This window comes from Fundulus heteroclitus, chromosome 5 (genome assembly GCF_011125445.2).
Source record: "Fundulus heteroclitus isolate FHET01 chromosome 5, MU-UCD_Fhet_4.1, whole genome shotgun sequence".
NCBI lineage: Eukaryota > Metazoa > Chordata > Actinopteri > Cyprinodontiformes > Fundulidae > Fundulus > Fundulus heteroclitus.
The window spans coordinates 8,992,021-9,052,968 of NC_046365.1; the positions used below are offsets into that span (position 1 = coordinate 8,992,021).

Sequence of the window (60,948 nt, forward strand, 5' to 3'; positions counted from 1 at the left end):
CCAAGGGGCCCAAAGAGTGCCAAGAAAATATTCCCCACACCATGACACCACCACCACCAGCCTGAACCGTTGATACAAGGCAGGATGGATCCATGCTTTCATGTTGTAGACGCCAAATTCTGACCCTACCATCCGACTGTCGCAGCAGAAATCGAGACTCATCAGACCAGGCAACGTTTTTCCGATCTTCTATTGTCCAATTTCGACGAGCTTGTGCAAATTGTAGCCTCAGTTTCCTGTTCTTAGCTGAAAGGAGTGGCACCCGATGTGGTCTTCTGCTGCTGTAGCCCATCTGCCTCAAAGTTCGACGTACTGTGCGTTCAGAGATGCTCTTCTGCCCACCTTGGTTGTAACGGGTGGTTATTTGAGTCACTGTTGCCCTTCTATCAGCTCGAACCAGTCTGGCCATTCTCCTCTGACCTCTGGCATCAACAAGGCATTTCCGCCCACAGAACTGCCGCTCACTGGATGTTTTTTCTTTTTCGGACCATTCTCTGTAAACCCTAAAGATGGTTGTGCATGAAAATCCCAGTAGATTAGCAGTTTCTGAAATACTCAGAACAGCCCTTCTGGCACCAACAATCATGCCACGTTCAAAGTCACTCAAATCACCTTTCTTCCCCATACTGATGCTAGGTTTGAACTGCAGGAGATTCTCTTGACCATGTCTACATGCCTAAATGCACTGAGTTGCTGCCATGTGATTGGCTGCTTAGAAATTAAGTGTTAATGAGCATTTGGACAGGTGCACCTAATAAAGTGGCCAGTGAGTGTGTATACACATATACACACACACACACACACACACACACACATATATATATATATATATATATATATATATATATATATATATATATATATATATATATATATATATATATATATATATTATCTGCTATCTGCTACATTGTGTTGGCCTACTAAAATGGTTTAACAAGACAAATTGTGCAACAGTTGAAGGGGGCGTGAATACTTTTACAAGGCACTCTGTCCTACTTCAATGGCAGTAAAGAGAAATATTATTATGCAACAGATTCAGTCAGCAATTCAAATTCGTTCACTTTTGTATAGCCTCTGAATTTGTTTCCTTATGAGAAAAGGTTGCTCAGAGTACCCTCTTTCACAGCTGGTCCACTAGAGGGCGCTGGTTACAAACCATTCTCTCAACTTTGCACTGCTGATGACCAGAAGTGTGAGGGGATTATCAGTGGATACCACTGTTTTTATTTGTTTCAGCTATTATTGTTATGTTAAACTGAATTTTAAAAGCTTTTTTAGATATATATGTTTTTATTTATTAATTGTTTTGGCCAATGATTGAAATAAAAAAGATTAAAACAACGCTTGTAAAGTGGAAATTGCTTGTAAAGTGCTGCTCTGAACATTGAGTCCAGAAGCTGTAAGGTCAGTTTGATAACAAGGTGACAAAGTGACGCAGAGACTTTCCTTCTTTTATATGTGCCGAGTTGATTCTGCACAGGTTCCTGCGAAGGAAAGCAGTCAATAAAGCCGTATAAAAAGAGCCATGGTGTTGGCTGTGAGCGCAAAGCAGCTCAGGAGAGCGATAAGCCTGGCCCTGGGGAGGAAGTGACACACAAGAGTTTAACTTTCAGAGAAACATTATAGTTAATGCCAATAATGACCTCACGCTTACAGGAATGTTTCTAAATAAGACACAATAAAAGGCTTCATCATCATGACCTGGCTGGGATGTAGCCTGAGACAGTTGGGCCAAGGTTTACTGAACAATGCACCGCTGTCTGCCGGACGGCTTCAAACTGGTGATCGGATGCAGTGTCTGTACTATCCTGTACTTATTTCCCTCGATGCAGCCTGTGCCTCGGGTTGGTTTTCATCAATACGCACCAGAGGCAGGGAGCCGAAACCTCTCAGGAGCAACAGGAACATGACCTAATCACATGACGGGTTCAATCGCAGCCTCTGATTTACAACCCCTACGATATATAGCCTATCGTGGCAGTGGAAAAACCAGATATCGCCAGCAACACATGTGACGGCTCCACCTGCGGCATGCCAGTACATGCTGTACAGCGTAACCAGCCGTGTCTAATGTAAATGGTAATGCATCCGGAGTAATTAACCCCACATGGCATAGAGCGAATTAAAAGGCACGTCTGACCGCGCGGTGAGGACCGTATTGATCAAATGCGCCTATTGCGTTCCTGGTGCAATCAAACAGCTGTTGGTTCATATCGCCTGACGCCCGGGCCCAGGCTTATGAGCGGCGCTAATCAGCTGCCACATGTGCAGCTATGCCAAAACACGCAGGGCTCAGAGGGGTTCATTAAAACGGGACCGGAAAGTGACGCGCAAACACAGGAGGCTTTGTGGTGTCAGTCGTGTTCTGCTGATTTTGAACTGCTTCATCTCCTGCTCTTCTAACAGAGTATCTGTTGTTGGTGGTTAATGCCAACAAACAATCGCTTTCTTTGAGTCCTCCTGACAGAAGGGAATGCGCCTGTCGGGGAAATGCAGCAAGCATGCGGTAAGATCACCGGAGCAGAATCACTGTCACCCACAGAAACGGGAGCGGGAGGCACAGAGGTGGAGGTGTGATCATGTGGGGCAGAAGAAGTAATTTTGGCGTTAAATAGTCACCTCGGATCCAGGCGGATGTGGGAAAAAACATTTTCTAACAGGTCAGGTCTGCAAAAAGACAGATTCAAGCAGAAGAACAAAGCCTACATGTCAGCAGATAGATTTTAGTCACAAAAGCAGACATCCTGTGGTTGAATTTAAAATATTGCATATATAGAGAGATGACACAGGTCTACACTTATTGTCTGACATTCATGTCGATCTCATTCATGGTTATAAATGTTGATAAATAAGTTTGAGGGCAATTCTCAAATCTTCAGCTGTCGAATAATATTTGGAGGTTCCACCTCACGAACTGGACCGCCACTCGGAGCTGGGTGTTATGCGTTTAGGAGAGGTTGGAAAGGCTGCTGGTTTGAAACTCAGTCAGTCACTCTGGGTCCCGGAGCACCACCCCTGACCACAGACTGCACCCTGTGTGCCGCTCATTGTGGGTACCACATTGCGCCCTAAAAAGTTCACACTTACACGAACAAGGTGACTTTTTCACGTTGATTGCCTGCCGTTGGTCGCTTGACATTTCACCTCTCTCTCTCGGGCGTTCCCCCTGTGGAGTGGATGGGCGAGTAAGATGGCCTTGCGCTTGTTTTGCAAAAAGTGACTTACTTACCTACATTTCCAGAAAATGTTTCCACTTCACCTTTAACGTGACACAGATTTGAATTTTAGCAAAATTTCACTTCGCTATGGACGTGCTTCCACTGCGCTGTTCGCTTTTTGGCTTCGCTGTTTTCACCTAATTTGTGCCGCTGGCTAACCTTAGCCTGCAAGCTGAACTCTTGTGGTATATGTGCGTTCACAAACACATGAGAATCCATCTTGTACCGCTCCGGCTTCAACCGTTTCTGTCCGAACCAAAAAACAGTTCGGGCCAATCACGCTGCAGCATTGAGGTTTAAGGCGGGACATACCGGTGCAACGGAAGCAAGAACTGCTGAGCCCACAGCCGAACCAACACAAACATGGCAGCACAGGAGGACGCATGAGTGCTGCTATCACATCTGTTTTATAAGAATCCACAATTTCATTTTGAAAGAAGAGCAGCAAGAAGTGGTTTCTTATGATGCCTGCTGCTTACGTTTTAATTTAATACCGCCATTGGCCAAAAGCAACCTCTGGTAGGTGGCCACTAGGTGTTATTATTTCAGCTCGGAGAGTTCTGCTCTTTTTCCCAAAGAAATTCAAATGGAGCAGTGCCAGATTGATAATGTGCAGAACTAGAGTGCTACACATTATCAGTCTGGCTGGCATGGTTAGCTGTTCGCATCGCAGACCTTTAATTCAGTTTTGAATGCTTCTTTACATTTTAAAATTGTTCAATTTGTTTTACTGCTACTTTTATAGACTAATTCTTTCCATTTGACTTTATATTAGAGATTCTATGATCAATCTGTTATTTTAGTGTAGGGCTGTGTTATTTATTAGGTCTTATTGATTTTATTATTTGTTTATGCTATCATATGACTGCTGTTCATTTACTCTGTGTACAGCACTTTGATCCTGTGTGTGTTTAAAGGGTTCTATACATAAAGCTGGTATGGTATGATATTTTATGGTACCGGGATAACATGTAAATCACTCCTTTCATTTGCCTTGTTTGCATTCAGTATGAATTTATCTTAAGGTGTGGGTTAAAGCCGGAGACAAATCTCCTCGCTGCAGGACTATGAAACATGAAACATGGAGCACTGTGCTGCCCCCCGCTCAATGACCAATGAAGATGGGCACCAACATCTTCTGCCGCTTACCTGAACCCCACAGCCCTGCCTGGGTGGAGCAGGCATAGAGCGTGAAAGGAAGCATTTTTAAGATAACCGTTCTAGTTTTAGGAGGAGATTTTGCCACATGCTGCTCAGGTTGTAGTTTTTCTGTAATTTGGGCTCACTCACATCTCCATGGGTTATCTGATGGCGTGTTGCAGAAGCAAATTTCCCACCCCTAAAGCTTTCTCACATTTTCTCCTGTAACATCCATAGACCCCTTCTTAGTTGGGATTTCATCTGACAGACAACCACATGGTATTACATCCAGCACATCAATTTGTTTCACAAATAGTCTGCTGAGATGCATTACCCTCTTTTACTTTCTACCACAGCAAAGAGGTAAAGTAACTGCTCCGAGCTGTAATGGATGGTGGAGGTGTGATGCTAAACACAGGCCGAGCCTGGACAACATTTCACATTTATTATATTTATATCCAGCCACCATGAATAATTTAGCTTACTTTAGCAGTCGATAAGATCCTCCTGTGGTGATTAATCATTTCATTGGGCTTATTTGTAATTTGTGGAGCATGTGGAACAAGCTGTCCAGTGTCACAAGAGTCGTGTTCAGTAGCAAAGAGTACTAAAGATAAGAAGAGTAGCAGATCTTATCAGCGTTCTACAAGGCAGGTCCTTGTTCACCTCCAATGACTCTTTGCGTCCTTGACCTAAATGAATTCATTAACTAAGTTGTTGAGCGTTGTTGTAGTTTAATACTACAGTCCCAGGACTGACTCTGTGGTGCAGAGGGACGTTTATCAGTCTCCAGTTATTACAGTGCTGGCTAAATGTACCGTGAAGCACTTTGGGCTCCTCAGTACAGGATGGATTTCTTTAATCTAAACGGGCTTAATGGGTACAACACACGTTTTTGTTGCTGTTGAAAAGCTTCGGGCCGGACACTGGAAGCAGCCCTTCTTCATTTCACACAATTGCTTTATGTTCCGGTTCCACTTGCAGCAAATCAGCCCACAGCATGACGCTTCCACCACTATGCGTGACAGTTCATGCTCTTATGGGTCTGAAAGCCGCGCTTTGAGTCCTCAAAATGTTGTAGTCTCTGTTGCCAAAACGCTAAGTCTTTGTTTTCTCGGACCAAAACGACTTTTCTCCAGAAGAGATTTGGCTCCTCGTTCCTTATTGTTAAACTCCCTTCACTGTGGACACTGTGTCCCATCCCCTTCCAGCTGTTCCTGTACCTCCTGACCAACATCCTTTCTTTAATTAGGTGACGGTTTGGGTCAGATGGTTCAACACAGCGATCTAAAGTGATATTAAAGGAGCTGGTGAACAGTTGCAGTGGGTCTGATGCTGAGTCACTGAAGCCAGGAGCATTTATACGGGGGACTTTGATTATTGGACGCTGCTACACAGGTGAGTAAATGAACAGATGGAAGTCAGCTGTTGAAGATCAGGAAACTGAGAGTAAAACCAGTAACCAGAAACGCAGGAATAAAACGAAACAGAAGATGTTCCAGTGGAAAATTATGAAAGTCGAAAAGATCAAAGTCCAACGGATTAGGACAGAGGCACCTTTGGCCATTTAGTTTAAAGGCTGCGCAAATATCCCGACAGCACAATGTCAGAATCCTGTTCAGGCAAACAAAAAGTGTTCAGTCTCACTTAAACCTGCAAGGGGATGTTTGATATTGTATGGGGTATACTGTACGTTGGGGCAGCGTGATATTAGGAAAACGTGATACACAGCAAAGATGGAGGATGTTGTAACAACCTTATGACCTGTGATAAATAAACCAATAATTAACAAATGTTTTTCTTTCCACTTCGGGTTCATAACAAATGGTTATGAATGGCCAGGTTATGGGTCGTATACCCAGAAACACTGAAACATGGTATTATTTTAATCTCATCAACAAGGGTTTGGAAGAAAAAAACATTTGGCCAACATGTGTGGTCTGATCCACAACAAGTGTCACTAAATGTACTACAGACATGGCGAGCCTGGATGCATGGCGCTGAAATAATTAGCAGGCATTGATTACAGGCTGGGCAGTTCATTGCAGTGCGCACATTGTGTACAGGTATGCTGCAATAGCAAATCATTTGAAATGTATTGTGGAGCCCTGGTATAAATCTGTATTTTAGTCTTTGTGTATAATTTTGAGAAAATCCACAACAAATTCAAACGAATCAACAAGAATGGCTCCAATGCATCACTAAAATCCTAAAATGAATATGAAAATCATGCTGAGGATGACTAGCTTTGAAGCCTTGGGTGCAGCTGTTACAAGAGGTCGGCCTCTTATCTGCAAAAATAAAACGCTGAGCTGCTTTGCTGGTGCAAGATCAGATATGTGGAGCAGTTGGAGAATATCTTCCTAATAACCTCAGAAATCACACCTTCATCACCAGACATGTTCAGTCATTCATGTTTATTGCACCACCCTGTACAAACATATTATTAAAAAAAACAAAAGCACGTTTCTAGAACAAGTCACAAGAGTTACATTCATCATCCCAACGTGATTAAACATACAAAATAAATTGGCATAACTGTGAGTAAGATCAAACCCACACGAAAGCTCAGCAGATGCCACTCAATGTGCGTCATTGCAGCTCACTATTGAATACATCAGCCCACGCAACGTCCGCCGAGGTAAACACTTCCTAAAACTTTAAATAAATCACAGCATAAACGTAAACAAAACAGGTTTTCTTTAAAATTCACAACGTCTTATTATTCAAACTTATGTACAATCCGGGGCACGGCGAGTAAAGGCATGAAGAGCATCATCTGTTCATCTATGGACAGGCCGGCTTGAATTAAACTAAAGCAAAACTTTTTTTTTTTTTTTACGGCTTTATTATCAGAACGAACGACATTGTCGTTTTTATGTGTCACCCCAAGCTGGAATCATCACGACTTTTTCCCGGCATTGCAGTAGAGAACCATAGAAACCACCATGGCGGCGATCTGTGAACAAAGAGAGTAGTTGCAGTGCAACAGAAACCCTTTTAATCTCTGTCAGGTAGATGTAGCATAAAACAACAGCATCAGTGAAACTACAGGGAAATCAAACGGGGTGGTAACGTACCTCCAGAGCAGCGATTCCCATAGCTACAGCAGCGATGATCACGGCGTTCTCCTCAAAGAGCTGCACCAGCCTATTGAAACAGCCCGGGACATTCTGAAAGGGAAACGCCGGGTTTTACACGATAAAAAGGACCTAAAGATGGCTGCCCGTTGTATTTGTGTCAAGCTGAAACAGAAATGAGTTCGTCTCATACCGATCTATGTGCTGCGTTTGTGTTGCATAACCCCACGGTGACATTAGACAAGCAGCACGTCACGGGGTACAGCTCTCCTCCGTGAAGTTCGTTGAAGGGAGAGCCATCAAAATCCGTGTAGTTCTTGTATCCGCAGCACTTGAACTGCAAAATGCCATAAAGTATTAATTACAGAACTGCCTCGGATGGCGATGCCTCTGTGCAACACGTGTCGCGACAAGCTGATCGATGAGGAATACATGCAGTACCTCCTCCATGGTTGCGTTCCACACAGAGGTCATTTGTTCATCCTTTCCGTAATCTTTTTGGATCACGGTCCTCATTTCATTCTCCACACTGTCGAAAATTTGACCAGCCTGGGAAGAAGACATAAAAGGCATTTGCTGTTTAAAAAAAAAAACACACATGTTGCTAATTCTACGGCCTCCGTTAGTCCGATCTGTACAAGTCGAAAACCCAAAGAGATCCTGTTGTACTTTTCTGCAGCTCTTACCAGATCCTGGAAGACGAGCAGCACCACGGCGCCTGCGACCTCGATGATGAAGATGATCAGCACGATACTGAAGAACTGAAGGGCGAGCAAACACCACGTCAAACATGCTTTTCATGGCGTCAGGTTAAATAAATACACACGTAGGTGTGACAACGGGGATCACCCACCGTCAGCAGCATGCACTTGCTCTCTCTGATGGCGCCGCAGCATCCCAAAAAGCCGATGACCACGAGCACGGCGCCCACGCCGATCAGGATGTAGCCGACGTTGAACAGCTGGTACACCTGATCTGGGGCATCTTCCACTTGGTCCAGCAGACCCAGCAGAGAGCCGCTGTCCACCTTCACCCACACGCCGACTCCCAGAAGGGCTGCACCGGCCAACTGCATGGAGAGCAGAGGGAAACGAGGGCATTGGAGGAGAGAAATGATGCAGGAACATAACATTTTATGGTGATAATGATAATCATTCTGCTGCTCATGTTGGGAAATGAGTATATATCTAATTATTCTTATCAAAAGTTGTATTTTTCAGGGTCGGATGCGCTGTGATACTAAATAGGTAACAAAGGGATTTTTCCAACTGCTTTCTATACAGCGCAGCGCCTAACTCTCTAGAAAAAAGTTTGTACTCCACAACAACATGATCAGACTTCAATTGGCCTTTTCCACAGGATGAACCAAGAAAGGGTAAGACGGCGAAATGAGGCCGTATAAAAGTGTTACTGTCAGTGGGTTGCTTTCTTCAGCGTAGTTTTTACACCAAAGAGCGCCTTCTGTTCACCGAAAACCAGCAGCAATACTTACGAAGATGCCGCCGTTGAAGATGAACATCATTATCTTGAGGAAACCTTTGCAACACATCTTGGCTGATTTGGGCTGATGAAGAGAGGAGAATGACAAAGAGGGATCAGAGTAAGCAGATTAGGTGTTTTAACAGATTTGTTTTTGACTTCTCGTTTTTACAGCCAAACAAAAAAAAAAAAGGAACGGCACGAGGCGAACTGAAAACACAAGTGGACGCAGAATGGGTCCGACGGGATCAGGCTCAGTGAAACATTAACCTTGGCAAGCTGCAGAAAAACAGAGAGAGTGGTTCTAATCTTCTGCAAATATTGCACGTTTCTCTTGCTCACATAAGGCCATGTTTCGGTTTAAGAATCACGCAAGGTGAACGACCAATACCTGGATTTTGATATATTTTGGACACTTGACTAAAATGGTGTCCTTTAAACTTAAAAATGGGCCTTCAACCTTTTAATGTTTGGATAAATTAATTTTATATATGGTATATTTACCTTGCTATTGTGCCAACATGTAAAGATTATAGCTCATGTTCTCTTCAGTAGAAAACCAAATCGCTGTCATGATTTGTCAGAGTTGATAGCTGGCATCGACTGTTTCATGGTTTCAAAGCTTCCTGGAACAAAAGCACTATAAAACACACACATTCACCCTTGAACCTCACATCAGACAGTTTATACTTCTGCCTATTCCCGGCTGAGATCAGTTTTATAGTTTATTGAGGCTTACGCCCCTCTTCCTTATCACGGATTGTTTCCGGGAGGCGATAAAATGATCATATGACAGCAGCAAAAACCACCCATGCCTGATTGCCTTCAATGGAGACAAGAGGACAAGTTTATCCCGGCCATTTTTACAGTTCGTGCTAGTTCTTTTATCCAATAGGTAACAGTTTGATAAACCGGTTTTGTTGTCACATTTTTCTATTTGAGAGAACAGAGTTGGATTTCAGAGCGTCCATCTGTTGAAACTAAATTGTAAAAAAAAAGAACGAAAAAACAAAGTACTGAGAACAATCTTGCAGGAAATAATCACACTTTAGAACGAAACATCGGTTAAAATCTGGGTAGAATTCTGCACTTCTTTGACGCTGCGGACTAAAATTGACCTACGTTTCCTAAAATGTTCTAGTTCTGACAAAACCTATCCGGGTTCTGGCCAGACGGAACCTTTTTGGTCAAAGGTGCAATAAAGCCTGAGGGCGTACCTGTGCTGCAGAGACGACTGTGTGTCCGTTGAGGTCTGATGCTTCAGGAGTGTGTGTGCTCGGCCAGGCTTGTGAATGCCTCTTTATAGTCCACAGCTTTCACACAGACACATGCAAACCAGGCTTCACCCAGGAAACGTTTATAATCTTGATTGCGGGACGAGCGTAGTTTCCTGGTGACCAAAGTCCACCTTTCATGGCCCAAACCGATTCCAGGCAATCCACGGTCAAACTAACTTCCCGTTGGACATCCCTAACTTTTAAGACAACGTGATTTTGATTTCAAACTCAATGTCAATATATTCTCTTAAGAATGAGAAAAAGAGACACGTTGGGGAAACGTGCCGACCTGACAACTTGCTGTATCAGAGGTTAATTGCTGAGGCAAACACGTCATGGAAAGGTTTGGCAACGTGTGAGGAGTTTGATTGATTGATTGTTTTATTTCAAGAGTGTAAAGATAAAATAAAGACGTGAAGGAAAGGAAACCAGGGCAGTGAAGCGGGTGAAGGAATGCGATCGACTTCCTTGGCAGAAGTAGGATGAAGCTTACCCCTATTTGATCCACCTCATATTTCACATGGGTGAAAACTTACAAGTCACTGTTTTTTTTTTCAAACAAACAAAATCAGACAATATAAATATATAACTGCTGTGCCTTCCAGAGTACTGCCACTCCTTGACCTTTCCAACATTTCGTCACGTAAACACACACAGACCCCAAAGCGTTTTATTGAGGCTATTTTGGGAAAGGCTGACGCAGCGGTGGAGTGGAAGGAAAATAACACATGGCTTTAAAGATTCCTTCATAATAAAAAGCTGAAAAGTGAGAAGTGTGTTTTCATTCAGCATCCTTTGCTCCCATACCCATAAATAATATCCGCTCCAACTCCCTGTCCTCAGAGGTCACCAAATGAGTAGAGTCCACCTATAGAGTCCACCTTTTTACTAACAAGCAAAAAAAAAAAAAAAAGAGTCCACTTGTCTATAATTTATCTCTGGTATGAATCCAGCCGATCTCTGAAGGCCTCAGGTTTGGTAGAGAACATTAGTGAACAAACAGCATCCAGAGAGAAAGGGCTGGGGAAGCATGGTTAGGTTATAGAACAAGCTTTGAACATCTGGTGGAGTATTGCTTCATTAGCGTGCGGCACAACTGCAAAGCCACATTCCACACACCTGGCCTTCACAGAGGAATAGCAAGCAGAGAGCCACTGCTGAGAGGAAGCCACAAGAAGTAGGGTCTGCAGACTGTCACAGGACGTGTGGAGGGAAGAAGGAGCAGCTCTGGCCCTGCTGAAGCACTGTGTGGTGGAAAACTAACATTTACAACCTCCCTGAACACACCACGGGGATGCTTTTCTTCTGCAGGGACAAGAAGGCTGCTCAGAGTTGATGGGAAAATGCTGAAAACTGGGCGATCATAGAACAAACCTGTTAGAGGCCGCAAAAATCTTGTGCCGCAAAGTTTTACCCTCCAGCACGACAATGAGCCTCAACACATAGCGATAATAGGATGGTTTGGATCAATTCAGTTTATTTATATGGCGCCAATTTGCAGCATACGCCGTCGCAAGGGACTTCACTAACAGCCCCAATTTATACACAGAAAAATATCTTCCTCTCAATCTAATCCTAAACACTGAAACGATTCAGTCAATCGCGTTCTAATTCAGTCAAGCTCAGTTTATCATTCAAATTTATGAAAAGTGTTAGCTCGAAGGAAACCCAGTCGATTGTATCCAGGGACTGACGTTGCAGCAATCCCTCCTCCTGAACATGAGGCGACTGTAGACTGTAGATCGTATAGAGTTCTTGATTGTGCGACAATCCCTGACGCCGTGCATGCATGTGGGGACAGTGGAAAGGAAATCATCATAGCATATTCACGTGTTAGAGTGGCCCAGTCAAAGTTCAGACCAAAGTCTAATATATATATATATATATATATATATATATATATATATATTTAAATCTCTGTGTGGAAGACCTGCAACTCTTAAGTACGGTGAAAAGGTGGCTCTATGCAGCATTCTGTAGGGGACTGCATACAAACACAGAAACTTTTCAAATTTATAAATCTTTTGAAAGTCATACATCCCTTCTTTGCACTTCAGCCCTTAAATGCTATATTAGATGCCTCATACAGTTGTGTTCACAATGCAATCCCAAATTAAAAGTCGGGGCATTGCACAAAACGCAGATACGAAACTGATTAATTTGCTGATTCTTTTCAACCTATATTCATGGCATGGGTAGCTTGCAGGTCTGTGAAGGCACCTTTAGCGCTGGAAGGTAAACCCAGGTCTTGGAGCAACAAATGCTGCCATCCAAGTAACGTCTTTTGTTTCACAACAACAATGCTGAGCCAGATTCTTTGATGTGTCTACAGTGTCTTAACAGTAGGGGTCTCTGTGTCTGCCACCCATTCTCAGGGACTTAATTTCAACGTCTTGCTCTTGATTGATCAAATCAACATCCGCTTAGAAAAATTTGTTCATCCTTTGCTGGAATGCCTAAATTACATCAAAGCTCGGATGGCTCTGAATTTTTTGAGTTTCAGTAATAAAAAGACCTAGGTCATAGTATTCTGTACAAGTACTACATACATTAAAAACCAAGAGGCAGGATGCACAGATGTGGATCTTTTAATTTCAACTTTTAAGAGGCTATAAACCCGACAAATGAAACAGCACAATGACAATCATTAAACACACATGACAGAAAAATAAGTTAGATAAAGGCAGGTGATGATTTCATTTCAAAGCGACAAAGTACAGGCTCTTTACAAGTCATGCCCACCTGTTCTGACATCATCCACAGGCGAGTATGACCTCAACATTCAGGAATGTCTGAATTTACATGCTCACTTCTGCATTTCCCGACAGCGGCCACAGGAGGGCAGCGCGACACTAGTCAATCTAACGTAGGGTCCTTCGGCCGCGCCGAGCTGGCTCACGTCCTCGACTGCAACAGGTTCTGTTCACATGCAGGAGGCTGTTAGAGCGGGGGATGATGGGAACAAAAGGCAGAGGGGGAGCTCTTTGGCATTACTGGCTAACAGTCTGAAGGAAATTATGGGCGAGCTCTTGAACCGCCTCGGGGCCGAGGAGGGAAAAAATCCAATTAAGTTTATCTGTTTAGGTGTGTGAAATTCAGCTTGTTGCGAGGAGCGCTGCCATTAGCTCCCATCGGCCATCAGCAAGCACAGCCTCCCTGACTGGTCGCAGGCTCGTCCTTCAAGCCGTCCGCCCTCTGACTGACTGGCTGGCCGGCATCGCCGTTGACACACTCGTTCATCTTCTTGCAGATAAGGTCCACCAGCTTGTCGAAGACCTGCTTCACGTTGACGTTGTCTTTAGCGCTGGCCTCGAAGAAGTGGAAACCTGTGGACGGAGACAGGGGAGATAGAGGCAAAAACTCTTCATCAGATGACGCGTGATCTGAGTGTTGTGGGGTGAGACAAAGACCAACGTAGTGTGTGTGTGTGTGTGTGTGTGTGTGCGTGTGTGTTACCGAGCTCTGTAGCCAGTCTCTGGGCGTCCTCCTTTGGGACTTGCCTGTCGTCTTCCAGGTCCAGCTTGTTGCCCACCATCACAACCTGCGCGCTGTCCCAGGAGTAGGTCTTGATCTGGGTTGCCCTGGGAAACAGCCAGAACGTCTTCAACAGAGGCGGTGAGGCAGCGTGGGCGCTGACGTGTCTGAGCTGTTTAAATCGGAGGCTGAGCATAATAACCGAAGACCACTAACCGCTCACTCAGGAAGTAAGGCCTAACTTAAAAAAACACCGACGCCTGCCTCGCTGACCTTACAATTCATTTGGCAGCTCCAATTATGCTTCCTTTGGAGTTAAAGTCACTATACAGACATTGGTTGGCGTCCCTGGGAATGATGTGTGAAAAGCCTGAAAATAAATTCCTCATTACACTTAAAAGTCGCCAGTGCGTTGGTAACCCCGGTGTCAGTACAAAGTGCCGTTACTAATAGGCCATCATGGTGTTGTGTTTCACAGGCTTACAGCACGCAGAGAGACGGATATGTGAGGACGATCCAGAACGATCGTCTACAGAGGAGGGCTCACAGATTTCCTACAGGATTTAGGTCTGAAGCTGGCAATGACAGAAGGCCGATTCGGGTTTCTGGTAAAACATTTGTGTCGGCTTAGGCCAGACGTTTTGGCTCTTAATCCATATGAAACATGTATGACGGCCCGTCTTCAGCGTTCCGGCACCGTCCATCAGATTTTCAGTTTAAGATCTCCTCATGATGCCATGCTCACCGACAAGGTTTGCAGGGTCATTAGAAGAAAAACAGTCCCCCAGCATCACAGACGCTTCGCCGTCTTTAACACATGAGGTGCTTTTCTTTTGCAATCAAATATCTTATTTATAGGCCGTTTACACATCAGTGTAAAATGAGTAGCAATCTATTTGTCTGTGTCTGCTCTGCTAAATTCTTTATTTCTCGTACCAAAACCTGACACGATGATAACCACTCACTTTCTATTCCGCTTATTAAGATTTGTCATAAGATCCATCTTAACTTGGTTGAGTGTGTTTCATCTGTAGTGTTTTTTTTTTTTGCTCATTAAAGCGCCGGAATGTGTTTATCCCTAATTTCTCCAAACACACCTTTAGGTAAGAACACAGCAGCTTACAGTTTTGGCACTCTGGCTTTTCCTACCACAGACACGAGACCTGCAGCTCGTGTTTACTTGCCCTTTGAATTGCCCTTAGATCCGACTGTATGCGTGCGCGGCTCTTTGTTCTGCGCATCTGTGTCGCCGTGTGATTAACCGGTCCAGGATGCACCCCCAGCTTTCACCCGCTGACCACTGGAGCCGCGCGAGCGTCATCAACCACCTGAGACCTTCTGAAGAGGAAGGAGGAATGGCGTCGGTGAGTCTTCGCTTTTCCCTACCTAGAGTCCGTTGCTATGCTCAGTATCTGTAGAAGTTTAATTTCTCTCCATGTCATACCAGTAATGCATTAGTAGCAGCGGCTCCAGGCGTACTGGGATTTTTAAAATAATGCATTTGAGTTTTTTAAGTAATGCACTATTTTTTGTGGCATTTTTATACAACAATTCGGTTTTTTTTGTGCTAACCAAGAAGTTTCCGTTGGTATTTTTGGCATTTGGTCACTTCTGTTACGTTGACTAATGTGAAGAATTGTTTATGCGATGATTGAGCGCCTGTTTTTGCTTTAGAAAATTTAACTATTGTGGATCTCAGACTCCAAGCTCATGAGATAAAGCGACTTTGAGATAAGTGAACATATGATGAGTTATGAGTGTTAGAGAGGAGTTGCATTTACTTGATGGAACTACAGGGAACTTGCACATCTGTGCCGACTCAATTACAGCTGAGTGGTATAAAAAAATGTTATGAAAAAACTGCTTGTTTCTGTCTTTTCCATCTGTTCATCTGGAAAGAACATTTGAAACCATACTTTGCATATATTATAACTGCCTGTCTTACTACTTTTGACTCACCCAAAAAACAAAACAAAAACAGCTGAGCAGCTTAAAACATTTATTAACTGAGCACGGAACATAAACTCTGGTACGCAGGCATCATGGGAACCCTGCTCCTGTACCAATAAGCCTCTTGTTGAAATGACATATTTCCTGAACTGTGCTTTTGTGATGCACTTAACATCAGTCTTGAGACATGGGGTACTTAAAGGGATAGTTTGGAAGCAAAATTCTGTAAAGTTATCATCAGTAGGTCCTTTGAGAACATCCTTTCGTTCTGTGATCTACATGGTTACGCCGCAGGATCATCTGAAACTTTTATTTTTGTGTCTCTGCTCTGTCTTCTCTAACCCCCAGTCGGTCTCAGTGGATGGCTGTTTACGCTGAGCCTGGTTCTGCTGGAGGTTCCTTCCTGTTAATGGAGCGTTTTTCTCCCCACTGTCGCTCCGTGCATGCTCGGTATGAGGGATTGCTGCGAAGCCAGCAACACATTACAGGCGACTATTCACTGTCACTACATGCTCACCCAGAAGGGGTGAATGCTGCAAGGCAATGACTCGATGCAATCAGCTGGGTTTCCTTAGGTAGAAACCGTTTTAAACAATCCGTCTGCATGATTCCAAAAAACTGACTTCCTGCAGTGCCTTGAGATGACATGTTGTAAATTGGCGCTATACAAATAAACAGAATTAAACAGAATTGAATGTTGCTCAGGGTAATGCTGCAAGTTGTGAGCCACGCCCCTTTGGTTCAACAACGCCAGCTTCATGCTCTGAAAACTCACAGGGTCTGTGAATTCGGTCAACCTCTAAGATGTGAAAGGTCAAAGAAATCTGTAATGGAGAGTGGGGTCATGGGATTTATTGCAGAACTATGACCTGAAAGGGGCTCCCTTCCCTATAGTGGAAAATATGTTAAACTCGCGGTGAGTTCATGGAAAAGTGAAGAGAACAGGCTGACAACCATTTAAAGCTCAGTTACAGCTTTTTCAAAAAATTAAAACAACTCAAACTGAAAATGTTTATATTCGTGGAGAACAATGCTGTAATAATAACTATTAAACATGTACTCTTGCACAAGAAGCCATTGTAAGGTTTATCTGTGGTTCTGAAGCCAATCAACGCACCAACCCTAAAGTCATGGTGGTTCAGTCGGCCCTAGGTATCAAACTGCCTGACCTCCTTGACTCATCGGTCTGCTCTAAATCTGGCAAGACTTATGGATTTTGTTTCAGGCTGTGATTTGTACCATTTTGGCCTTCTGGTTGTTGATTTTTTTTCTCCCTCGGCAGACTAAAAATAGGCTGATCAGGCCATTTATTTACCAGCAGGCAGCGTCCCCCAATGCGATGCAACATGGACAGTGTTTGGCTGAGACAAAACAGTGACACACTTAACAGTGGTCTCATGTGTATGAACTGCTAATAGCCGCCAACATGGTGTTGTTTCCCATGGGAATAAACATGGCCGGTTTGGGGTGTTGTGAATTTCTAAATGGAGCTAAAACAGGGTTTCCAGCAGACTAGCTTCTAGCCTTCCACCGCTCTGACGACGTCTGTCTACTACAGTTAACAGAACCCAAATTCAACTAAATCTGAACTATCCCTAAAAGGTCTCCTTACCAGTCCTGAACAGCACAGAAGGACTCCTGGCTGGTGATGTCATACATGAGCAGGAATCCCATGGCTCCTCTGTAGTACGCTGTGGTGATGGTCCTGTAGCGCTCCTGCCCCGCCGTGTCCTGCAAACATGGTAAAACCCAGAATTTCCTTCAATAGTTTAATGTCTCTCTCACACACACAGGCACACACATAACCAAACACATCATTTCTGCTTGATTTTTTTGAAAAGATTTCTGAAAAGACATCCAATAAAGTGAGGCAGAGAACAAGGATTAACTGGGAATAAAAAAGTTTGGATATTCCTTTCGTGTTGGATTAGCGATGCAGCAAGTTATTTCTGCTGAACTTTCCTTTTGTCAGAGAACGTCTAACACCCAGAACGGAAGATTTAGTACACTTTTCAGACGGGAGTCCATGCCATCCGCTAACATTCGGTAATAGATCTGTTCCCGGTGTCAGTTTGCGCGGTAAGCACATTGGGCTCCGGCAGCTCAGACCCATGCATCTTTCATGAAGCCTGCCGTCTGGGGACAATGTTAAACATCTACTGTCATTAGCTGTGGAGCGGCAGAAATTAGTTTCAATTCATGACAGGCAGCGACACGTAAGAGGGCAAACAATGAAAAGCACTACTTGTTCTGCTACTCTGTCTGCAGTGACTGATGAATTTTAAATCTTCTCACCCACAGGTAAGTGCTATTAATTATCTCAAGTAAATTACAGTTTTGACACTACAGAGACGGCAGCTCTTTGGGGCTCTGTTTTGCTGACACAGAGTCTGCCAATCCTGCTGTCTCGTAACAGGATATTTTATGTTGTAAACGAGGATTAAATAGCAAATTTCTGAGAATTCAAGCGGCAGTCATTCAGATTGTTATTTTAGAGCTCAGTGTTTAGCTTAATGTGAACATTATATATCTATAGATAGATAGATAGATAGATAGATAGATAGATAGATAGATATACATACATACACAGCAAACATATACAATTACAACCAATGCACCTTCAAGATGGCAGAGAATAAAGTCTTCCTATTGAAAGACGATGAGATTGAACTTTGCTTAAGGTAACTTTGAATTATATCCATGCATAGCTGAGGTTGTATTCAGAAGAGTCAACAGCCAAGCAGTTTTTTTTTTTTTTTTAATCATAGGCAGCTGTAATGTTGTGCATGTGCATTCATTTCTGCAGATCTCTTTGAAACCGCGCATGAGCAAAGGGTTCCCTGGAAGAAAAGTTCAGTCTTTTCCAGTTCACATGACAACACAAATCAGGACGTTTTCAAATCATTAGACTCTGGAACCTGTTTTCAAACTGTGTTGTTGTAAGAAAAAAAAATTGCCGTTGTGTAAATGAACAGTACCAAAGCAACCAAAGTGTTTCGTTTTCACCAGAAAACCTCATGTACACAGGGCCTTGGATGCGATCTTTACAGGTGCGATAGCACAGCAAGACTGAAAAATGCTGCAACAGAAAAACCCTGCAAAAACAAGCGGAAAAAAACCCCTGCTGCAAACACACCATAACAAAAACAAAAGTGCACCAGACCACTAGGGGGAGTCAACCACCAAGTCGTATAAGATCAAGCCATCAGTAAAGACATTAAAGCTAGAGTCAGCGATTTTTTCCTGAAGTTTTTCAATAACTACGCAAAAAAATCCTCTCTGGTCTTATTTCTTTCCACAGAGGCCTTCTTCTTCTTCTTCTCATAAACATGAACACGGTTCGCTTCATACAACTCTCTGCTGTTTTCAAAGTCTACGGTGAGAGCAATGGAGCTACAATGAACGGCTAACCGCTAACCTAGCTGCTAAGCTAACTGTATACATAAACACTAGAAGTGCACATGCTCAACCAGAAGGAAAGAGCACAGACACTGGCATTACGTAAGCGCGTCACAATAATTGGCATGTGGGACAACCAACTGATAAGGTGATACATTTTCTCAAAAATTGACAATGTGGTCTAACATGCTTAAAATCTGTTAAAATGTGTAAATACGATTTTGGTAAACAACAAAGCATTTCTTGCTGTTCTTCTTTAAAAGAAGAAATCGTGGATTCTGACAAAAACAGATGTGATAGCAGCAGCTACGTGTGCGTCCTCTTGCTTTGCCACGTTTATTTTCATTCGGCTGTGGGCTCAGCAGCTCTTGCTTTGGTCACAGCTGCATGACCCGCCTTAAACTACAATACTGCAAGGTGATTGGCCGGAACTGTTTTTGGTCCGGTCCCAAACGCTTGAGGGAAGGCCAGATAAATTCTTGTGTGTTTGTGAATGCACCAATACTGCGAGAATTCAGCTTGCAGGCAAGGTTATCTAATTTCTGTGATTGCAGCATTTTTCTTTTGCATTTGTTTTTCTTTTTCATTTTGTGTGTGTTTTAGGGTTTACATTATTAATGTAACTACAGGGCATATGGCCATTTGACTCAGAAGAGTCAGAGGCTCTGAATCTTCTAGTTCCATACACCAGACCTAAGACCGACGGGGGCCAAGCCTTTCAGTCCATGTCACCCAGGCTGGGAAACCTGTGCACCTCTACAGCAACCCTTAGTTGACTTTGTGGACTCTTAAAATGAACAAAAAAACATTCTTGTTTAAACGGGCCATTCAATGTTTATTTTCATTGTGAGATATTCTATCTTTTCTAATCTAAACTTGATTTCAATATTTTATTATTCTGCAGAGCCATTTGCAATGGTTTTGTCTGTCAAAGGCGTTCAACAAATAACCTGTACACAATTTTATTTTATTTTTTTGTTGAGATGCGCTGGGAAATCAACCGATGACCACAATCAAAACACAGGGCAGGGTTTCCCCCAGAAAATGGGGTAATCCTGGCAGTAGGTGTCATGGTAAGTTGGGGAAGCTTATTTACACCGCGAGGTTTTCTCCCAGACGGGAACTTTACTGACCATTTAAAGTCACTCTCAAACATCGAGGCAAACTAACAAGCGACGCTTAGCCTAGCGGCATGCCAGGCTTATAATACACTGGGTGAAACCCTGCAGTATCTTTTTTTCTCCCAGGTCTCAGTAACAACAACACTCTTCAGTGTTGGGTTTGTTACTGAGGGAAGAAGGCTCAAAGTCAGTAATTTTCTATGTTATTGCAGTGTTTAAAATCTAAGATAATATCTAAGACAATATTTTTAAAATAAGCTGTTTTCCACAGCATGTCTGTGGTTAATTCATGCTGCAAAAAATTGAGAGAGCGCAAAATGACTGGAAGGCAGTACAGCAAAGCTGCTCTTTTCTCCTTTTGAGCTTCCAGCCTCTGTCTGTTGTGGATCGTGCTGGACTTGGGAAGCTAAGAGTCCTACATTATCTGGGGAATAGACAAAGAGAGTAAGGGATAAGTACTGCTAGTCACGCTATTTACTAGCATAATAAGCTCTTATCACATCAAGTCTGTAATCATTTTATTTAAATACGATAGAAAAACTCCTTTATTACAGCATCTGCTCGCTTACATAGCAGGATGACATCGCCTCAGCTATTCTTTCATTTGCTTTAATCAGTCATTACATTTTTAGTGTGCTCATGGGGGGGGGGGGATAAAGCAGCAGTTATACGCATGTCTCATGTGGGTATGCTATCTACAAATGATATATTGTTAACAAAATATCTTTCATAAAAAGCAGTGTTCGGTCCCTGTTTGTATTTCATCTTTGCAGGATGAAAACACAATTATTGAAAAAGTAAAGAAAACAAAAACGTTCTGTTGAATGGACAAGATGCACAATGTTTCCTTGTATTCAGTTTTATGTGTGTCCATAAAAAGTCTTCTACAAAGTTGAATGAGGTTAGAGTTACATAAGTTCGAAGGTTTCTTTGTGCCATTACTCAAGCACTTCTGCTACAGCTTTTGTAAGTAGTGTGAAGAGATCAATAAAGAGGAAGAAATGAAAAATGTAGCGAAATAGGCTTCTAGTTTCCTTTTCTACACTGAAAAAGACTCGCTACTGCTGGCCGGAGGAAGGTACACGTCACAGCCAGCGGAGGCCTGGAGGGCAATTATTAGAGAGTCTCTGGCAATGAGTTCAATTAATGTCCTTTACTTTATCAGCTCACCCAGATCTGGAGCTTGACCCTCTTGTCATTCCTGTAGATGGTCTTGACTTTAAAGTCGATGCCCACGGTGCTCACAAACGCAGATGTGAAGGAGTCGTCGGCGTAGCGAAACAGGAAGGAGGTCTTCCCCACGCTGCTGTTGCCGATGATCAGCACCTTGAACATGTAGTCAAAGTTCTGGTCGGCTGCGTCCCTCTGCTCCTGGCCCGCCGCTGGATCCCGGACTAGCGCCATCTGTTGAATAAAATCAGAGTGAGGAAGGTCCCACGTGTGACTGACAAACGCAGACGTGCTCCTGGTCGCGGTGACAACTAAAGGTTTTGTGGTTCTTCGGCTGCAAAACGAGGCCGGATCCACGTTGGTACGCCGCTCTGCAAGACGGCCGAAATGAGCCGAAATGAGGAATTTCAGCGGCGGCGCAGTTTGTTTTTTCACCACAAGCTGTCAAAACGTCTTTCATAGCGGCGCTCAAACTTGCTGATGATCAGGTAATCAAGGGCTTTTAATTGGCAGCACCTGGCAGCTACATGCCTTATTAAGTCCTGTAAAAGCCGCAAGGTTTTTCTCCCATTTTTGTTTTTAATTGTTTTTTTGTCTTTGCGTAAATAAAGACGCTTTTTACCAATAGATTTTCCCAATGTAACGACGACGCATTTCAAGGTGTTTTGAGGGGACTGGTGGCAGCACAAAGTTGTTAAGCGAGAGCAAAAAGGAGTGGTGATGTAAAACTCTCCTGAGAGAACCATCATCCTTCAGCTGATCATCTGCCGTGTGCTGGGATTTCAGCTCGATGCGCTTTGGGGATCGCCGTGTTTCATGTCTATCAAACTGGGTTTTATTTGGCATTTTTTCCAGATTCAACTAAGGCCATGGGAGTTTCTTTTTGACAGGCTGGTAGTGGAAAAGTACCTACATCATTTTAATAATAATTGCTTGGATGCTTGGTTTTCAATTATGTGTAGTCGACATTGGGTCATCTCTTTCAGTGAATCTTAATGTCGGAAGGACTCATGGGTCAAAATGACTCAACAAATCCTAAAAACAGTTTAGTACTGGTGTAAAAAAAAAAAATGGGTGAAAATACAGTCGGTGTGCAAAGAGATAGTTTGAATAACCCAGAAAGCCAAGAGAAATGTTGAACATTAAACATTTTAAAAGAATACATATAGGAAGCAAAACAAACTGTAAGCACAGCAGTAAAATAAAAGAGCATTAAAGAAGTGCAAAGTGATCATTATCTCATGTTTGCTTTGAAATACTGATGACAAAGTATTCAACAGGAAGAATAAGTCAGACATATTCAATGTCAGCACGATGTTAAAAGGTCAAAGGAAGCACTAAAGGCTTAAAATGGTACTTAAAAAGGAAAATATTTTCTTCTCTTCACAGGTCAGATGTTCATTCAGGGTACTACGGTTATACTTTGAACCACATTTCAGCAGATCACAGGCTGAAGAGTTTATAGAAAAGTTGCTCAGTTGTATCCATTTACACCATCAGCTCAAATAAACAACCACGTTTTCCTCTTTCGACAATAACCGTAATCGTTTTTACAGCAGACCCGTGTCACAGCGGCTCCTTTCTCCCTCACACACACACAGTGTGGCGTCGCCTCTGGTCCTAATATAAATAATAAATGGACACCCTTAAAGCTATAGTTGATTATCCTGTTCAGAGACACTTTTTTGTTATACTGGGTGAAATGGTCCATCCTGACAGCAGTCAATACATTCTGTATTCAGAAAAAAAGGTTAAAAAATTAGATCTCTATGAGAGCTGCAGGCCTGTAAAAACTCTGGCAAAGCCCTGCTGTCTGCGCCGAACGGCAGGAATTTGTGTGTGCGCACACGTGTGTGTATGTGTAGTTTTCATATATACAAGTTACAGCCTGCAGTCAAAATACAAAAAAATGTGAGTCAAACCCGGGACACTTCAATTTGGCTCAAAACAGGGGACGTCCAGGCTAAAACGGGACAGTTGGCAACCCTAGTTTATGTATACGGCTAGCTTAGCGGTTAGCTTTGGTGTTAGCCGTACATTGTAGCTCCGCTAATCTCACCTTATACGTTAAACATGGCTCAGAGACGCAAGAAGCGAACCGCATTCCTGTTTATGAGAAGAAGAGGAAGGCCTCAGTAGAAAGAACTAAGACCAGAGAGGATTTGGGAGATTTTTAAGACGTGATCCCCTGAACCTCCAAAAGCATCTAAAGACAGTTACAAGGTCGGCTTTCTATCACCTGAAGAACATTTCTAGGATTAAAGGACTGATGTCTCAGCAGGATCTGGAAAAACTTATCCATGCGTTTATTTTTAGTCGAATTGATTACTGCAACGGTGTTTTCACAGGTCTGCCTAAAAAGTGGGTCAGACAGCTGCAGCTGATCCAGAACGCTGCTGCTGCATCCTCACTAAGACTAAGAAAGTAGAGCACATAACCCCAGTTCTAAAGTCCTTACACTGGCTCCCTGTATCTCAGAGAATAGACTTTAAAATACTTCTGTTAGTCTATAAATCCCTAAATGGCTTAGCACCTAAATACATCACAGACTTGTTATCAGTGTATCAACCCTCCAGACCACTCAGGTCTTCTGGCTCCAGCCTTCTCTGCATACCTAGAACCAGAACTAAACATGGAGAGGCAGCATTTAGTTCCTATGCTCCACTTATCTGGAACAAACTTCCAGAAAACTGTAAAAGTGCTGAAAGCCTGAGTTCCTTTAAATCGAGATTAAAAACACATTTGTTTAAGATTGCCTTCAACTGTTCTAGTTAACTGAATCACCACTTTTTTGTTCTTTTTTTTCTATCTACATTTTACTCCTACTTGCTTTTATTCTGTTTTATTTTGCTATATTTTAATCATGTAAAGCACTTTGCATTGTCTTTGTACTGAATTGTGCTATACAAATAAATTTGCTTTGCCTTGCCTTGAAGAGCGGATGAGCAGGTAAGACGCTCTCGCACATGCAGTTATCCAAAAAGGGACTTGGGGAAACTTCAGGAAAAATCTCCAACTCTACCTTTAAGTCATGATAAACATGCCCCAGTCAATTTCCACTGGCAATTTCACCAGGAAGTTGAAAAATATACTATGAAAGTTGTTCAATTTTAAAGGTGCATTGATGGGAATTTGGTGAACGATGACTCGTCAATACAAGCTCTTTTTTAAGAATATAATGGCAGAAAGATATAAGAATAACATGTAAAGCCTACCTGCTGTGATAAATTATCATATTAGGAGCAGAGGCAAAGTCACCTGTTGCCATTGCCACCTGAAACCCTTGCACATTAAACACATTTACTAATCAGAATGAGGTCAGAGTTCTCATTCAGGTGAAGACCATAAGGCAGAAAATTGCCTGACTCTGGTCACCAGCTGATTTGCTCATTCCATCTCTATTAATTGTAGAACGGTTCGAATTGCCAACCTCGGCAGTTCAAGAGCTGTGCCTCAAATCAGAGATGGCTCAGGAAACTCTGATCGCTGCGTCACAACGAGGAAAAGCCGGAGCTCTCAGGGGAACCTTGTGTTAGGATGAGACTAACGAGTCCACTTTTGGACTTGGGACTGTCTTTAATGACCCGGTAGAACAAATGCCCGTCTGTCTCCCGGCCTTTCCTTCCTGAGAGATCATCACTAGGCCGTAAATCACATCCAGGGCGTGCCCCCCATACGCCGTTTCCCTCATTATCAGTCACCCACCGCTCCCCCCTGTCCATCCGTCACGTGAAGTCACCGCATAAACTTATAGCATCTGTAGGCACTGAGTGGTACGCTGAGGGCAACGGATCCTCTTAACCCGGCCGCGCGTTTCATCCATCATCACCCACCGACACTCCCGTTCAAACGTGTGTACGCAAACACACACACCCACTCTCATCCATCTCCCTTAACCCGGCCATACTCATCCATCTCTGCATCCCCTCCCTGCCATAAACCATCCATATCTCACCCACTCTTTCCTCCCCTCATCCCTCTGCATCATAATGAGGCTGAGCCATCCATTCATCAGCACATCCCCCCCTCCCTCCCTCCCTCCCTCCCCCCTCCATCCCAGAGGAGCAGAATGGTGGTGCTCCTCCCTGGCTGGCTGCTGATGGGATGTCTCTGGAGACCAGCTCAGTCAGCATTACCACTTCCAACATCCTGAAGGAGGAGACTGGGCGGCGTGCTCGCTGCCCACACACTCAGCAAAACACCAGTGGGTGCCCACGCATGCGCCTACATACAACTGTTGGAAGGACTTTTTTTTTTTATGTTTGTTTGTTTTGCAGTTACTTAGAAGGCAAGTTTTTTTTCCCACATGAAAGCAAACACAGCAGGCTGAAGCAACTTTTTTGTTGGTAGATGTAAATAAACTAGTCACTGGAGCGACTTATCACACTTTTTTAACTTTATACAACAGATCCCCCCTGATTTTCCACAAGTTCATACAGTAATAAAAAAAATAAATAAAATAAAAAACTTCCTGTCATTAGGTCGAAGTTATCGCTGACCCAATTTAATTTGGCTGCACCGAGGCACCATGCGGCAACTCTCCTCCGACTAAATCCCACCTCAGCCTACATCCCACCCGACTCACTAAAAACACGCGTGGAGGCAACTTTACCTTGGATGTCGGCTACAGCCTGCTCCCCTCCTCCCGTCCTGACTCCACAAACCTCCACCAGAGAGCCGAGAGTTGCGTGCTGCCGTCGGCCTCTCCAGCTCAGGTGCTCGGCTCCCGGATCTCCACCCCGGCGCATGTGCCCGTCACTGGGGGCAGCCACTGTGGAACATGTCAAGTTGGGCAGAAAAAGCACTTCCGGTTTGGAGCTCACAAAAATAAAACTCCCCCCACAAGGAAGAGATGATTGGCAAATGTCTGATCGCAAACTCCACATTTAGTGCTAAACGGCGTGCGTTGACTACATTTTCACTTTCTCAGATTTATCCACGCCTGTCAGAACAAAGAGGATATTTCATGACTGAGACCTAAATGATGCCTAAAAGCCCCTGAAGGTGGGTGGGCGTGGCTTCCATTGCACACCAGAGAACAAAAGGACATCATCAGACAGGTCCTGTGACCTGAACGTTTATCTTCCTCGCCCGGGGTATGAGAGAGAGCAGGTAAAGGGTTATAGGTCCATTTTTAGTCAGCCACCCAATGGAGAGTGGAGGGAAAAAACTCTTTCTTTAAAGTTGCTAAATCTGGGCACGCCCAAAACATAAGGATTTAACCGGCCTCATCTCTGTGGAAGTCCAAAACGGCTTCAGTTTATAATAAATAAATAAAAATAACTATTTATTGACTGATACAAATTGTAAACAAGTGTATCAATAATGTAGAGGTTCCAGTATTTTCTGACTGCTCCATTAAACTCAATTCTTTCTTTCATCAGTGTTCCTTACCTGCAGTCAGTGGGTGGCACTACGGCTGCTTTAATCTTTTTTTTATTTATTTAGAAGTTAACTTATTACCCAGATGTGCTAATCAAATGTCAGGGTCTGTCTGACAAGCCAAAGTTAACCTTATTTTGTGGTGCACAGCAGTATAGAACCCATGCAGTAATTAAACAAATACAGGATTATGTACTATTCAAAATATAACTACAAATTGTAATCCTTGATTTTCTTGTATAATTATTTAATATGTATTTAGTCACCAATACTTGTATATCTAATTTTAATTCTGATGTGCAAAACAAAAAAAAAAACAATAATGGGATTATTAATTTGTTGATTACATCATGGTGCTTTTTGCTCTCAAGCCATCCCTGCCAGCTTGCCTGTTGGGTAGATTTGGACAAGTGAGCTCTGGGAACTACTTATTTTAAATAAGTGGCACAATTTGTTTTGTTTTTTAATTTTAAAAGCGACTGCTCTTCTTCTGACACAATTTACCCTTCATGGCCGGACTCAAATGTTTTTGGGTGAGTCCTCGACCGTAACGTCTCTTTTTTTTTAGCCGACCAGCAATCCTAATAAACGGCTAAAAATCAATCCACAGCACAAGCTCTTAGAGGAAAATCACAGATTTTCAGCCACTGATTAACGTTGCCATAATTGGCCAAGCTTTTTTTTTTTTTTTATCTTTTTTCCAAAGCTCTTGAGTAAACATCTAACCCCTTAGCATCCACATCCATAGCCGGTTAGTGACAGAGCCTTATACTTCATCTACCCACGTCTCACTTCTAACATCACCACAGAGGATGTCAAGGTTTCAAATATTATCTTATCAAATAAAGACAATTAAATTCTCATTGTATCATGAAAAGTCCCATTTAAACAAGATACCACAAGTGATGATGCACATAGACAATTTGGTACAACATGAAACATGTTACAGCAACAGCAAATAAAAAAACAACAACCTGCACCTGAAGGAATAATTATGCAAAACTGATACACACGAGCCTCCAGTAAAAACAATAAACTTACATTTTTATAGCCAGTGCAGCTCAGAAGATACATAGATTTCCATAGAAACAAGAAACTAACCCGTCTCTACACTTGTATTATATATGCAGCAGTTCACTACCACATGAAAAACAAAAATCTGCTTTCAACTAAAATCTAAGAGAGAGACATTAAACCTGTGAAATGGTAAAAAAAATAAATAATAATCTGCTAAATAAACAGCATGCGTTTATACTGAAACAAGAGGAATTTAGTTTATTTGGTGGGAAAACTTTTATAAAACTGGAACACCATCTCCAAGTTAATAACTTGGTTGATATTTAAAAGGCTGCATTTTTCAACCAAGAAAAAATACTGAGACATGCTAAAAAATAAAAAAATACTAATCCTTTTAGTTTCCTTCAGTCATTTTAACTTGACTTTGTCTGAACAGAATAAACTGATTTTTCATGCGTGCCCTCTCCGTCTGCCGGCGTCCATCACGTCCAATCAGCTATAGCTGCTTATAGAGCCGGGCTGGATCGTTGAGCGCCCATAGCCGGTGGAACTCCTCGATGAAGGGCTGCACCAGCTCTGCCTCGTCCGTTATGAGGATGTTCTCCCTGTTGCTTTGCACGGCTTGCAGCGTCCAGTTGAGGGAGCCGGTGATGAGGAGCCGGCCGTCCACCACTGCAAACTTGTGGTGCATGTGCACGGAGCCAGAGTCGCATCTCACGCAGATGCCTACGGAGGCAATGGTGGACAATGGAGAGGGAGAGAAACTTGTGTCACAAAATCTGCATTCATCATAGATCCTGTCTGTCGCAACAAATTGATGGGATGGGCACAGACTAGCACATTACTTTGTAAGGCAAGGCCAAAAAAAAAAAAGCAGACAGGCCTTTTCCACACCCACATGTTGACGCAGTTTACCGAGATCTGAGTTAAAAGTATTGACTTGTCTACCAAAACACCACATCCATGTGAACACACAGTCATTTTCCCTTTATAGGCCCACAGAGGGGATAATGAGACCAAGAGCGACAAACGTCGTTTTGAACCGGCAACCTTTGGCGACTCTCCAAGACACAAACGGCTAGCTTTTTAACCACTAGGCCACCAATCCCACAAACATCCCAGAAACATCTAGAGCTGTGCTCGCAAACTCAAATCCAAGAGGCCCAGTGTCCTCTAACTTTTAGATGTGACCCTTGCTCTACAAACCTGAATCTAATGGCTAGACTGCCCAACTAAGGCTCTGTCCACCGTCCATTTTCATAAACTATTAAGAAAAAAATGTGTCCACATGAGGACGCAGCATCGCTGAAAACGCTGTAGTAGGTATTCCAGGCCCATTGGTGGCGCTGTGACATTGCCAAAGAAACATGCGAAAAAGCACAGCAACATGGCAGGGATTTGACACACACACACACACACACACACACACACACACACACACACACACACACACACACACGACGTGTCATCATTTAAGACGCGGCTCGCATGCACACAAGGAAAAAAACTAAACGTCCTTTTTAAATGTATCCACTAAGAGACCCGGCTTCAAAAATTTTTGTTGCGTTCTCCCAAAACGCCACATCCGTGCGGAAGCACAGCCTAAACGAAAAAAAAAAAAAAAAACTTTGCGAGTGCCCCTGATCTCGTCTCCGTGGGGACGGGTCTAGCATGAGCCAACACTCCAGTCAGGTGTGCTGAAGCAGAGACGCGTCTAAAAGCTGCAGGACAAAGACCCTGGAGAACTGGAGTTAGAGACCATTGCTGTGGATACTTTCTTGCTGACACCACATCTAAAGAACTAGCTAGTTTATGGTAGCACACATGGCGTATCCCTTGGATCGGCCGATAAGATTATTTTAATAGCTTCTGCAGGTAAATTAATGGGGATGATGTCATTTAGGGTTAAATGCTTTAAATGCTTTAACCCTGTATGCTGAATGTTATTAAAGCTCAAAGCAAAATAAACAATACTTATGTCTAGTATTATATTGGCGTTATATTTGGTATCATAATTAATCTTCCTAAACCGACAACACTTTTTTCATATGCAGATGACTTCTTTAGCATACTAAAGTTACACTACATATTGGATCTCTTAGATAAAAGGAAACACCAAGAATAGAGAATGTGAAAAAATTTTTTTTTTACTTCAAATCAGAATTCTGATGCATTCAAATGGTTAGTGATTAAAATAGGCCAAATCTTCCTTCTGACGAGTGATTGGTAGCTCAAAAGCTGAAAATCTGTGTGTAAATCAAATTCAGGAAATCATTTTAGTGCAACAGTTTCAGAGACAAAAACAAAAAAAAACTAATTTAAAAACTATATTTATGTGAGAAGGCAGCAGTAGCTGTAATGTGCCTGTGAGACGGCACTAAGGGAAGTAGGAACCCTCAAAGCAGCTCTCACTGCTGCCTCAATACAGTGACTCCAGACAAACTGGTGCTTTGGGAAAGTCGCCATTAAAACAAAAAAGTTGCTAGAAGTCCTTGTCACTAGTCCTTTTGGAAAGAAATTGCTAGAGGAGTCTGAAAAGTCACTGAATATAGCAACAAAGACGCTGAATGGGCAACAATGGACTGTCGTGGTAGCCGCTGCACATGTGCAGTGTCGAAGTTCTGTTATTATAATTGACCACGAAAGGCTTTATTTACAAACAAACTGAGCAAAAACAAAGTGTAAAACACCAAAATAACTAATACGCCAGCAGGACGTGATAGTCTTTATTAAAAACTTTGACTTTTTAAACTTTCTACGTCAGTAGCTCACTCTGGGTGCATACAAACAACATGGCTATGCACCTTTAAACTATAGGATGAGTCTAGTCAAAGTCTGGACTTAAATCGTGACATAACCTTAAACAGGCTACAGCCTGTTAAGGAAACTGTTTAATGTGACTTATTATTATTATTATTATTATTATTATTATTATTATTATTATTATTATTATTATTAATAATAATAATAATAATAATAATAATCTGCAAGGAAGAGGGAGCCACTGGAAATTGATCTTTGCAAGCTCTGATTTAATCAATACTCTTTGAGACAGTGCACAAGGGGGCACTAAATATTGGCATGTATCCCGAGGATACAAAACAAGACCACTCAGGGCTCCCAAGGATACATGCAGATGATTCATTTTGTCACTCCCGCTTAAATGAATACAGTCCTGGTAAGAGGTAGTATGTTTATTTATATAGCACCATTCACAGGACAAAAAAAACACTAAGTGCTTCACAATAAAAACAACCATAAAACAACTAAATAAAAATTATAAAAAAGCTCAAACAACATAGCATCAAACTAGTTAAAAGCCAGTCAGAACAAGTGGGTCTTCACCTGCTTCTTAAAACAACGAAGCGAAGAGAGTCAAGACAGCGTAAAGATAAAGGAACGCCTTCCACAGTCTGGAGGCCACAGCTCTAAAAGACCGATCCCCTCTGGTCCTGAAATTAGTTTGTGGAACCATTAACAGTCTTTGGCTGGAGGATCTCAAACTATGAGAAGGGGAATATGGCTGTAAAAGGTTGGTAATATAAGCTGGAGCTTGGCCAGTCAGGGCTCTAAAAGTAAACACTAAACATTTAAAATGAGCTCTAAAATGTACCGGTAGCCAATGTGAAGAGATTAAAACTGGGTAATGTGCCGTCTTTTTCTTGTCTTGGTTAAAAGTCTTGCAGCAGCATTTTGCACAAAATGCAGCGAGCCAAAAAGAAACTACAATCTCTTTCTGTTCTGCTGTTTCACATATAAAGACATAATCTGGACTCTACAAAGGTTTTAAAATTGTTCCAGTGTGAACAAAACTGTACAAAAAAACCACTACGGATGGCTCAACTACGTCCACCTTATGATTGCTTTATAAAAACACCTTCATCAGCAGAAACCTAAAGTAAACAGTGCATGTGTTGGTATTTTGGACCAATCTGCTTTCCAGCATTGCTGCAGTTCATTGTGGTTTGCAGGAATTCATGGATGCTGCGCTCGGATAAAAGGGCCTACCACAGCATTTCAATCAGGTTGAGGTCGACCCTTCGACCTCTCCTTTCAACAGCATGACTTAGTTTATTATTCAGATATTCTGTTCTAGACTCGCTGTGTTTGTTCGGATCATAACCTTGTTGATGACATCATTTCAGTCAAGCTTCAGCTGTCACTACATTCATAACACTTTGGTGTTCATGGCTGACTATGACTGCAAAGTGCCAAGGTTCTGGCTGCAAGGGAAGCCCAGAACATCAGCCCTGCACCTCCAAATAAAATAATTAAAAAACAATGCATATCGATAGATAGACGTGTGGTACCACAGACAACAAAAGGGTCGATAAAAAGTTTAACAGAACAGTTTTCCTTCCTTTTGCATTCTAACCTATGATGTAGGTTAATACAACAGTATTACCTACACAATACTACCAACCAATCACAGACACAGACCCAGGAACACTCCGTCACCAAGCTCCGCCCCTTTCAAAGAGTTCAGAGAGCACTTATAGCACTCATCAAGCAACAGCATAAAATGGCCAGGGCTGCACTTAAATATACGTTTTGACTCTTTATGATTATTGATTCCATATATGACTTCTAATTTATCAATATGCTTTTCATCTATATCGTCCAGCCCTACTCCAAACCTAACAGAAGACATGAGACTGTTTGAGTTTCATCAAACAGACCACTGCGCGTTAAGCACCATAGCACTGTGGAAGCAGTCGTGTGTCTTCCTTCACAAGAGAACTGACCTAAAATCATTTCAGGAGGCACTAAATGACAGGTCTTAGAACAAAAACTCGGACTGTAAAGAGTTTGTCCTTTCTTCCTCGCACCCAAACGGGACTACAAACAGCGATGGCAAACTGAGTTACCTAGTGGTGGCTTATTTAGCATGAATAAACTGCTTCTAAAAAAAACAATTACCAAACAAAATATGGAACAGGAGTTTCATTTTCCTTGAGCCAACTTAATTTTCCTGAGGTTTGCAGTCAACATTCACACACACACACACACACACACACACACACACACACACTCAGAAACACTTTGCCTAATAACATTTGCTGTCTGGTTGCCAGCTTTGTACTTACTTAATTCTAACCCCGCCATATGCGGCGACAGTGATTTATTAAATGCAGAAAGGGCTGAGAGACAGAGTGAGACAGCATGAGTCACACACATGATACAAATCTTTCAAAGCACCATTACCCTGAGTCATTGAGGGGCTTGTGGAGGCAACCTCAACTAACCCTGACACCCCCATTATCTCACTGCTCACCATTATAGATCATGTGGGACTTACTGACAATGATACTCCAGCTCCAAGAGCCTGGAGAGAGCTGCTGCTGTCGAGTAGGACTAGTGTCACGCTCACCCTTTCTCCAGCTAAATGGGTCTATAATGGGTCGAAAGACGTTCGGCGCAACCTTTTATTATTTACCTAAAATGTTTGTACAACACAGTCCTGACTCTACATCTGCGGTGTTTCTAACCTTCTAACCCTGGCCATAACTCAGTTCAGTTTTTATAGCAGCAATTTACAATAAACTGAAGCACAGAAAAGTCAGCATTTACTGAAATTCTAATTCTATAGATTTACGTTTATATTAATCATTTGAAGTACATTTGAATTTTTAGAATCAGATTTACTTCACTGATTAAAAAACACGAATATACTTTACTTGATTAATATAAACTGAAATGTTTTTATAATCTGGGTTACTCTACATCCTCTACACCTATGATCCTGAGCACTACGTTTTAGCTCTTAGAAGGGTCTCCTGTGGCGACTCGGCCTCGGGGGAGGGGGTCGCACTAAGAGCAAATCAATGACTGCGGTGATATGGCGCATGACAAGAAGAGGAAAACCTCGCCTGGACTATGGAGACTGGGCCACGCTCCTGGAGAAGGGCCTGGGGCGAGTGTCCGGTGGTCGAGCTTTGGCTCCTGCAGCTCGGCCCGCAGACGCGTTACATCTTGGACACGCGGGTGAAGAAAGGAGCAGAGCTGTCAACCCTTCATCACATGGTGGTGAGATGGATCCAGTGACCGCGGAGGCTGCCACACAGACCTGGTAAACGTTCACAGACAGGATCTCTAGGCCGAGTCCTGAAGAGGAGGGTTTTCAGGATCTCCTTTAGCACATAATGTGGTTCTGTTGGCGTCTTCACGCCACGACCTCCAGCGCACACTCCTATAGCTTAGCAAATCAGTGTCAAGCTGCCAACATGATGCTCCTCTAAGCCCGGACGAGGGCATCGTTTTCAACGGGAAAATGCCCCTTCTGGGTTCGGGTCAGTCCATGCCTAAAGCGGAGGAGTTTAAGTGATAGTAGGATGAAACAGCAGATGGACAGAATGAGTAAAAGTCAAAGTCTCTTTATGTGTCTCCCTTGCGTGAGATGTGTCTTAGACGAAGGGGTTTCACTGCAGTGACTAACGTGCAGTACAAGACAAGACAGCAGTTGTCATATTTTGTACAGAGTCTTTAAATAATAAACTTCTTAATCACTTAATCTGGATGGCATTAAATTGGCCTCTGGTAATGAAGTAAAAAAAAATCTTGGTGTTATGTTTGACTAAGACATGTCATTTAAATCCCATATTAAACAGGTTTCCAGAGTTTCCTTTTTTCACCTCAGGAATATCGCCAAAATTAGAAACATTCTGTCCAGGGGTGACGTTAAAAAACTAGTCCATGCATTTGTTACTTCAAGGCTGGACTATTGTAATTCTTTACTATCAGGAAGTCCACAAAATGCAGTTCTAAGCCTTCAGCTGATCCAAAATGCTGCGGCAAGAGTTCTGATGAAAATCAACAAGAGGGATCATATTTCTCCTATTTTAGCTTCCCTTCATTGGCTTACTGTTAAATCAAGAATAGAATTTAAATTCTTCTTCTAACGTATAAAGCCCTTAATAATCAAGCTCCACCATATATCAGAGCTCTGATTACCCCGTATGTTCCTAACAGAGCACTTCGCTCTCAGACTGCAGGTCTGCTGGTGGTTCCTAGAGTCTCTAAAAGTAGAATGGGAGGCAGATCCTTTAGCTATCAGGCTCCTCTCCTGTGGAGCCAACTCCCAGTTTTGGTCCGTGAGGCAGACACCCTGTCTACTTTTAAGACTAATGTTAAAACTTTCCTTTTTGACAAAGCTTATAGTCAGAGTGGCTCATGTTACCCTGAACTATCTCTATAGTTATGCTGCTATAGGCTTAGGCTACTGGAGGACATCAGGGTCTATTTCTCTCACTCTGCTGTGTTCTCCAATCTATTTAGCTTGATGTTATTTCAACGTTTTGTTCTCTGCAATTTTTTCTTCATAGAAGGTACACCTGGTCTGGCGTTTTGTTAGCTGTGACATCATTCTGGGGGCAGATCATCCACTAGTACCATATATCATAGAAAGGATTCCCAGATCAATGTGTGTTTCTGTGCTTTTTGTGTCTCTGCTCTGTCTTCTCTAACCCCCAGTCAGTCGAGGCAGATGACCGTTCACACTGAGCCTGGTTCTGCTGGAGGTTTTCCTTCCTGTTAAATGAGAGATTTCCTCTCCACTGTCGCTTCATGCATCCACAGTCTGAGGGATTGCTGCAAAGCCATCAACAGTGCAGACGACTGTCCACTGTGGCTCTACGCTCTTTCAGGAGGAGTGAATACTGCTTGGAGAGACTTGATGCAATCTGCCTTAGAGAGGAAACTTTTTGACCAATCTGTCTGATTTGACTGAATTTGACTTTGAAAAGTGCCTTGAGATGACGTGTTGTGAATTGGTGCTATATAAATAAAATTGAGTTGAATGCAATAATGCGGGCACTGCTCAGATCCGTTGTGATGAAGAAAGAGCTGAGCCAAAAAGCAAAGTTCTTGATTAACTCGTCTGTCTACATTTCAACTCTCACCTATGGTCAATGGTATATGGATCCTAATAAATGTGATGTTCAAACTCCAAACTTTCGCAGATTCAAATAAGACAAGTATTTTGTTCTCAGTACAAAGGTTAAACGTGAATTTATGGCAGGTTTTTCTATGTAGATCAGATGTTAAATACTAAACCTGTGAAACTATAGGTTATTAGGGACAGACAGACAGACAGATATGGATGGATGGATGCGTGGATGGATGGGTAGATGGAGCATTTAGACAATGCAATATGTGATAAAGTCTGAAAATGGGGAAAGAAATGTAGTTTTACAACTAAAACATGTTCCACAGAAATAAATGGAAAACAAAAAATCATCCTCAAGGGTAAGCTAAATGTAAAATAAATCTTATGGTACAAAACCTAGGAGATGTGTTTCTTACCAGCCTTGCGGAGAACCCCTATTTGTGAGCCGGTGATGGCAGAGTAGTCCTTGTCACCAAGGACTCGGATAGTTACACCTTTTTGATGCAGCAGCAGTACAGCTCTACTCAGGTCCATGTTGGAAAAAGAAAAGACACACAGGTCCAGAGAGGAGGAGGCAGAGAGGAGGTGGCGGAGGAGACGAGAGAACGACGTCTCTACGCCATGTGGCAACGGACAGAAACATGAGCTGGATGAGCAAAAGCAAAGAAGTCAGTCAGAGGCCTGCGACAAGGCACACACTTCATACATGAGCCAAATGCCAGTTAACCGGCTGTGGTGACCACTGATCTATTACATGCAAATGCACAGGTTTTCAGAACTTTGTGAAACTGTCACAAAACATAATGTTTAAAAGTCCTGTATGAACATTTAAAGTGTAAGACAAAAAAACTGAAACGTGAGAAAACACCAATGTCATCCGGTCGGACTTACCGAGCTGTTTTCGGACTGAACAAGTGCTCCAGGCAGGCCACCTTTGAGGGGAAGAAGAGGACCTTGTTGAGGGGTCTTCTGTGTCTGACGCGACCAAAGAGCCAGCCAAGCAGCTCCAGACTGAGAGAGAGGGCCACCACTCCCAGGCCAACCACCTTCACCCTCCACATCTGCGACATGACTCACAATAAAGAAATCAGTTAAGTCCAGCCGCCTTCTATTCATCCTCGAAACATTTGGAATAACATCATAACTTTTATTTAGGCTACTTGATTTTTATACCAATGTGAATGAAGTCTTTGTTGTAGTCTATTAGTAATAATATTTTTACTTATAATTGTAACTGTAAAAGTGTAGAAGAGCTGAAATGGAAAACTCTTTAGACCAGTTTTGGTAAACTTTATTTACATAGCATCTTTCAGAGGATAAAAAACACAAAGTGCTTCACAACAAAACAACCATAAAACAACACAAAAAAAGATTAAAAAGATAAAAAAAAACAGCATAAATGCAACATCATTGCATAAACTAGTTAAAAGCCAGTCAGAACAAGTGGGTCTTCACCTGCTTCTTAAAACAATGAAGTCAGTCAAGACAGCGTAAAGATAAAGGGAACGTCTTCCACAGTCTGGGGGCCACAGCTCTAAAAGACCGATCCCCTCTGGTCCTGAAATTAGTTTGTGGAACCATTAACAGTCTTTGGCTGGAGGATCTCAAACTATGAGAAGGGGAATATGGCTGTAAAAGGTTGGTAATATAAGCTGGATCTTGGCCAGTCAGGGCTCTAAAAGTAAACACTAAACATTTAAAATGAGCTCTAAAATGTACCGGTAGCCAATGTGAAGAGATTAAAACTGGGTAATGTGCCGTGTTTTTCTTGTGTTGGTTAAAAGTCCTCCAGCAGCATTCTGCACTAACTGCAGACGGCCAAGATCTTTCTTTTTCAAACACAGAAAGGCTGTTACAATAGTCAAGATGAGATGAAATAAAAGCTTGAATAATCATTTTTAATTGACACCAAAGTGTAGAAATATTTCTTAGCTGAAAGAAACCGTTTTTGATTAATCTGCGAGAATGACACTCTAGTGACACGTGGCAGAATAAAAAATGATGCCAAGGTTTCTGAGGCTTGCTTTGACAGAGGAGGCCAATACACCCAGAAATTGCTTGATCTCAGTTATTTGGTTCTCGGGGGAAACAATTAGGTTTTATCAGCGACACTGTTTAATAGTATTAACACAGTTTATCAAGCAGGACAACTAAAAAAATTACAACCACACATTTTGGGCATTTTATTGGGATTATATGTGGTAAATCCACACAAAGTTATGCATAGTTGTATTGTGAGTAAAATAATCATTTTTGGTCAACAAGAAAGAAAATTGCTATTTGTGGTGAAAAACTGACACCCCGCATTACCCCTGATGAAAAATGTCGGTGGTATTATCGTTTCATGCGGATGCTGAAAACCTGGCGACAAAAGATGCAAGGCTGGGCAGAGGTTCAATTTCCAGTAGGACAACAATCCTAGACACACAGCCACATACAATGGAACAATTTAGAACAAAGCACAAGCATTAATCAGAATGGCTAAGTTAATGTCAGGACATAAATAAAATTGGAAATCTGGGAAAAATACTCCCACTCCACCCCCCCCCCCCCTCCAAAAAGAAACATTGATGTGCAAAGCTAGTAGAGATACTCTATGACTCGCAGCTGTAGTTTTTTCTCCAAAGAGTTGACTTGAGGGGTCTGAATAAAAATGCATGTCAAGTTAAACCTGGTATCCTTATTTTTTTACACAATTAAACACTGCATTTTGCTGCTCCATCATATATTTCCACATCCCAACAAGGTAAATAGAAATCTGTGGCTATTAGAGGGAGAAAAAAAGCATAACAATGAAAAGGAAACACATTGATCGGTACTGATGATTATCAACAAATTTAAAAAATATATTTTAAGTGCAGCCCTGGCTATTTTATGCTGTTGCTTAGCGACCTATTTTTAGATACAGAACACACAAACACTGAATTCAAACTCAACCCTTTATTCAATCAACTTTTTACCAAAACTGCAACTTTTTAAAAAAAGAGAAAAAGAAAGTGTTCTCTCTGAACTCTTAAAAGGGGGCTGAGCTTGTTTGCTGGGTCTGTGTTTGTGAATGGTTGGGACGATGTAATGACTGTAATATTAACCTATATTGATGGAAAGCAAAAGGAAAACTTTTATTCTATTGTACTTTTTATTGACCCTTTTCTTCTATCATTGTATATAGATAGATAGATAGATAGATAGATAGATAGATAGATAGATAGATAGATAGATAGATAGATAGATAGATAGATAGATAGATAGAATTATAATATATTATATACATACATTTAAATTAAGAGTTCCTCATTAGAAAACGCACAATGAAGATAAATCCAATACAGAAACTCCTAAAAACAGCAAAAATGTATATCACTACCTTGATTTATCAGTTAGCTATGCTAGCTGACAAAATCCAAGCGACAAACTGATGGTATGCAGAAGGTTTCTAAACAGCGTAATACAACATACAGGGCAGTCAAACTTTTTTACAGTAGCAGGCCACACATTATCAGGTAGGAGGGTGCACGTATGCCGGTGCCCGAGCCCCAGAGGGGAGAATTTTGAAAAATAGTCTCCCTGATGTATTTTGGAAGCTTTCAAGACAGGTGATTATTTAAAGAATAGAGTCAGAGTGCATGTTTTAAATTGAATAAAAAGCAAAAAAGTGAGTGATCAATTCTTCAAAAACAACTTTTTTTTTTAATTATTATTCTTAAAACATTTTTTCACATGTTATCATCATGTTTTAACAAGATTTTGAACAAATTTGCATAAAATTAGTTGAATTTGAATTACTAGCACCATATAAAACAGAACAGATTAGGTGAATATATGACAATTTACTAACTTCCGAGCGCGCAGTGAGACAACATGCGCGCGCTCAAAACCGGTCTCGCGCGCGCTCAGTTCCTTCTCTGCTCGCGCGCTAGACCTGCTCATTCCATGCTCAACACCAGCTGTGCTGTGCGCTCGCTTGGCTGTTTCTCCGCGAGCGTCGCGCGAGAAGAGTTAAGCTGGGAGTTAAGCTGGGATTGGTTCCTGCACGCTCAAACAGAAGGCACAAATATCACTCCATTATATAATTGGGCAAATGTAGGCGGCGGCAAGAGCTGCTAAAGACGATGCTTTGCCGCTGTTGACCGGCTACTTTTGACTGCCCTGAAAATAGCCAGGTAAGTTAGGACAATGGGCCCCCTATGAAATGCAGGGCCATTTAACAGAACTTACACTGTAACTATGGTTCTGTTAACTCCTTGATGACTGCCAGTGGCAGTAAACAAAGTAGATATGTCTCTTCGCGCTCTGCGCAGGTTGAGGTTTTCATGTAAAAGTCACATACGTGATGTAGCCCACCTGAGTGTGACGTCTATAATTAACACCTAGGGGAGCTACGTTCGGTCTCCTGGGATCTTCTCGCTGAGAAGTTCCGAGTGACTGGTGTGACTGGCAGTCACCCACCTATAGCTAAGAAAGCCGAAGCCAAAAGACGTCCAATACCTGCGTGGACTTGTGGCCCACCTTGAGGTGGTAGAGTTGTGTGAACGTGCACGAAGTCGCACAGGACGCCCCCACACAAATGTCCCCCAGCAGCACGCCTCTCATCGAGGATGTAGTCACACTCCTGGTGGAATGGCATTAAAACCCTCCAAGGGTGCAGCTGCACCCACAGACGTATTAGCCAGCGCAATGCCCTCATTGACCCAATGTGAAAGCCTGTGCTTTGAAAGGGCCTGCCCCTTGCTCTTTCCCCCATGACAGACAAAGCAGCAGGTCTGACTGCCGGACAGCTGCAGTCGCTGTCATGAATAGCTGCAGCACCAGGTGTGGGCATAGCAAATTTGCCACCTCAGAGAGGAAGGGCAGTACGCTCCCAGCTTGGTGGCTATGTTCACATAACCTGGGGGCAGCACCTTGGGGAGGAAGGCAATATTCGGCTATAATGTCACTCCAGACCCATCTGCCTTCCAATGCAGGCAGGTAGAGGTTACAGCAAGAGCATGGTCCTCATTCACCCGCTTACCTGAAGCCACTGCCAACAGGAAAGCGGTCTTCAGTGACATCAGTTTCAGTGGGGCTGCACGCATCGGCTCAAAGGGTGCCCTCAAGACTAATGGGAGGTCCCATGCAGCCATGGGCCTCTGTCGGGGAGAACGCAGTCTCCTGGCCCCCCCTAAGAAACCGCGTCACCCAGTAATGTGTGCCCAACCATCGGACATCAATTGGATGATGACGCACCGAGATGCACCCAGGTGAACCTTCAAGGTTGACGCTGCTCGTCCAGCTTTCAAAGGGACTTAGAGGTATTTCAAAACATCTTGCAGGGGACAGACCACTGGATCCAAAGCGCTGCCAACACCTGGCATACATTTGCAGAGTAGAAAGAGCCCTGGCATTTTTGTAACGTCTTACAGACTGAAGGTTCCAGGCCCGTCAAGGGCTGCCAGTCCCCTTCGGCGGCCAGATCCATGAGCTGAAGACGGACCGGGGACGTATGCCACACTTGCCCGTCCAAGCTGGGACAACAGATCCCTCCTAACCGGAAGCCGCCACGGCTCTCCGTCCAACAGGTGCAGGAGCATTGGGAACCAGATTCTCGTGGGGCCGTTCTGGTGCGACCAGGAGAACCTTCTGACTCGATAAGATCACCCAATGGAGAGTGGGTAGAATCAGGGGAAATGGTGGAAAAGCAGAGCAGCTTGCCTGGCCAGGGCTTGGCGAGTGCATCCATGCCTAGTGGGGAGCTGGGCATGGATTGACTAGAGGTGGGGATGGCTTAAGGAAGACATGAGATAATTTTTAGGTACAATATAATGTTTCATAGGTTAATATATACAATCAGGGAGTGTAACTTAAACTTACTGCTAAAGGTTAAACTTGATTGTTAAACAACAACAATAAACTGAAGCAGTCTACAACACAATCTGCAAACCAACAGAGGAGAAAGTGTAGCCAGGACTACTGGGTACATCTTGCATTCTTGTGTATCTACTCTGTTAAGAACACGGCTGACACCGGTTGCACTGAATCTATTTCTGAAACTTCATTGTCACATTTTTATTTATCTTCTTAGTACATGTAAGCTGGTGTGTTGCGCCGAAGGGTGGTTATACCAGCTTTATAGCTACAGATACAGACACAGTCGGATAGATACTTTCAATTAACCTTCTGGTAGGAACTTGCAAAAAAAAATTAAATTAAAGTACAAATTATATAACAAGTTAACTGAGGTTGAGTAACTTTCTTGTTCAACAACGTCACCTTAAGTAATGCAACTTTTTTGCTCAACAAACTCAACTACAGTATTGCCACTTTCTTTTCCAACAACTTCAAATTAAGTTTTACAACTTTTCGTCTTAGTCTAACAATATAATGTTTCATAACATAAGAAGTGAAGAACACAGCTGACCCTGAGTGCACTGAAACTATTTCTTATACTAAAAAGTGAAACTTCATTGTCACATACGAATATTGTCAGCTGCCAGTTGTCAATAAACTAAAGACAGAACACTTTTATCTCTATCAAAAAAGCACCAATAAGGTTAACTGAAGTAATGAAACCTTCTTCTTCAAGTTCACGTCGGGTATAACCTGACGAGCCAGATGAATTTCGTTCCGCTTAGCTCCGCCTAGCTTCACTCACATGGTGGAGATAGGCGGAGCGAAATTCATCTGGCTAGGGTCAGGTTATGTCGGGTAATGCCTAAAACAAGATTAGACGCGACTTGGGTCCGAAGGAAGATTTCCCTTGCTGACTTTCAGTTGCCAGAGACTCTGCTGGTACTAGATTAGACAGAAGGGTTGTCCGTGCGATGGGCTGCTGGTGCATCATCGGCCATATTGGGCATGGCTCCTCCCCTTAGTCAGAATTCACTGAACTCCTGGGGGACAACACTGAGCCATTATGGACCTCCATACTCTGGGTTCAACCTCCCAAGGCTGGCGACCTAGAGGGAGGTTCCACTCGTCATTGAGGAACTGAAACTCTGAGTTTGAGGCCCTGACCGACACAACATCCTCAAACTCCACTTCCAGGCCGAGGCAGGCCGTACGGCACAAGTGCCTCAGCAAATCCACCTCCTGCCGAGAGGGACGCTGCAGCTTCTTTGCCTTCTTCTGCCTTAGACGGTGGTTGTCCCCAACAGGCGTGTCCATACGCCGGATGGGACCCCCACGAGGCATCTCAGAGGATGGCAACTCTCCTGGCAACAGGGGGCCTTCCACCTGAAGCAGCCTACCCTCTCTCACTGAGAGCAGTAGGATGATGCAATTCATGCATGGGTCAGTCAGAGCTTCTCTGAGATAATCACACTAATCACACAACACTGTGCGCTTACCTCATTCTCATTCAAACCTGCTAAGTTCCAAAAAACGTTACGTACGGAGCAATCGACCAGCAAAACCCGCCAGGTCGACAGCGAGAAGATCAAAGAGACCGAACATAACTCCCCAGGTGTTTCCGATAGACATCACACCCAGGTGGCCTATGTCACGCATGTGACTTTGTTTACATTAAAAGGAAAAGTCCGGACATAATCAGAATTCAAACTGCTGAAAGCACTTTAAATATAAAATGATTACATACTTTTCAATAAATGATACGGTTTTTTTAATTAAGAGTAATTTTCATTTGAATGTGCTTTACTGGAGGCATCCATGTTGGTCAAGAACAGTACTGTCACCTCCCAGTTTGTGACGTCACATTGCTGGATGTTTCTGCAATGTTATCAGGGAGTAAAAACTCATCTTTAGAACCAATCTCTGTTCAAAATGGTGATCTGCGCCGCTTGATCTACTTTCAGCAGTTATCATCAGTTATTGCAGCCGTAAAATGCAGAAAATACGGACAGAGCTGCTCTCTCTGCCTTGGCTCCTGTGTCAGGATGCGCTCCAGCGTGTTATGAGGCGGAGGGATATTTCAGCTGGTCATACGGAGTGTCTGTAGTGCGGCAGCGCCACTTAGTTTAGAGCCCAAACACGTCACTTCACTTTCAGAAACAAGCCCAAAAAACTGCAGCTGTGGTGGTCTGCACAGTAAAGCCAGACCTTCGCGGACCGCAAGGAGATATATTCACTTTGTTTACTGCCACTGGCAGTCAGGAAGGAACAAATCAGAAACACAGTTTCACGACAAAAATAAAAACAAATATGAACTTACTTTATTCCCAAGCCTGCTGGAGTTTCTGTCGCCACCATGCGGGAGAAGGAAGTGTCAGGACAGTGGCGTTCTTCTTCTTCGTTTCAATATTTTTTGGCAGTTGGCAAACAACAAAATTGTTGCATTAGCGCCCCCAGCTGGTATGGAGTGTGGACCAGAATGTGACTGTGTTAATTTAAGATAACGAAATATTATTTGGTAAGTTTTACCTTTTAAGTTTTTCCTAAATAATTAAACAAAATCTACATTAATTTTAATTGTATTTAAATTTTGAATCAACTGCTTTGTTCCTCATATTTTTGACAGTATAATATCAAATGTTCTACCGTTTCATCATCTCCCCAATAATCACATTGACCACTACAATGTTTCCCTAAAATAAAAAGAGTGCCGTTTAGCCCAAATCTAAGACGAGTAAAATCTCTTGTTCTCTCTGTACTTCTCATTTATCCTGTTTTCTTTAGAATTTTATAGAACCAACTTGTTTTCTGTATCCCATTGTTTTGCCATTTATCCTTCATTTTCTGTTTTATTAACATTATAACTTATGTTTTACCAATATTAACAGCCGAATCTTTTGATGAGTTTCTAGTGGCTTTCGTCAGAGGCGTTTCGTCGCTGCCGTTCGATTTGACTGCCGTCTCGGTCAGCCAATGGGAGACCGTGACGCAAAACGCTCTCCTCCAATCACATCAATTGAACGGTTGTCGCTGCCGGGTCTTACGAAGCTCGTTTGGTCAGTTCAGCAACGTGTATATTCAGCCTGAAACAGGTAAACAAGATTAAACTTCTACTTGTTAACACCTGACAGTCACACCGTGTTCAGTTGCTGCGACTAAACGTAAGCGTTAGAACAATATTTCTTTAAAAAAAAGTATAATCTGTTTCTCTGTCATCCTGAGGTGAATAAAGTTGTCAAACCAATCAACAACAAACATGCTAACGTTAGCCTGCTAAGCTGAGGCCGTATTTTCTCTCGCGATATCTGCGTTAACTGCTTTTTGGTTTGACTCTCTGACCCAGGCTTTATGCAGCTCGTGTAAAAATGGGTCGACGCAAGTCTAAGCGAAAGCCTCCCCCAAAGAAGAAGATGACAGGGGATCTGGAAACCCAGTTCACCTGCCCCTTCTGCAACCACGAGAAGTCATGCGATGTCAAGATGTACAACGCGAACACACGCTGCTCTGATCTGAAGTGGTTCTGTTTTGGTCCGGCTGGGTTCTTACTCGCCTTGTTTGTTTCGCCCCACACAGGGAGAGAAGCAGGAACACCGGGGTGATCTCATGCTCCGTCTGCTTGGAGGAGTTCCAGACTCCCATTACCTGTATCCTTTGCACCAAGTGGATTATGGCCCACTTTGCCTCAAAGAGGAACACAAATGATGATAGGGCTTTGAAATGCCACCTCACTTTGATTTCTTTTCAGCTTATAGTGACGGGAAATGTGTGTCCTTAAAGAGATCCGGTTCTTATGGTTTGGGTCTCTAAAAATGCTGTCTCCTCCTGTTTCCTAAATGCTCCTCTAATTATTTATTTATTTATTTGGGGGGGGGATTATGTTCTTGTAAAAAAGAAAAAGGAAGATAATTAATTAATTTACAATGATGTAATTAAAATAGTGTCTAACTTTAACTTAGCTTCCTGCCATTTCTAATCTCACCTTTCCAGCATGTTGTTTTTCAGTCTCTGTTCTCTCTCTCACTCCCCAGCATCTCCCTCCACCATGTGTTTTCTCCTTGTGTGAGCGCTTGGTCTTTAACTCCCACCCCTCCCCTTCCTGCTCAGTGAGACCACACAACCTCAGATCAAGAGAAAAATAACACAAGAAAAAAAAAAAAAAAAAAACTGGCACTGATTGTTCACTACATACAACATGCTGTTAAAGCTGATTTGTTTATGATCAGTTTGAGGATTAGTTCGTTTTTGACGCCGGGAAAAAGGGCAGCCCTTCAGCAATTAGTACCTCCATTTCATACATCGGTTTACCTCATTAGCCGGAAATCATCAGTCTGCTCTAATTCCACCAAGAGGGGCGTAAACCTTTGGATTTTTGCTAAAGGTTTTCAGTTGTGCAGCCCAATGAATGATAGCTGTGCTTTTCCGGGGCGCTGTACTACGAAGCAGGTGCGACCTTTCCCAGTTTCTTAAACGGATCTGGCAGATCTAAAACCTACAGTGAGGATTGTACTGAAATGGTTCAATGAAGCTGGCTAATTAACTCTGTAAATCAACCCAGGGTTACTCGCGCCGTCTATCTGCTCGCCACATAAAACAGGTGGAGCCGCAGTAAAAGGACCAATCGCGACGCAAAGGCAGCGAAAAAAAAAGCTGGTAAATGTGCAAATGAATATTCTTGCCGCTGCCGCATTATTAAAGCATGAATCCATATAGCATTTTGTCAGTAATTTAATCTTCGTTGTTCAACAGTCCCCTTTGCAATAAATGGCTGGGATAAAAAATGGCTCAGCCTAACAGGTGGAAGTGCTATAAATGTCCAGGTTGATTTGTGATGTCAAGCAGTTGTCTGAAGGAGATCATACAAAGGGATCTGAGTATGAGCACATGTGTACAGACGCATAATGTAGCAGGTCGGAGACTCAGACGCATTAAAGCTCGTGATAAATGATGAGATCTTTAAAGAGGGGAGGCATGTTAATTGATCCTTAGTTGTTGTTTTTTTCCTCCAGCTTCTAACATGAACAGTCTTTGGAATGATCCGTCTCAGTTTTGGGTACACACGGATCGATTCTTCCAAGATCAATCGCAAAGATTTTCCGTTCAACCAGGATGTAAATGGCGTGAGTTGCTGGGAAGGAAAAAAAAAATAAAGGAGCGGAGGCGGAGTGTGTTTACACGTCGCTGTCCTTTTTTCGTTTTTCATTTTCTTCTGGAGTCTGACCGGTTGAGAGGCGGTTGAGAGTCCAGTCCTTAAGAGCTAGAATCCTGCCACGTCTAGTTGCATCCCCGCTCCAGCACACCTGAACCAGACGGCTGAATTTCCTCATCAGCATTCAGTCATTCAGCTCTTCGGAGCCCTGCTAATGAGCTGTTTTATGAATTCTTGGGTCAGCGCTCAAGATATGACACTTTGATACGATGCAAGTCTGGTCCCTCACACAGCCATTCGCGTCTAAACCGCTGGCGACAAATGTGAGTACATCCGTAAGCTAAAATGTCCACATTGTGCCCAATTAGACATTTTCCTTCCCCTATAAGATATCGAATATATCCTATATACAGTATGTGCTGGACACTTTCACGTATTCATGTCTTCTCCTCCACCTCTAACCACATAATATGTGGCTTTCAAATTTAACTTCTGTTTACAAAAACACAGTGCCTCGCAAGATGTCTTTCATAAGAAAGTCTTGGCTGAATTGTGTTTTTAAAAAAGAATAATTCAGCATAACAGGTCAAACCAGCGAGTCGGAACACACTCCTTTGGCGTCGACGGATGTAAAATATTAAAATGAGTGTAAAAAGCTTTTCATTTTAGTTTTTCTGCCTCCGTTGAAAACAAGTAAATAGATCTGACTCTGCGGCTGAGATTACGAATAATTAGGGAAAACGGATGGATTCTGGCTGATGATTTATAATGTTTTATATTAATAGCTGATGGAAACAGAAGGATTTAAAGTATTTTATTTTTAAAACTTGTCACATGTTTAAAACCACTCGATGTGATCTATGCGGAAGTCTTGTTTCCTTAATCAGAGCCCTTTTAGATCTGTCGGAGCCTGTGGATGTGTACAGTGACTGGATAGATGCCTGCGAGGTAGCCAATCAGTAGTCCTCGTGGAGCTCGACGCGTCTCAGGGAGCTGGAGAAGCCCAACGTGCGACAGCGGGGCCACGCCCATTCAGATCACGCGGCTCCGAGGACATGCTTGAAACATTCGATCGCGATATGCCCAGATTTTTATGGTCAGTAGAGATTTGCCACTCTGCCATCAGAAGTCTCACTTCTGGCATCCTCAGCGAAAAACCTGTTGGGAAAAAACTTGCATCCTGATTTTCAAGCCTATAGTTTGGTAATAGCCTGCTACTTTAGCTTTACATTTTGAGATTTTATGTAATCTGTTCTGTGCAGGGTGCCATGACTTCTGATACATACAGCAGAGCTGTCTATTTTTAAATGTAGTATTTGAAGGCCCAGAAACAAATGCACACTCTTTAGATATATAATTTTAAAGTAAAGATAGAAATCCAGATATTTAGTTTATTCCAACTGCTAAATGTTGCAGTATTGAGTAAAAAAAATAAAAGTAAATAGAATAAAATATGCAAAAAGTTCATATTTGGGGAAGTCAGGTCCTTTAGTAAGTCCTGGATAGTGTACACAAAACAAACGATCCATTTAAAGCTAAAGTTATTCGTTCTTCATCACTCAGTAGCATCTATTTAAAGTGCAACACTTTCTTATTGTCTGCATTAAAGCTTGAAGCATGTTCAAACGTCTTGGAATGGATGTTGAGGGACTTCAGGAAAATAATGCTTCGCAATAGTTATTTGTGTCTTAAATGAATGCTGCAGATTGCCAGCTCTTTGTATAAAGTAATCCATGATTTCCTCTAGGGAGAGCATTTGTGACCAATTTTCTTCACCGTAGCATTTCTTAACAACACTCTGCTTCCTCATAAAACGGAAGTATTACAGCATTAGGTCATCCAAAACACAAAAACCTACTCAACACCAGAATAACAACGGTTAGCCTCATAGTTAATAAGTGGGTGAATAGTTCACTGTCCGTTCAGTTTTCACTTCAGCGTTGTACTCTTGTTAGATGAAAGAAGCCTTTCCTAAACGAGTAAACTTTGTTTATTTGAACAGATATGCAGAATGGTCAGTTTTGCTCTGCTGGAGTCTGTGATGCTGGGTGCTTGTAAATTTAACATGTATTAAACAAGTATTCTAATGTTTTCAACTGTGACCAGTAAAATAAAGACTTTTTACCTGATCCGTTGTTCTGGTGGGGATCTTTACACTGACCTTTTATACTTGCTCTGTTTTATTGCACAATTAAAACCAGAACACTGACAGAAAAGTCATATTTCAACAGGATTTTACAAATGTCAACATTTTAATTATGTACCTTATTAATATGCAGTTCTGGTCCAAAGTTTCCATAAAGTCACCGGCATGAATGTTATCTTAATTTTGGATTTTAAATCATGCCTTTGAGCTGTCGTTTTTGTCAGGGTAGAATCAAATTCAACACACAATTTGAACTTTAAAAACAACATAGGAGCAATAATTAGAATTTCAGGAAAATGTTCTCCGATCCACACGGGTTCAAAACTATACATAAATGTGGATAATGCCCATAAGGAAGTTGCTGAGAAAGCGATGTGTCCGTGAGCACAATTCTGACTGGATATTTAACCATTTGTTCTCATCAGAAATCGCAGAGCTCCTTTACTTTGGCACAAACTAGCTTTTAAGCAAAGTATTAAATTCCAACAGGCCGGAGCCCAGAGCTTTAGCGAGGCCATTCAGGAAGCTTTCCAAAAGAGACTGGTGTGTTTTTAGGATCTTTACTCTTGGAGCGCCAAACTGGGCCCAGGTTTCAACCACATGACCAGAACTGTCACTGAGAATGGGGTCGGCTACCATCACCAGACATAGAGCCTGAGCTGCTCACATTCCTACTGAAAATAAATAAATAAAAGCTATCAAGATAAACAAAACCTGCACAACCCTTCAAAAACACAGCAAATACATTTTTTGTAGTTGGGGAATAAAAATGTTTATTTGTAATTTTTAAACAAATATTAAACGAGAAAACATGCTACTAAAGTATGCTTTAATAAGAGAATCATATTTATTTCTTGAATAGAACATTCCATAATTATACAGAGGAGGGGGAAAACACAGTTTGCGACCCAATCACAAAAACCATATCCTCTTATATGTGTGCTTCTGTTGTAGGATTTCTAGGCAGATATTACATGAAAGCGCTCAAGAAAATGCTAACCCTAGCCTTGCTTTTCATCGTTAGCTCAATATTTAAAAACACTTCTCACTTTTGTCACATTTTTGGCCAAAGTCGTTCAGAGCTACATAACTCCAGAGCTACAGGTTACAGGCCTCTGCCCTAAATTGAAAGATTTTCCTTTTAGGATGTCAAAGAACAACCCAAGAACCACCGAAGGTCAAGCAGATTATAAAATGGAAGATGCTTGACAGATTCAAGCATCTTCCAGTTGACAGTAAAGAGGACCAAGAAAAAGATACCTGCTCCAAAATCAACACTTTGCACCTCCACATTTGCAGCTATTTTTAGGGTCAAGAGGTCAACATAAAAACTGATCCAGTTATGTGTGGTGGAGGAGGCATCATGCTGAGGACCTCTTAATTGCCTGGACCAGGGCATTGCACAAAGCGGGCGCAACTCTGAAGAAGGACTAATTGAGCTTCTTTGACCTCACCTGAAATCCACGGCTAGACGTTTGAAACTCGGACACATCTGCATGTTTCAACAGAACCATCAACCCAAACACATCTAAACTGGTTTTGGAAAGGATAGAACATTGAGCTTTCGGGACTTCGCAGACCTCAAGCCTATTGAGAACGCTCAGGTCCATGCTGTGAACCCAAACGGTTCAAATTAATGTGAACATTTCTGGCAAAAAGGGTTGAATATTCAGCGAGAAATGCGCCGAAACATTGTCAATGGCTAAATAATCCTCTGTTTTACATCCTCTGTAGTACACTTATCCAAATATTTGTGGAGGTGTTGCTGCAGTACATATATTAAAGCCTGCATGTTGAATTTTGAACCATTGGGGGATCAACGGCAGCCTGCCTTATATTCAATCGTCACACCCAATTCTTGTTCTCTAAAATCTATTTTAGTTGCAACAGATTCATCACGGAAGAGCCTAACGAACTACGGCCCTCTCGCTGATGAGGAGTGTAGATAAACTTCTGAGCAGACCCGTATCTCTAGTAACACAACAGATCCTCACATCCAGTTCATCTCAGGACCATTCCACTGAAACCCATCTTGCACAACAGAATCAGCTCTGTGACGCAGAGTAGCAAACGGAGAGAAAAACATCTCCTGCTGATGTTATATTAAAATGTGTCGACGGCGGTCTGTGAGTGCCGGTCTGCCGTCCTGTGGCATCTGTGACTGGCGCACGTTTTTTTTCAGGAGCCCGTCCATTCCCACGGAGCGCAGAACGTAGCCGAAATGAAAGAGGACGGCGTAGTGGGGTTGTGCACCAGACAGGGCTGAGTGATAATAGATGAGATGTTGAGTGCCTGCCTGGGCTCTCCACCCGGGAGGAGTGTGTCCGTGCATGCGTGCTCTGCGCCGCGCATTGTGTTCGATGATGGACCCCAGCTGGAGAGGTATTGACAGCGTCTTCTGAAACATGCTGGAGGATGATTACAATGGAGAATGATTATCACTCAGCCTCTCCCTCCCCCCCCCTCCCCCTTCTCTCCTCTCTCCGTCTCCCGCTCCTTCTTTTGCCTCTCCCATTCAGCACGCGAGGTCAAGTGTCACTCCGTCTCCCTGTTGTCAAGGCTGCCAATCAACCCACACAGCGAGTCCGGGGCAACTGTTGCCAGGGAAACAGAGCGATTTTGGTTGCTAGGCACCTGGAGCTGTGCTCACAATAGTCATTTTGTTGCTTGGGAGCAACATATACTCGCTCGCATAAACACGCGCATAGCCTCGGAAAGCCTTCTCTCGCCCAATCAACAGGTTCGCGGAGCGAAAAGGAGGAATATGGCGTTAATTATGATTGCGTACCGTCAACGGATTTGCTTACACAGTGGAAAGAAATCACGCAAGTGTGTTTGATGGGAGTGTAATCTATCTTCAGGGCAACGGGATGCTAATGCATTGCTGAATTTGCAAGGAGATGTTGATTTTCTAATTTATAATACTTTAGCAATAATGCTAATGCTCCAAAAATGTTATCCCGGCGTGTTTTATTCCACCGCCTCCGCTGCCTGATTAATCAGCAAACGTCCCGAGAATTCTTCAAACCCACACCCTCGACGTGATCGATAAAAGACATAAGCATCCATCATTATGACCAAAAATTGTTACCCATAAAACACAGTCACCCCCCGCCCCCCAACCCACCCCCACCCACCCCCCCAGGCGCACGGACCCAGTGAACCTTCACGCCGCAGCGCATGTGCACTCAAATGGAAGGGATCTATCTGCGTGCCTGTTTTTTCACGAGGTCCATCAAACCCCGGCTGCTTCCCCGCTGCCATGTAGAACCTGTGAAGCTCTTGTTGAGGTTTTTAGTGTTTGTGTCAGTGTGAGTCTTATTCTGCATCCTGACAGCCAGTCGGCTGAGTCAAAATGCTGAAATGTCAGCCATGGGTGCAAGCTTGACTTGTCCTCATGTGTTACTGTCTCCTGTTGCTGCTGCTACTGGCATCAAACTCTCACTTTTTTCTTTTTTTTTCTTTCTTTCTTTGTTATATTCTGAGCTGGAGAGTGAAAAGATAGGAACGCACGGGGGGGGTAATGTGGATGGGATCGTGGTTAAGCAGAATGCTTCTCTGGCAACATGTTTGGACAGTTAAAGATTTCTTCTTTGGATTGAAATCCAAACAAGAACTGATTGACAAAAAAAACAAAAAACGGTGAAAGGCAGTCGTGAAAGGACGAGATTATGGGATGAATTGTGGATGACAATCAAGAACCTGGATTTAATGTAGAGGGGTGAAGACTTTTGTGCTTATAGCAGCATGGTGCAAAGCCTCCTCTGTAGAAGCTGCTGAACGGCTGATGACACCAAAGCATCAGCTCCACAGGTGGACGGACTGTCACTACTGACAACAACTTGACGGCGGATGAGTTTAAATTGATTTCTACGCTGCCTTACAAAAGTATTCACTTCCATTTAAAAAAAAAAATAATCACATTAGAGCATCAAAGGTTCATAGTCCTGGGATTTTTCTGTGATAGAACAGAAAAGGGTGCTATAAACTTGGATGTAAGTTGAGGGATGCTTTTCTACACCCTTTTCATGAGTAATCTAAATAATTGGAGCCAATGCCATCCACGATGACCAGCGTCTCTTCTCTTTCCCTGCCTCACAACAGGATAATGCTGCCACCGCCATGTATCAGCACGTTCAGGTGGATCTGCCGTGTTGCATTGCTACATGACTTGTGGCAAACTGTAAACAACAAGGACATTTTTTTTCTGGACGGCCTTCCACAATGACCGCATATGTGGAGTGCATGACTAATGGTTGTTCCATTTGTATTTCCCGTTGAAGGTTAAATTACCTTCACAGCACAGTGCTGCCGCCACAACGTTTCTCAGTGTGTTCACAGTGCTGTGTAGTGTTATTTTTCAGACGTATATAAGTTTCCTTGCAGGCCTGAAGGTTCAGTATTGGTCTGTGGCTACATGGCATTGTGGCTGACACCAATCAGGACCTGTCATGGCTCCCTTTGAATGATTGCTTTCTTCCTACCGCTCTGTCATAAAGGCCAGATTTTTTTTTTTTTTTTGGAGTTCACAACTGGTAGTTTTCGACAGATTCTCCCAACTGAGCAGCAGATCTCTGCAGCTCCTCCAGAGTTACAGTGCTTCATTTGGCTGCTTCTCTGATCTTGCACCAGCTCTTTGCTCTCTGAAGACGGTCGGCGGCGCCGGATTTCATTGGGGGCCACTGGAGCAAACGCACAGAGCACGTCTCAGATTTTTTTATTTGTGAAAACCATTTATCTGTTCCCCTTCACCTCACAGCTACGCACCACTATGTTTTGATCAGTGACAACAACACCAACAACAAGAAAAAAAAATCCCAATAAACGTCATCGACGTTTTGCGGCCGCAACGTGACACAATGCAGAAAAGTTCAAGGTTTATGAAATCTCTGACAGGGCGCTGTATTTCAGAAAGCCTGGCCATAAGGGTAACATTTGCATTTTCTCCCCCTTCCTTTTATGCACATGCGTCTGGAGTCTGCAGCAGTATAGAACCGAGCTGCGCATCAGATCCACCGTCGACGACAAAGCTTCCCCTCGACTACGCGTATTCTCAAGCAATAACATCTACATCTGTATTATCAACCCAAGAATACCCGTGGTCGAGACCGGAGCACAAATGCCCGCCTCCGCCCACGCTTCCACTCCTTCCCCTCTCCATTCAGCTCCTTTCTTTCTCTCTTCTGTGTTATCCTCTCAGCTCCCGAAGCAGATTGCGACGTGGAGGCGATTCTTTTTTTTTTTAAGGACAGCACCTGTGACAAGGGAGACAAAAGAGATAATATTTAGCCTTGAGTGGCAACGTAGCAGCAACTTGAGTCCACTGCTAGATTACCAACTAGGCTGTACGCTCCATGTATGTCCACACACGTCAAAGGGATCACGCTGCCATCAGCTCGCCCTTCTGTTTGCTCTCCCTCGCATCAAGCCACCGTTTAGCTGAGCACTCAGGGAGAGGACAGGATCACCAATTATCTACAAGGTGTCAGGAATTGCTGCTCGCCACAGAGGGGGAGGGAGCGATTACCAACAACGGATGCTGTAGATAACAGATGTTTAGCCCTCATTTATTGTCTTCCCTTTTTTTCTCAACTTCCATCTCCTTCCCATGAAAAAAAAAAAAAAAAAAAAACCCACAACCCTTCTGCCTTCCCTGCTCTGTCCCAGCGGAGAATAAACCAGACTCTTCCCAATCCACACTTGCCAATTAGAGACACAGTAGCTGTCAGCTGAGGAGGAGAAAAGGAGGGAGGAGGAGGAGGAGGAGGAGAGCCACTGGAAAAAAGGAGGAGGGGAGTTTGCATTAGCACCACAGTCAGCTCCTCCTGGAAAACTCCAATACCAGTTTACAAACAGGACGTGACCGTCTTTCTCCCTTTTTTTTCCCCCCCCACTTCTTCTCACTTTTCTCCTTAGCCTTTCCTCTCTGATCACGCTGATGCGTCTGCCACCTTTTCTCCCTTCTCCTGCCCTGTGTTTGCTCTCTCATCCCCCTCAGCTCCGCTTGTTTATCCATCCGACCACATGAGCCAAACGTCCCTTCAAACTAGCAGGAAACCTGACACTCCTGGAAAATTCCTCTGAGATCCTTAACCTGCTGTCACTTAGGAGACCTCAACATCTCGCTCGTTATCCATATAACCCCCCACCCCCCTCTTTGTCTTCCTCTCCTCATCTCCTTTCCCACTCGCCTTTTTCTTCCTTCTTCCTCCGCCCCAACTGTCCAAGTCCGGCCTGCCGGTGATGGCAACTCGTGTGGACGTGTCTTCTGTTCTCACCACGAGCTGTGAAGAGATACAGGGAGGTGTCACAGATCTGGTGTAAAAATACACCCCGCTTGCCGCCCGGCTCGCCCCACAGGAGCGGCCGTGTGTCTGCTCGGTGTCACCCGGAACGTCGCGGTCTGATCCGCAAACACTCGTCGGCGTGGTACATCGAGGTTAAGCTATGATAGCGCGGCACTCGTGTGGGCGCGCCTGGAGCAGCGGGTTCTGAGACGTTCATGCAAACTGATCGTGCACCCACATATTTATGACTCCGACGTCTCCCCACCAACCCCAATAACATATTTATAGACTGGAAAGAAGTTTATTTGATGCCGAAAGACATCTGGTTTGCATCTATGAGGAAATCCATTTCCTGAATTGACTTGATTGAAAGAGAACTGGCTCCAGCTGGAGGGCCTAATGAAAGAAAATCGGTCTGTGTTTCATATTTATGTCTGACGCTAACAGACTTATCAATCCTTTTATGTACCTGGTATTTGGGTAGGCCACAGAATTACAAGTGGCTGAGCCCGGAGGCAAAAGACGAGACGGGCTTGTGATGGAAACAGAAGCAGAGCGGATGCTGGGCCTGCTGCTTGCACATTATTGCTTAATTGTTTGGAACTAAAGGCCCTGTTATGAGCGTGTTTATGCTTTTGCCTGCAACAGCAAATCCTTCCAGTCATTTCTGCCACGTTGTGGCGTCTAATAGTCATAGACAAAAAGAATAAATAAATGACCCAGTCAAAGCTGTTCTAATACACTTATTCTAGAGCGGAGAATTAGATCATTTCTACCTTTACCCAGCTTTTGGCCACAAATCTCCAAAGCAAAAGCCCAGACTTAGGAGAAACCTGTGCCTCCAGGATAGTTTTGATGCCCTACTCACTGGTGGCGTAAAGAGATCTTGCTATATTAAAAAGCAACAACATTTCTCGTCAAATCAAAATGTATCTAAGGAGCGCCTTCCAGTTGGAGATAGCATCTGCCTTCATGAGTCCAAATAAATATAAGCCGTTATCTTCCCCAGAAATGAAGGTGTGTGCTGCTGTACTTGTCTGAGGCTGTTATTTTGACGTAAAAATAAAAAGGGTGCAAGTTCTTGAGTTGCCTTATTGTGTTGACAGGGACCGCTAAAAAGGGGCGATATTTAACACTCTGTCACAAGTATTGCTGAAGAAGTCGGAGAGCACCGACAAAATACAGTGACTGGCTAACCGTTACTGCTAAGGATGCTAAAGCTAGCCTGTGTTTGTAGCCTCCCATCCCAGCCAACAAAGGGTGCATACATTCTCTTTTTGTGAGTCTGGACTGCATTCGATCATCTGTTGTTCAAAATCTAAAATAATTAGACCGATTAAATCTAAACAGGATAATAATTCTACGTTGAACAAAGATTTTTCAAAACAGAGTTTATGAAACCTGTATTCTCTTTGGCGACAGACAAAATGGAGCATTTTCAATGATTTTTCACAATTAGCACAACCTTAGAACCAGATATGCATAAATAATGTAAAATATGAACTACTAAAATTTTTATTATTCTTCGCTGATTTCTGTGATTACACAGCTTGTAAATCGTGCGAAACCTGTATTCTATGTGTGGAAAAAGAAAATCAAGATTTTGGTTTATGGTTTTTCAAAAGCCATAGCTAAAATCTCATCTTGTGTTGTTCTCTTGAGTCCATTATTCGATACCTCGTCTCATGACCTGGGTGTTCAAGCTACATTCAAGCTACATTCAAGCTACAATGGATTAATGGCTAGTTACACATCAGCCTCAAAGGGTACATGTCTTGTCCAAATGAAAATAGAGGTTTTCTGTCATTTCTGTCCATTCTTAAAACTTAATTATGAGCGCAGCATTGTTTCTAGATAGGTCTTCATCACTGTAAAAAATAAGATGCCCAAAATTTCAGTGTAGCTATGCTAGCCAAGTAGCAGTGGTAGCAGTTGTTGAAATATGGCATAGCCTACATAAAATAGGAGAAGTGGACCATGTGCCTAAATAGTGAGATCAATTGGTCTCTGAAGTTGAATCTCAGATCTGAGAATAAAATCATAACCAAGATCGTTTTAATAGTCTAAAACCTTGGATTTCCAAGTTGTTTTGGTGGCTAAACACTGCTAGCAATACTAGCTAATAAGAATGTATTACTCTCTATTTTAATTTGTTCGAAGAGTTAAAGCACATGTTTAACAAATAGTAGGTATAGTTATATGTTTGCCCATGGTTTAATGAGATACAAATGGTCAGAATTGCAAATAAACTATTTATAGCTGCAACGTTCACAATGTTTCATATGCATGGCAGCCATATTGGATATATAACTCAAGGCTGCTCGGTGGCCTCTGCCATTCCCATGTGAAATTGGGAGGCCTCCTTTGTTGTGTTTCCAACTTAGATTTTGGAAAAATTTACTTCCATGGACAAAAAGACAACTTGATAAAGCTGGTTCTGGTTGCACATGATGCGATTGAGCTAAATGGATTTGTGTTTGTGAAATCATTGTTTTTAAAGTTTAGTTATGTGCTGGTAATTGACTTGGAAATCTAACAAACACCTCACTGTGATGTGGCAAACTATACAATGAAGCCACGCATTGATTAAAAAGTAACTTTACGGCCCCCTTGAAAGGCCACCAGGCTACAGCCCTGGTAAGCCCTTTCTCAAGTCCGGCCCTGCCGGTACAGATGGCTCCAAGTGGCCTACTGGCCCAGATAACCAAACAACCACACACTGTAAAATCGCACATAGCCAGCAGCACCTGTTTTCTACGTGACAGGCGTGGGTTATCAAGCTTTCTTTGTTTGTAAATACATCCGCTCCCACTGACAAGGAGATCCCAGTTGAGATCCCAGGGCGGCAGGCGTGGACTGAATCCCTAACCCTCCACCAGGAGAGTGTGATCGGGGTTAAAAACCAACACGCTCTCCATCCAGCGGGATGGAAAAGGAGGAAGACGCGCTGCGGTGAAACACTGAGCTGGAAGCAGGTGCATCCCTCATCAAGACGTTTGATAGGCACTTTGGTGGGGATGCTGCTGGGAGCAACCTGTTTAGTTATCAAACCATGAAGCCTGCCAGCATCACACTGATCGCAGATCGGGCGTTAGGGCTCTGTTATAAACCGTTTCATCCGAGGTCTTTACGTCTTGTTTCTTTCATTCCAGGATTATATATATATATATATATAAAAAAAGGTGGTTTGTCATGATCACAACAGCCAAAAGTGCTGGGATCCACGCTATCAGCGGAGGCAAAATCAGATTTTATGAAAGGAGAAAAAAAAAAAAAAATCATCACTCACCGTTTGGTCCGCGTTTACGCTGCTCCCCTACGGAGAAGTCGTTTCTTAATGCCACGCACTGTTTCCACGCTGAAGTCAGAGAATAGGTTACTCTGTGCAGGGAAACGCCCCCCCCCCCCCCCCCCACCACTCCACCCCCTCTCTCCATCCATGCTGTTCCTTTCTCCACTGTGCGCTTCTCCGCCCGCTTGTGGGGGAATCACAATAACCACTCCTTTTTTCCTTCCCTTTATTGCCGAGGAATAGAAGAGATGGATGGATGGAGCGATGGAGACTCTGCAGCTGCTGTGGCAACAGCAGCATCCTTTGCAATGCAACTCATCTGCAACCTCTCACCTCTCCTCTCCTCTCCTCCTCCGCCTCTGATCACACTCTCTTCCTCTCTCTCTCTCTCTCTCTCTCTCTCTCTCTCTCTCTCTCTCTTTCTCTCTCCCTCTCTCTCTCTCTCTCTCTCTCTCTCTCTCTGTGGTCCATCCCTATCCACACCGCCGGAGAGCATGGCCCTATAGTGCAGCAGCAGCAGCCCCAGCGCTGGGCTTTGGCTACTTCCAAGTCATGATGGAGTATAGGCTAACGCTGAGTTCAGGGTTAATACAACGAATGCACCCCTGCGGATGGGTGATTAATTTCTCTTACTGACCACACACAGAGAGGCGAGCTATACAATGCTCTCTTTTTTTTTTTTTTTTTTTTATAAAAAAGGTGGAGAGTATTTCCAGGAAATTAGTGGGGGCTTTTTCACATTATGTCAAGGATTTGTTTTATAACCTCTCTTACACTGTGACTTTAGTTGCATTATTCACAGTCGACAGCATTAAATTACAAAGTCTGAGAGAAAGCACCGATAAGGTTGTAGTAGACGCGGAGCTGTGAGAAAGCAGCTGCTCCAAAATTGATTTGTTTCGTGTTTATGACTTTTTGTGTCACACCTGAATATTTCAGGTTATCATAAATCATTTTAATATCAACACAGCTCAGGAAAAGCTATGCGGTGAGACGAGACAGCGGCGGGAATTACTGGAAAGCGTGGCGTTAAACATGATATAGATGTAGTAGTGTGGTGGCCTGGTAGTACTTTGCTGCTTTAGGACCTGGGTTACCCAAATGGCAGGAATTAACAAAATTATGTCGGCAATAATCGAAACAAAAAAAAACAAAAAAAACAAAACAAAACCACAAGCCCATTAACAATGGATGACAGACTGGTAAAATTCAATTTGATTCAAAGTAGAAGAAACCATCACTGCAGACAAAACAGCTGCAGTAAGTGAAGATGGGAAATAATGTAACATTTACATTTAATATGGCAAAAAAATAACAATACAAACTAATACAAAGTGAAAACCTTTTTAGTTTCATCCCAATAATTAAAAGCAACATGCAAAGGACAATCTTGCTAAAACACCCCCTTTAATCCATCTCCTGTCAGTGTACCATCCAAGAATAAAGAAATTCTGCGCAAACCCGTGGAAAGTTTGCTCTGCGCGCACCTGCTGGGTGAGCAGTAACTAGGAAACGGTGAACTTTCCTATTTTAGTCCCTTCAAACAGTTTGCTTTATGTTATTGCACTTAAAACAATCGTCAACTGAACCGTTGAAAAGTGAACGCTAAAATTATCGTCTCTTCACAATTTTTACATAGATAACGCCCTGCACAGTGAAAGACAGACCCAAGCACGAACGTTCGCAGATTCCCATTAAATAATCAAAACCAGCTGAAAACCCAGTTGCTGTATCGTTATTTAACTGTGCTGTACATGTGTGTTTTCAGTGGCTCATCGTTACAAGCGGGATGACTTGCCGTGATTGATGGAGAGAGGAATTCTTCTCTATAGAAGACGATCCTGAGGGAGAGTATTCAACCATCAGTTACTTCATCCCCAAAGGCGAAAACCCCCTAATGTGTCTGAAATGAAGCAAACATTTCTCCACAGAGATGTTTAAAAGCTCGATGACAGTTGTTGCCACTAAGGTAGATATTAGGTTTGGGGTGCGGTTGCTTTTTCATACAGCGTCAGGTGGGTCATCATTCAAAAACCTCTTTCTGTATTCACTCAGCTTGGCTTTGTCCGATATTACAATTTGTTTCATGGTCTGAAACATTTAAGTGTGAGAAGAAAATAAAAAAAATAAGAAATATTTATTGGAAGACTGTAAACACGCTTTCACAGCCTTTTTCTCTGAGCTAGGATACTATTTAAAGTTCAGCATGTCTAACAGGTTTTACAACTAAAACACCTCTCACCTCAGAGGGTTTACACTGACCTAAACCCTCTGATATTAATGGGAACCTTCATTTTGTTCTGTAATATAACAAAAGAAAACCAACACATTTGGTACATTTACAGAGCTATTTTTGTATCAAGACCACCTTAGTTTTGAGCCAAGCATGAAACCAGCATTATACAAATGTCAGAAGGAAACCATCTTCTAACATCTCTGGTTGGATCTATTCCATGCATAACAGGCAACATTCAACATTTTAGCAACAGCACTGTTTCCCAATTTTTTCAAATTACATGATTAAACCTCCCAGGTTTGGAGATGTAAAAGTACAGCCATGTGAAAATCAGAATATTCTTATTTTATTGATGTTCATGATGCCTCGCTTTTACCTCAGGCGCTCTGACCAGACATGCCTTACATGTCTTGTTCTTAGTTC

At 42.9% G+C, this 60,948-nt stretch overlaps 4 protein-coding genes across 8 annotated transcripts; 1 reads left to right on the top strand and 3 right to left on the bottom strand.

Moving 5' to 3' along the window:
- Window positions 1-6,763: 6,763 nt before the first annotated feature.
- On the bottom strand, window positions 6,764-10,260 carry tspan34 (tetraspanin 34). Its single transcript, XM_012877662.3, has 8 exons — window positions 10,138-10,260; window positions 8,934-9,005; window positions 8,295-8,510; window positions 8,128-8,202; window positions 7,883-7,990; window positions 7,635-7,778; window positions 7,442-7,534; window positions 6,764-7,320 (listed from the first exon to the last, which is right to left on the bottom strand). Exons 2-8 carry the CDS (start codon window positions 8,988-8,990, stop codon window positions 7,264-7,266), a joined length of 750 nt encoding a protein of 249 aa, XP_012733116.2. The 5' UTR covers window positions 8,991-9,005; window positions 10,138-10,260; the 3' UTR covers window positions 6,764-7,263.
- Window positions 10,261-12,767: 2,507 nt separating this feature from the next.
- On the bottom strand, window positions 12,768-26,329 carry rab3da (RAB3D, member RAS oncogene family, a). The gene is made up of 5 exons (XM_012877657.3): window positions 25,924-26,329; window positions 21,312-21,545; window positions 17,234-17,352; window positions 13,654-13,778; window positions 12,768-13,523 (listed from the first exon to the last, which is right to left on the bottom strand). Exons 2-5 carry the CDS (start codon window positions 21,543-21,545, stop codon window positions 13,336-13,338), a joined length of 666 nt encoding a protein of 221 aa, XP_012733111.2. The 5' UTR covers window positions 25,924-26,329; the 3' UTR covers window positions 12,768-13,335.
- Window positions 26,330-27,405: 1,076 nt separating this feature from the next.
- Window positions 27,406-58,395, bottom strand: pld6 (phospholipase D family, member 6). 4 transcript variants are annotated; one of them, XM_036136832.1, is made up of 5 exons: window positions 45,398-45,673; window positions 43,739-43,814; window positions 36,487-36,656; window positions 36,012-36,241; window positions 27,407-28,436 (listed from the first exon to the last, which is right to left on the bottom strand). In XM_036136832.1, exons 3-5 carry the CDS (start codon window positions 36,654-36,656, stop codon window positions 28,207-28,209), a joined length of 630 nt encoding a protein of 209 aa, XP_035992725.1. In that variant the 5' UTR covers window positions 43,739-43,814; window positions 45,398-45,673; the 3' UTR covers window positions 27,407-28,206. The 4 variants fall into 4 exon arrangements, with proteins under 4 accessions (XP_021179776.1, XP_021179773.1, XP_035992725.1 ...); XM_021324101.2 differs by lacking the exons at window positions 43,739-43,814; window positions 45,398-45,673 and adding an exon at window positions 58,287-58,395 and having other exon boundaries at window positions 27,406-28,436; XM_021324099.2 differs by lacking the exon at window positions 45,398-45,673 and having other exon boundaries at window positions 43,739-44,284.
- On the top strand, window positions 44,388-48,693 carry LOC105936699 (transcription elongation factor 1 homolog). 2 transcript variants are annotated; one of them, XM_012877655.3, is made up of 4 exons: window positions 44,388-44,510; window positions 44,762-44,899; window positions 44,992-45,062; window positions 47,463-48,693. In XM_012877655.3, exons 2-4 carry the CDS (start codon window positions 44,784-44,786, stop codon window positions 47,525-47,527), a joined length of 252 nt encoding a protein of 83 aa, XP_012733109.1. In that variant the 5' UTR covers window positions 44,388-44,510; window positions 44,762-44,783; the 3' UTR covers window positions 47,528-48,693. The 2 variants fall into 2 exon arrangements, with proteins under 2 accessions (XP_012733109.1, XP_012733110.1); XM_012877656.3 differs by having other exon boundaries at window positions 44,438-44,579.
- Window positions 58,396-60,948: the final 2,553 nt, after the last annotated feature.

Bases quoted from the DNA above. Each gene is read 5' to 3' on its own strand.
- LOC105936699 (XM_012877655.3), top strand. From the start codon at position 44,784: ATGGGTCGACGCAAGTCTAAGCGAAAGCCTCCCCCAAAGAAGAAGATG. The intron at 44,900-44,991 runs GTACAACGCGAA...CGCCCCACACAG, and splicing joins AAGTCATGCGATGTCAAGAT to GGAGAGAAGCAGGAACACCG. The intron at 45,063-47,462 runs GTATCCTTTGCA...GAGCCCTTTTAG, and splicing joins GTTCCAGACTCCCATTACCT to ATCTGTCGGAGCCTGTGGAT.
- rab3da (XM_012877657.3), bottom strand. From the start codon at position 21,545: ATGGCGCTAGTCCGGGATCCAGCGGCGGGCCAGGAGCAGAGGGACGCA. The intron at 17,353-21,311 runs GTGAGCTGATAA...CCATGTTTGCAG, and splicing joins GGGTCAAGCTCCAGATCTGG to GACACGGCGGGGCAGGAGCG. The intron at 13,779-17,233 runs GTAAGGAGACCT...GCTGTTTCCCAG, and splicing joins TTCTGTGCTGTTCAGGACTG to GGCAACCCAGATCAAGACCT.
- pld6 (XM_021324098.2), bottom strand. From the start codon at position 36,665: ATGTCGCAGATGTGGAGGGTGAAGGTGGTTGGCCTGGGAGTGGTGGCC. The intron at 36,242-36,486 runs GTAAGTCCGACC...TTGCTCATCCAG, and splicing joins TTCAGTCCGAAAACAGCTCG to CTCATGTTTCTGTCCGTTGC. The intron at 28,437-36,011 runs GTAAGAAACACA...TTGCCTCCGTAG, and splicing joins AGGGGTTCTCCGCAAGGCTG to GCATCTGCGTGAGATGCGAC.
- tspan34 (XM_012877662.3), bottom strand. From the start codon at position 8,990: ATGTGTTGCAAAGGTTTCCTCAAGATAATGATGTTCATCTTCAACGGC. The intron at 8,511-8,933 runs GTAAGTATTGCT...CTCTCCATGCAG, and splicing joins TCTTCAACGGCGGCATCTTC to TTGGCCGGTGCAGCCCTTCT. The intron at 8,203-8,294 runs GTGGGTGATCCC...CTCGCCCTTCAG, and splicing joins GCAAGTGCATGCTGCTGACG to TTCTTCAGTATCGTGCTGAT.